Here is a 71744-nt window from a genome sequence, read left to right as displayed (position 1 = left end):
CAATACTGCAGGCCTTTGATGTTCAGCCTTGACTCTGTTGCAGGTGTCACAATGTGCCACATGTCCTACAATGTCTGTCTTCATGCCCTTCCACCAGAAGTGTTTCTTCAAGTCTTGGTACATCTTTGAACCTTTAGGGTGAATATAGTACTTGGAATCATGAGCTTCTGACAGAATTTCCTCTCATAGTACTGGGTCAGATGGAACATAGATTCTGTTCTTGAACCAGATGATTCCTTGTTCATCTTCCTGGTGGTTGGTCTTGTAGCCTAGTTTCATCAGACCACGGAGATATTCGATCTCTTCATAGCTTTTCTGAGCTTGACGGATGTGATCTGTGAGATCGTACTATATGCGGAGCTCATTCAATAAGCCATGCGGTAGTATCTCTAGTTGGAAATCATCAATCTCTTCCTTGAGCTCAGGTGGTACGGATTCAGTGATCAAGGTGTGACAGTAACTCTTGCGACTGAGAGCATCTGTGACTACATTAGCTTTTCCCAGATGATAGTGAATTTCTAGGTCATAATCTTTGATCAACTCTAGCCATCGGCGTTGCCTCATATTTAGATCTTCCTGAGTGAAAAAGTACTTTAAGCTCTTGTGATCCGTATAGATATCACACTTGTTGCCTATCAAGTAGTGTCTCCAGATCTTCAAGGCATGCACAACTGCTGCTAACTCAAGATCATGGGTTGGGTAACGGTTCTCGTGTTCTTTCAACTGTCGAGACGCATATGCTATCACTCTCCCATCTTGCATCAGTACACAACCAAGTCCTTGACGGGATGCATCACAATAGACTACGAAATCTTTACTGATATCAGGCAATGCTAGCACAGGAGTTATGGTAAGCTTCTGTTTCAGTTCCTAGAAGCTTTGTTCACACACGGGCGTCCATTCAAACTCCTTAGTCTTCTTCAGAAGGTTGGTCATTGGACGGGCTATCTTGGAGAAGTTTTTGATGAATCGGCGATAATATCCAGCCAATCCTAAGAAACTTCTGATTTCTGTCACATTATGGGGTTGATCCCACTCCTTCACAGCCTCAATCTTAGCTGGGTCAACTACAACACCTTCAGCTGATAGTACATGGCCTAGGAAGGCAACTTTCTATAGCCAAAACTCGCATTTGCTGAACTTTGCGTAGAGCTAATGTTGGGCTAGTTTCTCAAGTACCGTTCTCAGATGATGTTCGTGTTCTTCAGTGGTGGATGAATAGACAAGGATGTCATCAATGAATACTACCACAAACTTATCCAGTTCATCCATGAAAACCTTATTCATCATGTTCATGAAGTATGCGGGAGCATTCGTGAGTCCAAAGGACACCACGGTGAACTCAAACTGCCCATACCTAGTCACAAAAGCTGTCTTCGGGATGTCACTCTCTCGAATCTTCATCTGATGATAGCCGGATCTGAGATTAATCTTGGAGAAATACTTGGCACCTCGAAGCTGATCAAGCAGATCATCAATTCTTGGCAGAGGGTACTTATTCTTGATGGTGACTGCGTTCAAGTTCTGATAATCAATGCACATTCTCATTGAGCCATCCTTCTTCTTAACAAACAGAACAGGGGATCCCCAGGGTGAAGCACTAGGTCTAATATATCCCTTTGAGATGAGCTCATCAAGCTGTTTCTTGAGCTCGGCCAATTCATCAACTGACATGCGATAGGGTCTCTTGGCAATGGGTCATGTTCCCGGCAAAAGATCAATAATGAACTCTACATCACGGTCTAGTGGCATACCCGGTAATTCTTCAGGGAATACATCGGGATAGTCTCTGATCATAGGCACATCATGAACTGTCTTCTCCTCTTTTTGTGATTCTGAACTTGCTTTAAGGGCACATAGGATAGAAGTGGATTTTCCAGACTAGGGTTCACATCTAATAACTTGGCCTGATGGGCCAATCCATGTCTAAGATGACATCTAGGTTAGTGGAAGGTAACAGGGTTAGGTCGGCTTTAAAGGTAAGACCCTCAATGGTAAGACTCACTCCCTTACAGATGTGGGTGCATTTTAGGTCTCCCAAAGGTGAACTGGTGATGATAGGCTTTCCACGTGGGGTTACAGGCAGGTCATGCTCTCGTGCAAACTGGGATGATATGTAAGAACAAGTTGCTCCAGAGTCAAATAGGACTGATGCAGTATTGCCATTAACTAAAAACATACCGTACACAACGTCAGGGGCAGCCTATGCTTCCTCGGCGTCCAGATGGTTGAGACGTCCATGAGTAGCAGATCCCTTGAACTGAGACTTCTGAGCAGCTAAGTTCTGAGGGAACTCAGTGGCTTTGTGACCCAGTTGGCCACAAGCGAAGCAGGTGAAAGGCGCACTGCCTGTAGGGGTTGGCGCGGGTGCCTTCCAGTTTCCAGTGCTTGGTGCAAAGCGGTTCTGTGTTGGGCGTTCACTTGCTGAGCGGGAATGGTTGGAACGGTCCTGAGTGTTGCGGTCCTGAACATAACGATCCCGGATGTAACGATCCTAAGCAGGGCGAGAGTATTTAGTGGTGTAGCCTTCACTTTCCCTACTCGATCCAGGGTTGTCATCCCTGTTGTGGCGAGAGCGTTCCCTGGATGGTGTATCTCTGCGGAACCTCTTGCGATCACGGCCACGAAAGGACTCCTTAGGCTTACGCTTCCTCTCCCTGTACTCCTCTCTAGCTTTAGCATGGTCCTTCTCAATCTGGATGCAGCGATCCACCAGAGCACGCAACGTGTTACTCTCGATACCGCCAAACTTCAGCTTGATGTGCGGGTTAAGTCCCTTACGGTAATAATACAGCTTCTCCTTCTCAGAGTTCACAACATAGGAAGGTGCATAGCGTAGAAGGTTGGTGAAATGAGTAGTGTACTCAGTCACCCTGTCCTTTCCCATCTTGATGTTGCGGAACTCCTCGGCTTTGGCCTCCATGATACCCTTGAGAATGTGATACTCAGTGAATGCTTCAGCGAACTCATCCCACGAGATGCTGGTAGGGTCCTCATGGGAATCACTGAAGCTGTCCCACCATGCGCGTGCTGCACCTGTGAGCTGGTGTGTGGTAGCTCCAACACACTCATCATCGGTGAAAGTAGTGAGGTCAAGCTTCTTCTCCATTTCCTTGAGCCAGTCATCGGCTACAAGCGGGTCAGGGTCGGTGCCATCATAGGTAGGTGGCCTTAGCTTCAGAAATCCTTCTAGCTTCCTTTGGAAGTCATTCTACTGACCTCCCTGGCGACAGTTTGCTCTGTCAACAAGAGCTATAAGAAGCTAGGTCTATTGTGCCATCACCTCTGCCAGGTTCGATGGTGGTGGTGGCGGAAGGTTCTCCTCAGGTGGTGGGGTATTCTCCAGGTTGAAGGGTATCCCTCCACATCCACGGCCATGGCCACGGCCATGGTTGTTGCCACCATGCCCCCCATTTGGTTCAACTGGTTCAGGGGTGGGCGCACGTCCATGGTTCATTAGGCGATTAGATCGGCGATTCAGCATCTGCAACACGGATCATAGAAATTTTTAGTGTTTGTGCCATAAGTGCTTATAATTCAATATGATTACATGATTTTTTTATGATTTAAAAAAACATTTATACTATCCAACACTCATTACAAAGAAGCAATAAGATCCATAAGATGCAATAAGATCCAAAATATTCATTACATGGGTTTTATTACATAGCTTCCTCTCCGGTAGCTACACTTGAAGACTTACGAGAATCGTACTACACATAGTGTCTCATATTACATCTCATAAGGGGTACATCATGGGGTACAACTCATGGAAGCCACTGACATGACTCATGACCACGCAGGGTCATCTACTCTAACTCGTACACCGCAGCTAGGATACGACTGTTCTCGATCTCGATCTCCTCGTTAGACTTGTGAAGTCGGGACACGTACTTCAAGGCCTCGATGAGCTCCTCAGTAGGCTTGGCTCCAGGTAGGGTAGGGCAGGTGTCTAGGTTGAGGTGAGTTGGGGCTAACTCAAACTCCTCTATCCTGGGCTTCGTCTTGCTGCGAATCTCCTTGGGTAGCTGATCCCACATACCCTTCATCTCCCTGAGGCGCTTCTTGTCAGACTTCTGCCAAGCCTGCCAAGTCCTCTCACACTTGTCTTGTAGGTACTCGTTCTGCTTGAGTGCCTCGATCAGGTGACCCTGGTTGTGAACGACCTTCTTCCTAAACTCCTCTAGCTCCTGGGTCATGGTCTTGTTCCGGGATTGGATTTTCAGCATATCAATCCCCTTGGACCTCTCGCTGTCTCCTCTGCGGTTGAACTCGGCCTTCTTGTCGTCCAACTCTCTCTGCAACTCCAAGACCTTGTTGTCGAGGTAGCAGTTCTTGTTGCCTAGGTCAGCTGCTTTGTCCTGTAAGTCAGCGACCTTGGCTCTGTGGACTTCTTCACGACGGTTGAGTTCGTCCTGTAGCTTGGCAACTGTCTCAAGCAGACTAGCTCACTCCTATGCTCCCTGCGAGTCTCGCTCCTAGTACTCCCATAGAAGGGCCCGGTCCTGACGTCTCTTCTGCTCAAGCTGGGTCACGTACCTATCCTGCTCTAGTAGGTGGATAGCTGAGATATGAAGGCATCTGTCCTCCTCTACAAAGATAACTCTGCCGGCTGTGAAACTCTGCTCACTAGGGGTAAGGCTGAGGTCGAGGGCCTAGGGAAGTAGATGGAACTCTGTCATCTTCAGGTGCTCATAGTGGTCCCTCATCACTCTGCGAAGTGCCTTGTGTGAGACAGCTCGCAGTCCCTCCTCAACTGTGTCCTCTATAGTCAACTTGGTGAAAGCTGAGACAGACGGTAAGGTAGTGCTAGCTGGGAACTCGACTGAGGTGACAACCAGTCCTTTGATTCCTCCTTCCTGAGCTATCTTCCCGATGCAGGTGACCTTGACAAGCTTGTCAGGGACTCCTAACGTGATGAGAACTCGGCAGAGGGTCTGTGCAAAACCCCTGAGCTCACGTAGGTCGAAGGTAAGCTTGGCGTGGTCCAGAGGCAGCGGTCCTAGAGGCGGCCATTCGACGTTCGTTGCCATCTACATGTTTTAAGGAACTGGTGTTAGCGGGTCAATAATAGATAAGACTTGCATAGAAGTAAATGCAGGGTCGGTATATAACCGAAAGAAGGGATGTTCACGTCCTATTCTATCGTCCATTTCTAAGGGTTTCGTCCTATGGTCAAGTATGGCTCTGATACCAACTAAAGCGACCTGATTTCCATGAAGGGAAATCCACAGAGTCAAAGTGTAATAAGACCGTTGTAGATCATATTACCCAAATTCCAGTCGAATATCACATCCATACAACGATAATATCATAGTACAAATAGTGCGGAATTACATAAATTATTACATCGCCGCATTGGCGGAATCAAAAGTAGCATTCAATCAGAACAACTTGAAGGTAAGATCACCAAACTCGAGCGTAGGAACGAACCCCTCAACCGTCAAACTCCTCAGAGCTATACTCCTTAGCAGAACCTATGTGCCAAAATTTATCAGTACGATTTGTACTGGCCACTCCCACCCTATGAGCATTGCTTTGTGGAAATTGGATGCAAGTTGGATATAATCAAAAGGAACCTATAAGGCTGAGGTTTCCTATGTATTAGCATATCAAGTACATAATAATAGTTGGTCAAGTTTTAACACCATTCCCACACCCATTCCACCCCATTCCCTTTCTAGAGCCAAGTTTCGATCCTGGAATCGATATACCACCATCTCCACACCATCACCATACCATCGCTCAGTCGATAGGCCAACTCCCTCTCGGCACTGTCTCAAGGCCCGTAGCCCCTGGCTACGTCCGAACACTCACTCCCAGGGGGAGAAGAGAAGGACTCATCTCACTATCTAGTTTAAGCGAAACCCAGGAAAGGTCCATAGCCGACAAGTCGGCATATGTATCGATCGATCAACCATACACTCTACAGAGGTTTTACATAACCACAAGATCTGCCTTCTTCGCTGACCATCGTCAACTGGGCTGATTCTAGCCACTTGCTAGCCTAGGATAATGCCACTCTATCATTCAGCCCTGGTACACCCCAAGTCTAGTCTAGGGTGGCTGAAACTGTGAGTCATGAGCCAGGTCCACAAGGTCTCCATGAAGTCTCAGAAGGGTGTGGGGGAAATCCTCTGCGCCCCGTACCTCCTTACACTATCCGCTATCAACCTAGCAGTAGTGGCAATATCCTACCAAGTAGTCCGGCCGTCCCGCACCATATAAGGCGAGTGGTACGTAAGGCTTCCCGGTGAATCTGAGTACTAGTAAGTCCTTAGGGACGACCAAGCTAGAATATCTTCATTAGGGTTTCCATTTGTCGTGCCACCACAGCACCTCCATCCCGGGCTCCTCCCATCATAGGTTCACACCCAGGACCACCTCATATACCATTTACCCACCATAGGTATCCATTTCCAGGGGTGCCCAGGTAGCACCCCATGGCAAGACTTGCCCCAGGCTCGTCGTATACTCCAACTTGGTCAACACAACCCTCACCCTCCACACACCCAAGTCACACACGCAGCACTCTCCCCGTAGTCCAGAATACACCACGCATTAATGTAGTATAAGCATAGTAGAAGTACAAGCAAATGAAATATAGCAGTAAGCATGTGTCTAACCTAGGAGCAGGGTATGTAGGGGTAAGGTTGCATCAAGGTAAAGGCCATCAAGTAAGCATACTACCATGCAAGTCCTATCATAGTTTGATTATAACAGCAAAGTAAAGCAATAGCAGTTCTACATTAGCCATGCGTAATAGGTGCTATGAGATTGGGTGGAATGTGGCACCTTTGGTGTAGTCATCTCTGTACTCCTCATAGTACTCACGATCCTCGTCCGTCCGGTTCTCCTCTGAGTCTACAAACGATCGCATTATAGTCGCGTTAGCGACGTCTATAGAATAGCACAAAGAAGCAATGAAAATTCAAAAAATCCAAATGCACTCAAACATGGGTTCATTGCATAGAGCTTGATTTTAGATGAATTTTGGTCCTAGTTTTGTATTTTTCTAAGGTCATATGAATTAGTTATGAATTTCTGAAGTTTAAATTATTTATGAAAATGGGAAAAGGCTGAATTAATCCTGGGCTGACACGTGTCACGCCGTGACTGGTCCACATGGCACGCTGATGTCAGCATGACATTAGCATGATGTCATCATCTTGGTTTCGAGCTGACAGGTGGGGTCCAGCTGACGTCAGCATGACGTCATCAGTTCCGATAGGTGGGTCCAGGGGCTCTTGGGTCACTAACATGTGGGTTCGGTCAAAGTCAACGTCAAGTCAATGGATGAGTCAACGGTCAACAGTCAGAGTCACTGACGTGTGGGGCCAGGGCTGCTGACGTCAGCAGCTGATGTCATCATGACGTCAGCATGACGTCACCTCGGCTGTGTTGGCTTCTGACGTGTGGGTCCCGCATGACGTCAGCGTGACGTCATCATCTGACATGTGGGTCCAGAGTGTCTGGGCCACTGACATGTGGGGCCAGGTCAATAGTCAATGTTGATCGGTCAACGGTCAACACGGACCGGGTCCGAACTGGGCCAGTTGGGCTTGGATATGGGCTGAATTTGGGTTGGGCTCAGCCCGGACACGTGGCATGCTATGGCGCAGCCACGTCACGACCTTGGGCCTTCACTGGGCTGTGGTCTACGACTTGTGGTCCACGGTGGAATCAGGAGCGTTGGTCCATGGACCTAAGGCAGGGTGCATGGTGGACCAAGTCTACCTCTCTTTCCTCGGGCATGGTCTACGAGTACCAGGTTCATGCGCGGGTGGCCGGTGAGGAAGAATCCTCTGTGTTCCTCCCTAGCGTGCTCCCACCGGTGATGTGCTCTCCGGCGAGCTCCCGCAATGGCGCAGGCGTCCAATTGTGGTGGGGAAAAGCCTTCCTGTGCCATGGTGACTGCAACGGTGGGGTCGGGGCGACGGATAGGGCTTCCTAGGTCACTAGCCACGGCAAACGGTGGCTCGAGCACAACCGGCGTGCGGGGGTGGTGCGGGTGCAGCGGCATAGGCCAGGTCTGTGGTGCGCGTGAGCGTCACGATGCTCTAGCGGGCATGTTGGGCAGGTCGAAGGGTCTTCTGGAGCCCTCAGTGGCTTTGGCCACGGTGGCGGCTTGATTCAGCCATGGCGGAGGTCTGGTGCTCGTGGCCAAGGCACTACGGCCGGCTATCGATGACTTGGTCTAAGCGGCTGTTCTCCAGACATCACGGCGGTGCTACAACTACGTCCTAGTCCGGCGAGGCAGCCGGGTGCGTGAGTGGTGGTGCATGGCATGACGGCGGCATCGTGAGCGCAGCGTGCACGCGCTCTGCTACGGCGTCCAAGAGCTCGGAGGTGGTCGCGGGTGTGCGCGTGAGTGTGCTGTGCTTGTGTACCCAGAGGCTGGAGACGGCCCTGGCCTACGCGCTCCCGGTGTGGAGCGCCATGGCCGACATAGTGAGGTTCGGCGGTGAGCAGGGGAAAGCCGGGGCTCACCTTTGGTGTCGTGGAAGATTGGATGGTGACGCAGTGGCGAGTTGTGGCCGTGTAGCTCCGGAAGCAGCACAGTGTAGTGCAGTGCAGCGCAGCATCGACGTGCTTGATCGGGGCGACGTCCTCTGCTCTGGCGACACCGGCGGCATCGGGCGCTCCTTCTTCTCCCTCTATCCTCTTCTCTCTTGGCTTGGTGAAAGGTCCTTGTTGGTTTTGGTAATTGAGTGACAACCTAGGTGGACTAATTGTGTTTATGTGAGATACACAGGTGATTAGTCCACATGTACATGTGTGTGAGCAACACATGCCATGAAGGTGAAAATGGCTTGGAGATGTTGCAAAGCTCACACATGTGATGATGAAGGAGCTTATTGCACATGAGACATGACATTGAGTCATGTGATCAAGGTGGAGAAGATCAAGACATGACTTGGCTTGATGGACCGGTTGCAAGTGTGAAGGGCAAGTCGAAGGCTTTGGAGTGATGGACCGCGTGGCGGTGAAGCTTGAGCAAGACTTGGCGCCGATGGACGATGGCAACGGTGAAGAGCAAGTAAAGTCAAGATCGATGAACCAATATGATCACGTGATGATATGAAGTGGATCATATCATTGTTGATCATGTTGGTGCATGTGTTGCATCGACATTGAAGGAGATGGAATGGAATGCGCAAGGCAAAGGTATAACCTAGGGCATTTCATTTCACCGGTCATAGGTGTGTAGAGAAGTTTATGACCGGGTTTAGGATAGATGGCCGTACTATCAAGAGGAGCAAACTTGTTTGCATATCGGTCATCTAGTGCCACTCGAGTGATCTAACTTTGCATTGTCGCTAGGATCGAGTGGCGTGGCAAGTTGAGTGGCTAACATCCTTTGGGAAATGATTGTGAAAATGCTAACACACATACACATGATGGTGTACACTTGGTGGTGTTGGCACATTTACAAAGGAGGTGGTGTTTGCAGGGGTGAGATGGGTTTTGGGTCCCTCTCTCCCTCCCGCCGAGCTTGCGAGGCGGGATTCGGCGTTTTCGAGAAAATGGAATGCCTATTTTCTATTATGCCGGATGCAAACTCTTGGTGGTTAGCACATTGGTGCAAGGGTAAAGAAGTTAGAAGTGAGAACGAGTTGGTCGCAAAGATGCTGGCGTCGGTCAACTGACCGGACGCTGGATCTGATTGCACCGGACGCTGACTGCCTGCGTCCGGTCGCGCTGACGTACGGTGACGCAGATGCTGGAGAGTGACCGGACGCTGGTGCTGCGTCCGATCGCGTTCGACCGGACGCGTCCGGTCATGCTCGGGAGCTTACTGGAAACGACCGGACGCTGAGGGTCCAGCGTCCGGTCAGTTGAAGTGCTACGTCCGGTCGGCAGATGACCGTTGGGATCGGAAGATGACCGTTGAACGCAGGGGACACGTGGCGTGTATCGCGTGACCGGACGCTGAGGTCCAGCGTTCGGTCGATCGGACCGGAGCGTCCGGTCGGCCCGAGTTTTGCCCAGTGAAGGGGTAATGGCTCTATTTGCCCATGGGGTTATAAATAGAGGCCATGGCCAGCCTTGGGCCGGTAGCTGAGCACACTAGAGCCTTGGTGGCTTGTGTAGTAGTGCTTGGGAGCCCTCCATCTCACACATACATGATAGTGTTCATCCGATAGTGTGAGAGAGCGATTCTAGTGCGATTGCATCGTGAGGTTGCATCGAGTGGCACTAGGTGATCGTGTTGCAAGCCGGTGGTGCTTGTTACTCTTGGAGGTTGCCACCTCCTAGACGGCTTGGTGGTGGTCTCCGTCGAAGCCCGTAAGAAGTTTGTGCGGTGTTCCGGAGAAGAGCTTTGTGAGGGGCATTGTGCTCGCCCCGCGGGAGCCGCGAAGAGCAACTCTAGTAAAGCGAGACGCGAAGGGCGACAAGTGGTCCGGCCGGGTCAAGTGCTAGAGCTTGTGGTAAGCACTCCACGTGGGAGAGTGTGACTTGCGAGTCACCACTAGCAAGAGGACCGGCGGCAACCTTGAAGCTTGTCTCAACGGGGACTAGCGTGTTGGCAAACACGTGAACCTCGGGAGAAAAATCATCGTGTCAACCTTGTTCTTCCCGTTGGTTTACATCCCCATTACACAAGCTTGCAATTACTTTTATACATATTAAGCTTGTGTAGTTGCTCTTGTAATTAGATAGCTTGTGTAGCTTGCTAATTACTTTCTTGCTTGTGTAGCATAGAAGTAGCTCCCTTGCGTGGCTAATTTGGTTTGTGTAACCTTGTTAGTCACATTACTTAGTTTGTGTAGCTAAGTCTTTGCGCTCTCTAATTAGGCATTGGTTGCCTTGTTATTGAGCATTGCTAGTGAGCTTAGTTAGCTTTGTGCTTTTGCTTACTAGCATGTGTAGGAGCTCCCTTGTTGCTTAAAGTACTAGTGGCATAGGTTTGTGTGACCTTGCTCCTAGAATTGGTTAGGAGAGCTCTAACTAGCCCGGCACCTTTGTTGCATAATTGTTATTTTTGCAAGGTGCTAGTGAACATATATAGTGGGGGTATAGTCTTGGCTAGACCGATAGTTTTAATTCCGCATTTGTATCGGTTAGCCAACGCGATTAATTTTAGAAAAGACTATTCACCCCCCCTCTAGTCCGCCATCTCGACCCTTCACTTGGGTGTGCAGTGGACGGCCACCAAGCGGTGGTGGGGCGATGAGAGAGCTCTAGGGTACCTAGGGCCGGGGCTTTATAGCCGAAGCTCGGCCATGGAGCTAGGTGAACGGCGGATGGGGATCAAGGGCGATCGAAGGCGCGTGCTTGCATCCAACGGCCCGCACATGGTTGCGTGGGCGTGGCACCAAGGGGACAAGGCCAGGAGATTTGCGTGACCCCCTGGCCCGCACCTACCACGCCGGTCGGGGCTTGGTCGGAGGCGTGAGCGGCGTGGGGGAGGAAGACGACACTGTGGATGGGGTTGGTTGACGTGTGGGGCCCGTGTGGCAGCGTCAGCAAGCAAGGTAGACGGGCACGCGGGTGTGAGCGGCGTGCTGGGCCAGCTCGTGGGCCGCGTGCGCGCGCACTGGGTGGAAGGCGGGCGCGGTTGGGCTGGCTGGGCCACGAAGCCGAATAGGCCTGGCTGCTGTGAGGCTTCCTTCTTCCTTTTCTTTTTCTATTATGTTTTTCTTCTTCTTTGTTTTGAATTCAAATTTGGTTTGAAATTTGAATTCCAAATTGGTGTACCTTTTAGATATGATGCCCATATCATATATATATATATATATATATATTAGGAATTTATTTAGCTATTTTGTATAATAAAAATAGGTGTAGTTTGTTATATAAAAATAGAATTAGTTTTCTCTTTAAACCTTTATTCTTTGGTTTGAGTAATAATTACTGTATGGTGTATTTCTTTAAAGGAGTTGTTAAGCATACATAAAGCAAATGGAAATCCAAATCACAATTTGAGTTAACAATGTATGCCACACTTTATTTGTTAGAAATTAAATAATCATAACTAACAAATGATATGCCATGCTTATGTGTTGACTTGGGTTGGGGTTATACCTAATGCATCTCTTAGGTTGGGTTTCTATACATGACACTCATCAACACATGGGAGTTTTAGGAAATATTTTGTAGTTGGTATTTTTAGTGTATGGATTTTTGGGTTGTTACACCTAGCCTTGTCTATATTCCCTAGGCCCACAATGATCTCTTCTTGGCCTTCACAATCTCTTCATAAATAAAATCCATTGATGGCTTCACATCCCCATCAACCATGAGAAGTACTTTGACCAATGGCTCAAATACTCTCAAACAGAGAGCAAACACCACCCCAAAAATTAGGTTTCACCAAAGTGGTTGTGTCCTGCACACCTTTTGGGCTCTTCTTGACATGGCTGATTCTCTCATATTCCTCACTTTGAGACATTGACCTTAGCTCATTTTTCTCATACAAGCTTTACAAGGTGAGAAAAGAGGAAGCAAATCTGGAAACACTAGGCTTAATGATGTCTCTTTTTTCATGAATTTCCTCACCAAAGCCATTTATGGTGTGCATAGATAAAGATTGTCAATGCCTTTGCTTGATCAATTATGATCTTGAACCTTTTCAATTTCCCAATGTCTTCAAGCATCAAATTGAGTGTATGTGTTGCACATGAGCTCCAAAATATATATTGGGCCTCTTCAGTCTTCACATGCAACAGGCCCTTTGTGGCATTATCCGTGACTACTTGCACCACCTTTTCAACACCTAATTTCTCAATACAATTATCCACATACTCAAAGATAAATTCTCCGATATATGGGACTTTGCTAAGGCATCCTTTGATTCTAAAAAAACTTGTACCAATGCTGCAATTGACACACATATTCATTATGCTTCTCCTCTTTTGATTTATCCACGCATTAGTCATAATGGAGCACCCATTTTTTGGCCCAATCTTGTTCTTGTCGCTTCAGTGATTTCTTTGTGTCTTCTATTCCTCATGCAATAGTTTCTCTCATAGCTCATGCTAATTTGGTTTGTGTCCACTAGGGCCAAAGTGGCCAACAACTTCTAGTAATTGGTCAAACTCTTAATTGTTGATGGCATGGAAATGTATTCCTAAAATTTACAACAATTAAAGGCTAGAAAATTAAAACAAATAGTTGAGCAATGTTAGGACTCCAGAAATTTACAACATTTAATTAATTAATGGAGTAATGGACTAGCTTATTACCATGCACATACACCCCATCTTGCAATATCTCTTCAAGCTATGCGTTCTCTTTCATAGTGCTTCACTATTTTTTTTGCCTCACCAGCTTTGTGTTGCTCAATGAGCTAGGATCCATAGGCAATGTAAACTTATCAATAGGCCCCAACTTGTGTTTTGTCGATTCTCCAACATCATCAAGCCCTTCACCATTGATGGTGGTATCTTCAACATTTGGCCCGTCATCAAGGATCACAACATCTCTCACATCTTGCTTCTCTTCATCCCTTGCCTTCTTAGCTCTCTTTGATTCATCAATGGCTCTCTTACACTTTTCTTTTCCTCAGGCGTTGAGTGGTGGCAAGCTTTAAACTCACCATAAATCCTAGCAATATGCTCCTTCGGCCTATATATCCACGCTCTCATGACAAGTTGGCACAACTTGCCCTTGAATTACATTCAGGTTGTTAAGATCCACCAAAACTCCATACTCCCACCCAGTGTCACTTGAGATCCTCTTGAGGCTACTACTTGGGTTTCTGGAAGGAACAGATGTAACTGAAGACATCCTGGAAAACTAGCATAGCATGAACTACCAGCTACAAGCGGGGCACAAGGTACAAGAACATTCATGTAAGGTACATAACAGAGCCATTGCCATAACAAGGCCATTGCAAGTTTGTAACCACATATGACATAATAAAACCATTTATCTACTTATCTCAGACTTCAGTTAGTACTCAGTACCAAAATTACAACTAACCTAAGTTAGCTTAGTTAGTCAGTACCAAAATTATACAACCAAAGAATGCCAAATTGTGGATAGGTATATTCTATCGACGTGGCAAGTACACATTGGATCAGAGTATTTTAGGCCTGGCCCATTGTCCTTACTGGATAGGGTCTGGACAACAAATCACGAGATAAAATTTTGTGTTATCGTGTGCTTGTAACGTGATAATGTACTCAACTATAATATAATATCAGTGTGTTCGGCTGGTGCATTCAATAGTGAATTTTGGATGGTTTTGGATGATTGAATAGTATTCTGTGAGAGAGAATAAGCTGAAACAAGTTGGGAGCGTACCAGCCGAACGCGGTGTATAATTCTTCTTTCGTCTAAAAAAAACTGAACATGATCCTTTATTTTAATAGAAAGGTCCACTTAGTCTTGGACCCGACCTAAAAACAGGCCCCGCGACTGTAGACACTACTCACCATGAATTTTCGGCCCAAAATAAACCGTGGTTTTTTTTTAATCCTGCCTGCAAAATGCAAGTTCTAGTACACACTCGGCTAGCCTGAAGAACAGAAGAACCCGGACTCGACTCGAGCGCTCCGAAGCGAGCCACCGCCGATCTGCTCCTCCTGGCCCTCCTCCGTGCGCTGCGCAGGCATGAGGCTCCTCCTCGTCGGTGCCCTCCTCCTCTGCGCCGCCCCGGCGGTGGAGTCCAAACCGCCCCTCGACACCCTGGGAATACCCCCGCAAGGTTCAACCCGATCTGTCCACGCCCGCTCAGCTATCTTCTTCCCATCTTTCTCTGTTGCGTTCCGTTGATCTGGTTCTTGATTCGACGTTTCTGGGGGATGCAGATGAGGCGTACTACAGAAGCGGCGTGATCAAATGCAGGGACGGATCGGGCAGGTTCTCCAGGGACCAGCTCAACGACGACTTCTGCGACTGCCCCGACGGCACCGACGAGCCTGGTACTGCCTCATTCTCCTTGCCTGAAAGGATTTCTCTATTCTGGGCTTGATATCCATGGGGTTACTGTGGAGGCTCTAGTTGCTAGTTTTAAATTGCGAGAGATTTAGGATCTATCATGTAAATTTCTTTTTGTGTGTGTGTGTGTCGTGACACCACTATGTGTTTGTTTGAGTTGGTGTTGGAACTGTGACAGAACAGTTATGTAGCTGAATAATTATGTCTCTTGCATGCAGGGACATCTGCGTGCCCCGAGGCGAAATTCTACTGCAAGAATTCAGGCCACACTCCAGTCATGATCTTCTCGTCACGAGTGAATGACGGCATTTGTGGTAAGAGTGTCATAATTGTTGGCATTGGTCGTTTCATTGCTTACTTGTTTTGTTAAATAAAGATGCGTGTACAAGTTACAGACTGTGAAAGTCGTTGGAGCTCTTGTTTCGTGTGTTGCGGCGCTTTTGGTGACATCCCACTAGGCTTCTCTAATTCTCTGTATTTGTTCCTTCCCGCCTTCTAGATTGCTGTGATGGGAGTGATGAATATGACAGCAATGTCACCTGTAAGAACACTTGCTGGGAGGCTGGCAAGGTGGCGAGGGAGAAATTGAAGAAGAAAGTCGCTACATACAAAAATGGTGTCGTTATTTGGAAACAGGAAGTTGAAAGGGCGAAAGAGGCTTTTGCTAAAGACGAAGCGGAGTTAGCAAAATTGAAGGGTGAAGAGAAAATACTCCAAGGACTTGTTGACAAACTCAAAGGTTAGGTCTTTGTATTCATTGGTCTTGAGCCATCTGTCAAAGAGTGGTATATGGAACAAATGCTTGGTTTTTGTAGCTTTTGTTGTTGAAATAAGTCTTTCCATCTATGTAGAGCAAAAGAGATTAATAGAGAAGGCAGAGGCAGAAGAGCGTTTAAGAAAAGAGAAGGAAGAAAAGAGAATAAAAGAAAAAGCTGAAAAGCAAGCTACTGTTGAAAAGGGAGCACCTGATGCCTCTCAGGATGTAGATTCTAAGGAAACTCAGGACCATGTGCAAGAAGATGAAAACAAGGTTGGCATTTCATTCTGTTTTATAGTTGCCTTCCTATCCACCTTTAATTTTGCTGATTACTCTTACCTCAGTTTGAAAATTATATCTTCCTTCTCTGTGACATTAAATAATGGCCTTAAGTTGGGTGATAGGCTGTTAGGATGCTGAGCATGTCTAACACAAATTTAGTGTTACGCTTATTATACATCAAACAACTATATGCATTTAAGTGTCAACCCATTTACATTAGTAATCAAGAACCCGTACTTGGTTTAGCTTCATGATTCCCTTATCATTCGTTATTCCATTAAAACAATAACACCTTAAATTGTTACCTTATTTTGAAGCTCCCCATGTGCTCTGGACACTGTTATTTCCATTATTCTTGTTTAGTATCTTGTGGAATGCTCCATTACTGTGAAACATAGAGATTACCACCATTGTGTATTGCAGTAATCTGGAATATAGATGTTTACTTGGCAGCTTGTATAGTTCAACTGCAATATATAGATATTTTATATTACTTCATTTTATTTGTTGAACATAGGTAGCTGAACAGCATGATGGACATGCAACGGACCATGATAATCATGTAACAGAAAGTGGGGCATCTGCTGAGCAGGTATATTTGAGCTTTGGTATTACAAAATCAACAGTCTGATTGCTAGCATGTCTTGTGAAGATTGACCAATAATATATTTTGGGCTGATATATTACAGCATGGTTCCGTAAGTAAAGATGGTATTAGTGCTGAAACTGGAACTGTAGATGAATTGCCACAGAAGGAGTCTGCAGCACCTACCTTAGAGAAGGTTATATATTAACCACATTTCAGATTGCTCGTCATTTCCCTTTTTTATTCAATGTGTCATGTTCTATTATAGAATTCATAGAGATTAGTTTGGTGGTCTTTTCCCATCTAAGAATTAAACCCCTATAAAGAACACTTTACTTCCTATCTTATAACAATATTGTCACATTACTTTATTTTGAACTGTTTACCGTCTTAGTGCTATGCTCTCATCTTTCAGACATTATTTCGATTCTGAGAGCAACCATAAAAACTAGCTGATTTTTGTGGTCTGAATTCTAATTCCTGTAATCATGCATCCTTCTAATTATGTGTGGTCATTATAATTAATCTACTTAGACGCAAGTTGCTTTAACCAGTCAAAGCTTGAAAATGAGCTATGGCTATTCTTTGTAGCAACTTATTTCTAGCAATATATATTGATTTCATGTCTAAGGGTGGTGTAATCCTTTTACTCTCAGTTAGCAAATCCTATTGAGTATCTTCAAATGCTTAGTTATGTTGTCTAGATCCTGGTATCTCAGAGAATACATCTGTTCCAGCACTTAGTGTTTGCACATCATCATTCTTCAGTTACACTTGATCAAGATTAGTTAACACTTAATAGAGACAGTATTATTGCTATTACTTATACTGGCACGACACAAACAGCAACATGGTATGATTTGCTTCAGCGATAATTCTTATTATTGTTTTTGGAGTGCACCACAGTATATGAAGCATTGTCTTGGTGAATTTCAGGATCTTAGCTCTGACAATCCTGAGGGTTTATCAAGGGAAGAGTTAGGTCGAATGGTAGCTTCTCGTTGGACTGGAGAAAGTGTAAATGAGGTTAGTAAAGATGATAAGAAGGGGCATGAAGATGAGCAAGAAATACCAGAACCTGCAGAAGAAGCACTTGAAGATGAATTAGAAATCCCAGAACCTGCTGAAGAAAATTATGGTGGTTATCATTCAGAAGTTGAGGATGACAGGCATAAATATGAAGATGAAGAGTTTGATCATGAGTCAGAAGATGAATATGTTGATGACCATGATGACCATGTTGAGTCCTATAGATCTGATGACGACCAGAAAGGTGAACACCATTCAGGTAGCGTAATATGACACTACTACTATTCTTGTTCTGTTTATGTTGTTTTGATTTGTTAATATTTATTTGCTATTTCAGATTTAACTGAGCCAGGACATGCATCGTGGTTGGACAAAATTCAGCAGACTGTACAAAATGTTTTCCAAAAATTCAACTTTTTTAAGACCCCTGTAGATTTGTCAGGTAATTTGTATATGCTGGTTTCCAATCAGCTGGTCCTTCATGAGTCATGAGGGGATGCTATAACATTTGCATATCTACCTTTTTAGAGGCTTCTCGTGTTCGTAAGGAGTATGATGATGCTAGCTCAAAGCTTTCAAAAATTCAATCTAAGATATCCAGTCTAGCTGAGAAGCTCAAACATGATTTTGGTAAGTGTTATTTGAAACTCCGTTCACAGTGTGATTGGGTGCTATATTGAATTTCTATAATTTGTACTTTACACCTAAAGTTGTTTCTGATTGTCAGATGTAATTTTCCCTTTGCAAAAGTTCCCCATTGTCATGTTCTTCCATAGACTGACAATTGTTGAAATTCTGGTGGATAAGCTGCCACCAAAACGCCTAAAGAACAACCATCAAAAGATTTGACGTAATGCCTCCAAGATAAAATAAAGAACATCCGTTTCTAATTTCTGTTGACTATATTTGTTGGTCTATGAGCTGAGAATCCTCGAGTCACAGAATTAACCTTTGCATTCCAAATACCTTCTGTACTTCTTTACCTTTGAACTGTGAGTTCAGCAGAACAAATATTTTTTATCTTTGCATTTATATTACCGGGGAATTAAGTTGATGAGTCATACTATGAAGCTATGGGAGAGAGTTATCGAACATCGCTTGAGAGCAATAACGCGGGTCTCTATGAATCAATTTGGTTTCATGCCCGGAAGGTCAACCATGGAAGCCATTTTCTTAATAAGACAAGTTATGGAGCAGTATAGGGAGAAGAAGAAGGACCTACACATGGTTTTTATTGACTTGGAGAAGGCTTATGATAAAATACCAAGGAATGTTATGTGGTGGGCTTTGGACAAACATAAAGTCCCAACGAAGTACGTCGGGCTCATTAAGGACATGTACAACAATGTTGTGACTAGAGTTCGAACAAGTGATGGAGACACAGATGACTTTCCGATTAGGATAGGACTGCATCAAGGGTCAGCTTTGAGCCCTTATTTGTTTGCCTTAGTGATGGATGAGGTCACAAGGGACATTCAAGGGGACATCCCTTGGTGTATGCTTTTCGCGGACGATGTAGTGCTAGTTGATGAAAGCCGAATAGGAGTGAATCAGAAACTGGAGTTATGGCGGGAGACTTTGGAGTCCAAAGGTTTTAGACTCAGTAGAACTAAAACTGAGTATATGAGATGTGACTTCGGCACTACTATTCGGGAGGAGGAAGATATTAGTTTGGAAGGTCAAGTAGTGCCTAGGAAGGATACCTTTCGATATTTAGGATCAATGCTACAGAGAGACGGGGATATTGATGAAGATGTTAGCCATAGAATCAAAGCAGGGTGGATGAAGTGGCGGCAAGCATCTGGTGTCCTATGTGACAAAAGGGTACCACAGAAGCTAAAAGGCAAGTTTTATAGGACGGTGATTAGACCTGCTATGTTGTATGGTGCAGAATGTTGGCCTACGAAAAGACGACATGTTCAACAGATAAGTGTCACGGAAATGCGTATGTTGCGTTGGATTTGCGGTCATATAAGAAGGGATCGAGTTCAGAACGATGATATACGTGATAGATTAGGGGTAGCACCAATTGAAGAAAAGCTTGTCCAACACCGGTTGAGATGGTTTGGACATGTCCAACGGAGACCTCCAGAGGCACCGGTGCGTAGTGGAATCCTAAGCCAGAATAGTAACGTGAAGAGAGGCAGAGGAAGACCGAAGTTGACTTGGGTAGAGGCAATAAAAGGAGACTTGAAAGAATGGAATATACCCAAAGACTTAGCCTTAGATAGGAGTGCTTGGAAGACGGCTATTCACGTGCCTGAACCTTGATTGCTTCTGCTGGGTTTCAACTCTAGCCTACCCCAACTTGTTTGGGACTTAAAGGCTTTGTTGTTGTTGTTATTGTATTTATATTTTGCCCTGTGCTATGAGTTAATAGCTGTTCTAGATGTGCTTCATCTTGTTTATTAGTCTCGTCTAAATTACACATTTCCTCTGTAGAGTATGTCTATGGAATCAGAATTAATTTAAACACATATTATTGTTAGGTAAGGACAAGGAGTTCTATTCCTTTTATGATCAGTGCTTTGAGACCAAGGAAGGAAAGTATGTATATTAGCATCCAATCTTTATTGTCCGCTCTTTCTGCTTTTATTGCTTTTTATCATTTGATTCTAATTTGTGAACTGCCATTCTTATGGACAGGTATACTTACAAGGTCTGTGCATATAAGAAAGCATCACAGGCTGAAGGTCACAGTTCCACCAACCTGGGGTATGCTTATTGTTCTTCTTTCTTTGCTGAATTCTCATAATATTCTTATTTATAAGTTAATTATACTTTTTTTGTATGTTGCTGCTGCTGTGTTTTTTTATAATGATGAATGGACGTACATGGGTGAACGTTCTCGCTATTCTTCACTGCACTGCTATAAATTTGCATCTTAGTATGGTATTCTTTTGAACTGTTAAGTACTTTCAAGTGGAGGGTAATAGTGCTCTTTAAGAAAATGCACTACATAGACCACAAGTAATGTTTCAGAGAGCATGCACTTTTGTTCATTCATTGTTAGTTCACTTACCTGAGGGACAAAAATGACCTCAAAGGTATGAACTGCCCTTCCTTTACTGAGAAAAATGGGTGAGTTCATAGACATTAGCCAGTGATGGTAACTTTGCAATATGTAGTTTTCCTACTATGTATGGTTGATGGTAACTTTGCAGATTACAGCTTCATATGTTGCTGTCAAATGCGATTGTCAATTCAAATGTCTAATTTATGAATGTTGTTTAGGGAATGTTTTTTGAGGAACAAGTTCAGGGGATCAACTAGCCAGGACTCATTCCATCTTTAGAGCATATGTTTCTAGTGTTTTACGTAACTTTGAATATCAGCTGGTTTAAGAAATACTATTCTTTAGAGAATGTTGGCCCTTACCCGTTTTGCTGTATATACAAGCATATTTCCTCCTGTTTACTGGTGCTTAACCTTAAATGTCTGTTTCTAGAATATTTAGAAACTAGATTTTAGTGCTAGAATAACTTGCTCGAATGGTTGGTATGTTTTTTTCTTCACACATCCTTACGCCATAAAACAAATTTTCTATCATCAGGCGGTGGGACAAATTTGAAGAATCATACCGAGTAATGCACTTCTCAAATGGAGACAAATGCTGGAATGGTCCTGACCGAAGCCTAAAGGTAGGTATCTCTATTTGCATGCCCTTTCTGTTTGCGGGTTCTAAATTCAAACTCTTTCTGCTGTTACACTATCGTGCAGGTTAGGCTTAGATGTGGGCTGAGCAATGAGCTTAATGATGTCGATGAGCCTAGCAGATGCGAGTACGTGGATGCTACAGATTCAGTTTCCATCTTTCCTAAAAAAATCCGTAGTATGCCATCTTCTTATGTACCTATTTGCCATTGCAGATATGTGGCTGTATTGTCGACTCCTGCAGTTTGCGTTGAGGAGAAGCTGAAGGTTCTTTCTCTTTCACAAATGTCATAATCTTCCCTTTTCTGAAGAGATTTCAGGCTTATACAATTGTTTAAATTTGATAGGAGCTGCAAAACAAACTGGATGCCATGTCTTCGAAGCAGCCCGGGCATGATGAACTTTAAATTATTCCAGCGTGAACATAAAGAAAATGTCACTAGGAAGCATAGCTCTGACAGTTACATCCATAACCATAAGAGTGGAAGTCAATGAGGTATACGGACAGAAAAGCGCCAAGCGGGAGAAATGGAAATGTAGAGTTCAGGTAGCCTACCAGGCAATGTTAGCTCGCATAGAACCCTTTTTTTTAGCTGAATTTGATAGGATGTTGCAATTTTCCAGCCTCATCCTGAGTTATTTGGTGGAGGCGACTGCAACGGTGCTTTTCTTTGTGATTTAACATTGCTCTATTTAATTAAGGAAAGACGCTAGACTCTTGCGTCTCCAGCTTCATTGCCAGCCATTACACATTTGATGGAATATATAGTAAGAAACAGTATACCCTGAACCAGCATAGTTTAAACATGATACAACTCCTTTGTTCAGCACGGTCATTTGGAGCTGAAGGAATTCCCATTTGGAACAAGGTGAATCGCCCGCACACCTCAAACAAAACTCATGTGCTTGTTTGGATATCTAGAATTGCGTTGAATCAGAATCATATTCTTTGGGCAATCTTTTTGGGTCCGTCAAGAATTAGAAATAACGACTCCAAATCATTCCAGTGAAATACCATCTACTCGTCTGAAAAATCTAAAGGCCGATTCTCCCGTCTACTCGCCAAAACCAAAATGGAAAGCACGTGGTTAGCGTCCGGACGTCCGTCCACACGCCTGTCTGGACGCCAGCACTGCTATTCCATTTCAGACTTTCAGTGCGTCGTGCACACGCGGGGATGTCCCCACCTCTTGTTCGGACACCTACTTCCAGTGTCAGCGTGCACGCGGGGCCGCACGCCCATTCCCTTTTCACGCGCTTGGGACCGCCCGCGCCGCGCTCCTGCCTCCATCCTTCTCCACTTTCCACGCGCACCAACAGCTGTAGTAGATGGGCTCGGGCCTGGTTTAGTTCCACCCCAAAATCTAAAAAGTTGCTACAGTACCTGTCACATCGAATGTTTGCGGCCCGTGCATGGAGCATTAAATGTAGACGAAAAGAAAAACTAATTGCACAGTTTGGTGGGAAATTGCGAGACGAACGTTTTAAGCCTAATTAGTCAATATTTGACACTATTTGCCAAATAAAAACGAAGGTGCTACAGTAGTCCCAAAATCCAAATTTCGCGAACTAAACAAGGCCTCAGTTGTAATACGTGCAACCTTAGATCTACTTTTGCAACACTCATATGAAGCACTTATAGCATATGTCCAAAACCACTGAAAACACTTGCAAGATACGTCTGAAATACTTAAAAAACATGTGTGCAGCCATTGCAAAAAGGCAAAAATATATGCACCATCTAGATGAACTTACAACATATATATGAAACAAATACTTGAAAACGCACTCTTGCAACATGCATATATATATATACAACATCCAGATCTACTTTTACAACATTAAGATAAAACGCTTAAAACATACGTCTGAAACACTTAAAAACATACGCTTGCAACATGCGTATATTGTCATTGCAACTTATGCAACCTCTCAGATATACTTTTGCAACATCCAAATGAAACGCTTAAAACGTAAGCCTGAAACGCCTGAAACACTTAGACACGGCGTCTCCAACATCCAGATCTATTTTTGCAACATTGAGATGAAACACTTAAATAATAAGGCTGAAACACTTAAAAACATACGCTTGCAACATGTGTATATTGTCATTGCAACTTATGCAACATCTCAGATATATTTTTGCAACATCCAAATGAAACACTCGAAACATAAGTATGAAACGTCTGAAACACTTAAACACGGCGTTGCCGGCGACTACGGTCCACCTGGTGGGGAATTGCGGTAGCTAGCAAGCTCGGGTCGGGGATGTCGCTCCACGCGCTCATGCGTCGTCGGCATGGCCCATTGCTACTCCTGCCATTCTCCAACGCCTGCTCGCGGCCCAGGCTCACACCTATCGACGTGGCCCCGCTGTTGCTCGGCCGCAATCGCTTGGCGCCATCCGCTCATGGGGGTTGAGGCGCGGCGTGGTGGGGGATGGGCCGTGGTGGGGGAAGGGGGCATGGCGGGGCGGAGTGGGGCGGGCGGATGCACGGTGAAACCGCGACACCATTACGAGTGCGAGTGAGTGAAAATTTCGGAGGTAAAAGAAACGTAGAAGTGAGCACCTTTAGGCTGTTGGGTCGGTCCGTGTGCAGGCCCAGTAAAGCAGCGTGCATATGGGAAGTAGCGTGCAAATGGGACGGACGACCGTGTGTAAACATTTGCGAAATAGAAAGTGCATAGCCGCTTTGCGATGGCGACGGCTTGCGCCCAAGGCGACGAGCCCGCACGCGCTGCATGCCCGATGCACCGGTGCTGATGCTCGCGAGCGTGCGGGAGCTGGATGCACATGCACTCACTGCTCACTGGGGGTCGGCGTCACCGCGGCCGCTGCATTGCACTTGTTCCGCGTGTGCGACGGGCTGGCCCTGCAATTCCATTCCATCTGTTATCTGCTATCCAAATGAACTTCAGAAAATGATCCGTAGAAACCAAATCCAGGTACATCCAAACAAGAAATTTTGGTTCGAATAACATTCTAACCGAGCTAAGTTAATTAGATTCCTTGCGATGGAACCTTCCCATCTCGATTTATGCCCTTAACTTAATACGAATGCTCCTATTTCTCTGGATTTAACTCTTTCAGAATTTAATGACGTTATTTTTTTAGTGGTAGGTGACATGCCGATCGACAGCGAGACGTCTATGGTAACTTTCATCAATTTTGAGATCTATCAGTTAGTTCTTCGAATGTGCTCGTAGAGATATGATATGTGTACATCGTTACATGCATTTATAGATGTGAGTATATGTTCGTGCATGAACGTCTGCATTTGTATTAGGTGTTGAAAAAAAAGTGAACCAAAATTAAATTGCCGGAAAGACACTCCAATCTAAAGCATCAAATACTCAGTAGACCCTTATTTTCAAAGTACCGTTTTAGTGACACGTGGGACCAGACTACACCAAGCGCGCTCGCATAACTCAATGGTATATTTCTTGGTGCTGCCATAACTCAATGGTATTTCTTGGTTTTTTGAATTCTTAGGTCCCATTTAGATCCATGATCACTAAATTTTAGATCACTTTTACCTTTGAGGTGCGCACTCATTATTTGTTTGTTATTTTGTTTCATTATTCTCGTTACTGACCGGGGTATCTTATTTGCCTTGGTCCCCAAAACTTAAGTTCAGAGCTTCTGCTTTCCTCTGCGGCTTGACCCAGGTGATCTAAAGTGTTATCCAAAGTGTAGCTAATCAAAAACAAAAAAGTTATTAGTTTATTAACCATGCAATTGAGCTAAAATGGTCTAAAGCTTAGCTCTTGATTTTAAAGTTTTAACCAACTAAACTTTAGGTCACGAGATCCAAATAGGCCATAAGTAACCTGGATGTACTGACCATCGTCCAATGACCTGCACCTAGGGATGGATCCAGATGTCTAAATATCCAAAAGATCCGATATTATTTGTTTTAGGATCAATATGGATTTTCGTATTCGTATCCAATTTTAATATGGATGTTAAATGGATGTATTAGAATTTGTTTTATGTGATTATTTCCTATCTGATTCCACATCCGTATTAGAAAATATAAAATATCTGACATTATCTGTATCCATGAAGAACAAAGTGCCATCCAAAATTTATATTTATGACTAAATATTTTAATATAATTTATTTAAACCATTTAAAAGTTATCTCTAACTAGGCCAATAATAAATGTCAAGTTTAATATGTGATAATTTTGAACTTATATTATTGATAATTTAAAACTATTAAAAACTTATATTTATGAAAATTTTAAGTTTGTATTTATTGATATATAAAAGTTAAGTTTGATTAACTTTAATAGACAAACTAGTTGGGGCTCCGTAATATTTATCATAAATATAAGTTTTTAATAGTTAGGGCTCCGTGATATCTATAGATAAATAATTTGGGGCTCCGCAATGTAGGATTTTCCAGTGAGCGTACTGAAGTACGAAGACACTGAGAGCCTGAGGCTCCATTTGGATCCTGTGAACTTTGATTTGAGGCTCCACAATGTAGGATTTTTTAGTGAGTGTACTGAAGTACGGAAACACTTAGTCTGAGGCTCTCTTTGGATCCTCTGGATTTGATTTGAGGCTCCGTAATGTAGGACTTTTTAGTGAGCATACTAAGGCTCCGTTTGGATCTTTTGGATTTTGTAAATCCAGATATATAAGATTGTATAATCCTATATTCTCATTCATATGAATTTTAAGACAAATTAAGAGAGAACATAAAAGACGCATGTATCCTCATTTTATTTTCTAATCAGACCATTAATGATGATTGGCTGATAAATGAAAATTATTTAATGCAAAACTAGTTTTTATCCTCTAGAATGCATTATATTTGCGGATAAATTTTAAATGCTAGAATATACTATATTACATGAGGGAGGGAGTAGATTTTATACATATTTTAACTCACAGATTTTTAGAATCTTGAAATCCAATAAGCTGTTGAGATTCTTTTTATTTGGATTCTCAGAATCCGTTAGATCCGAACGCCACCTGAGACAGTCCGGCTACTGGAAACACGGGTCTGGTCAAGTCAAATACAGCGCCCGCCAGCGGAGATTCAGAGGCACCTTTTCCTTTTGGACGTCTTTCTGACGAACCCCGATGGAGGGAGAGGGACGAGAATGCTGTGGGTGCACCCGACAGGCGACAGCACCGTCGTTAACGTGAGAAGCGAGAACAGAGACAAAAGGACGCCGTGGAAGGCTGGAAGACTAGTACGACTAGTACTGCTTGGCCGGATCATTGGATCATGTGGTTGAATCTTTCTGCACCTTATTTGAAAACAAAATTCTTTCTTCTAGAACAAAAAAGGAAACAAGGTTTCTCTTTCAATTTCAAAAACTGTCAGGTCGCCTTCACTTTGATGAAATCAGATACGATCAAGCATTAAAATATACCGGCCGTAGCTGAGAAACATGAATCAAACATCTAACTTGAGTGTGTGATGAGGAATTTATATAGATAGAGAAATCAACCAATGATAACCTCTTCGGCTCTTGCATCGACCGCAGATGATCATATATATATATAATATTCATATGGACCTTGCCAAAGTCTACCGCATGGACTCTTTTCATTCTAGATTGTAAGTTATTTTAACTTTACTAGAGTTATAGTTTTTATTATTATTATTATATATATATATATATATATTGTATATCTAGATATATATAGCAAAAGTCATATACTTAATTAAAGATAAAACGACTTACTATTTAGAATAGAGTGAACATTTATTATTGATATAGCCACCGACGAGGACAAGATCACAAGAGGATATTCGTTTCTTTGTCCAGGCTTGCCTCAACAAAGCTAAGCAAGACGACGATACGTTTATAACCAGCTTGCACATGTTAGCAAGACGACAATACATTTATAACCACCTTGCTCAGGGAGCTACGTCTAGCGAACTGGACAAGTATACCAAACATATCCGGAATCTAGATTCTCATTACCTCTAGTTAGTTGATTCGTGGGATTTGAGATATACTCATTTCGTTCCAAAATAACTCTCCGACTCGCATTTTGAGAAGACAAACAATCTAAACATATACAAAAAGATACTAATATTTGTAATACCAAATAAATATCATTAGATTAGTTATATCATATCATATGTTTTTATAATAACATATTTAGAGATATATTTTTGATACTATTTTATGTATATATCTAGTTAAAAGTTGAGATTAGCTGACTCATCAAAATACGAGATGGTGATTTATTTTGAGGCAGAGAGTATCATCTTGTTTAAAGATAAAAAATAGAAAATAGAAAAAGATAGCTGTTTGGTTAAGAGGCTAGCTTGTTTTGGGACTTGAGCATTTGAGCTAACAAAACAAAAAAGATATCTTGTTACTCCTGTCACATCGGATGTTTAGACGCATGCATGGAGTATTAAATATAGATTAATTACGAAACTAAATGCACTGATTGAGACTAATTTGCGAGATGAATTTTTAAGCCTAATTATTTCATGATTTGACAACGTGATGCTACAGTAAACATGTGCTAATGATAGATTAATTAGGCTTAATAAATTTGTCTCACGGATTACCGAGGACTTGTGTAATTTGTTTTATCATTACTATTTAAACACTCGATGTGGCATAATCATAAACTTTGGCCCTGTATTTATACACCCCCTTAATTTAGTTAGCTTAGTTAGCGCCAACCAGCAAGAGTCTTAGGCAATCTTTGCCTCAGAATCAAACCTCGTCCCCTCAGTGGCTTTCGCTTTCCATCCCTCCCTCCATTCTGTACAAATCTCCTCCACAGACGAAGAATCCTTCCAGTAGTATTCTCGACCGACGCCCCCATTCTTGGAGAGCAAGAAGAGCAACGCGCAGTCCAAAAGCGAGACAAAGGGGGGAAGAAGGGGCGAGGCAGCAGCCAAACGAATCCCATCCCAGCGCCTGCCTCTCCTCTCCTTGCTAGCGCAGATCTAGCGATGGCGGCGGGCGGCGAGTCGGCGGTGTGGGGGGAGGAGCCCGTGGCGCGGCGCCGGCCCAAGACCAAGATCGTCTGCACGCTCGGCCCGGCGTCGCGGTCCGTCGAGATGATCTCGCGCCTGCTGCGCGCCGGCATGTGCGTCGCGCGCTTCAACTTCTCCCACGGCTCCCACGAGTACCACCAGGAGACGCTCGACAACCTCCGCGCCGCCATGGAGCTCACCGGGATCCTCTGCGCCGTTATGCTCGACACCAAGGTCCGGTCCTTCCCCACCCTCGCACTCTCTTCCTTCTCAATCCTCGTGGCCTCGTGCTACGCTTCGCGATCTGTGATGTGATGATACGGTGTTGCTTCCTTACCTTGCTGTGCCGCCTGCTCCACTTAGGGTTTTTTTTTTTTGGTGGGGGGTTTCCATTTTGGTTCCTGTGACCGTTTCAGATCACAATTTCATTTCCCCTGGTCAACTTTTAGGGATCTGATGACGTTAGATGTGATCTCTACTTCCTTATCTCGGCGCCGACGTTCTTTTGGACGTTTCTGCCTACTGTTGCTTGTTCTTGATTCCTGGGGCGGAGATTCCTACCATTCGTGTTGCCCGAACCCGAAAAGCAACTGGCTGCTTGTGCCTGCTAGTACTTGCTTTAGCACGACAGGTTAATTTGGTTGCCAGCTGCCAACTGTGGACAACCAATTGGCAATTACTTCAAATCTCTGAAGATTCTAGGCATTAGGGCGTCCTCAATGATCGGCGAAATCGCTAGCTGAGTCGGACAATATCTGACCTTGAGTGCTCAAAAGGATGAGAGAGAACACTCTCTAGCGACGAACAAATCGATTGCCGATTTCGCTTGCCTCGAGGCGGTGTGAGAGCGGAGAATCCGGCTAGTGCTCTGCATGCTGAGAGAGAAAATAAAATAGTATTTTTCTTTCTCTCTGTCTTCCAGGTCAGCCAGCGATTTCATTCACACCACTGTGGACGCCCTTAATGTCCAGCAACCAGCATGTCGCTTGGCTCACATGCGAATTTCGCAATAGGATGGAAACTCGTACTTTGGATTGTTGTTGTCCATTTCCATTCACCATTGGCTGTGGGCCTGTGGTCCTCATCCACGGCCACTTGTCCTTTCTATGTTTCATTCAGTCTTAACTGAATTTTGTTCTGTTCTGCTCTGTTTTTGACTTGGGTTGCTAAAGTCTGGTAGTGTTACGGTAACTGCCTGAAAGTAAAGGACGTAGAGAGCTCCCGCCATGTGCGGGGTCTGGGAAAAGGGTGTCAGTGGCAAGTCTTACCCTTGCCTGTGCAATACGAGGAGACCGCGACTTGAACCCGGGACTTTCCGGTCACAGACGGTAAGACTCTACCGCTTGCACTAGGCCCGCCCTTCATAGTAACTGCCTGAAAGTGATAATGAAAAATGAACAATCACAATATTGTTTCGAGATGTTTTGATCTTTTATTAATTCAGATGATGGAAGAAAATGGAAATGTGATTAATCGATAAATGAAATGATGTTAGGAAAGGGGGAAATTCAGAATTATTCCATACTTGGTCTTCTTTTTCTGCTTTTCTTTGTTTTTTCCTGATATTCTTCTGTAATTTGTGATTTTTTTAGTTATTTAAAGAGATAATTTAGTTATGGATGCACCGATGATTCAACTGTGCTCTATGAAATTTTCTACGCTAATTTAATTTTCTGACCATTCACAATGATATGAAATAAGCATCATATGAAACAAAATCATACTGATTCACAGAAAATGATTTAAGTCAATCTGTAGGTCTCAGTTTGCCATTATTTGATTTGGAATCTGGTACCATGGCCAAGGCCCTTGGCTATATCATTCAGTAATGGGCAATTTTCCAAAAGACAATACGAAATGAAGTTTTACTGTTTCTATATAAAAACAAACTTGTTCACTCAGTAATTCTTGTATAATTGCTCTCCATCTTTTATCTCTCAGATGGAAACATGCTTGTAAAATCAATTTAGGCTTTCTGATATAGAATCTTTTATAATGATAGCGAGTTAGTCACATGTTTGGTTGGTTAGTTTGCATTAGCTAGTCAAGCTATCGGAAGCACAAAAGGATGGTTTAGCTGGTGAGAAACTCAAACTGAACTTCCCCCAAATCTTGTGATCGAGACATCTGGGGGTGATTAAAATAGACAGCCTGTTTCTATCTTCAGTTGTGGTTTGTTAAGTTCTCTTGAGCTTGATGAAGGCATGTTGGTATCTTCGTTAATTTTCTTTTACACCCTATACTGTCCTATGCTTTCAACCTTGTAGCATCCATGAGTCAACCAAAACATCTCAATCCACCATCCATACTTGCTCCCCTATTCTACCCAATGACCACAACCATCAAGCCACACTGGATCTATGTGAGCAATCAATCATGGTCAGCAGGGCAGACAAACATATTAGTAATCACAATCAGTACGTAACCTGGCCTAGTCTTGTCAGGTATTATGTAGCTCCCTTTGTGTTTAGGTTACCTTGAGGGAAATTTTTCTGTTGTTTGTCATCTTGAGGGAAGATGACCTCAGCTAGTTGCCTGATTCCTACATGAAACCCGGAACAGATCGAACCTGCAAAACCTTGAGGTCTTATTTCGTATTTGTTATTCAGGCAGGGAAAATGGTAATAAATACAGCATATTGGTTGAAATTTGTACTGTAAATATCCTTTTGACCAATGTAAATAGCTGTCAACTAGTGAGACCCTTTGCTTGGTATACTTACTGACACTTGTCATATTCTTTGCATTATTATTATCTTAGAACATCTGAGTATTGACATACTGTTTGTCTATTCAGCCCTGAACTCAACCACACATCTGCAGCACCCAATTTATATCAATTTCAATCAGGCATAATATTAACCAAGTAATTTAGATGGGAAGAAATTTGTGTACTGACAGCATCTGAACTGAGTGCACATTACCTCCTATGACCAGCCAAGCAATCCCAACTTGCATTCCCTCATTCTGCTCCAACCAAATGGGATTTTATCCCATGCACTTATTCTAACAACCATTTAACCCTATTAGCTAGCCTGTAGCTTTGAACCCAAAATGTGCATCACGTCTTTACACTTTACAAACCTGACGTAGTACAACTCATAAAAGATTAAGCAGCACTTTTTGACTTTGCCTTAAATGTTATGTAATTACCCTCTACTGCTACTCAATGGATTTGTTTTACTCATCTTACTGGCTGTTACCGTGCGTTCGAACTTGATGGATTTGTGAAGTAAAGACTATGATCAAACTTGAGCCATGAACAGTACTGCGAATGTGTGTAGTGAGGGGCTGATTGGTTGGGACCTGCCAGGCAGCGATCGTGACCCCAGGCCGATGAAATTGTGCCTCAGGGAACCCTAAACCCTGTGCCAGGCAGGTTTCCTAGGAATCCCAAGCAACAGCCACTAGAAGTATATATTCATGCCGAAATGTTTGCTTGTGTTCGGCTGTTTGCTATGATATGCCTCCCTATCAAATCTAAATTAGATCTGGATATGTCCTGATACATAAAAAGCGTCAGGATGTGCCATCCTTGTATTTGGAAGCTGAAAATTGCAGTATGCATGGCTGGGTAGTTTGAAATATAGTTTGTGGTCTTCCTTTCTTTCTTAGTTGGAATAGACATCTTGAAACTTCCTGCAAATAATCTGCACATTCTATTATGATATATTCAATAGTAATTTGCCATGTATGCACATCTTAGTGTAAGCAGTTTGATAATATGAAATGGAAACATGACTACCATTTTTATATTTCATTAGCTGTTTGACTTATGGATTATCCCCTGTGTGTAGAAAAAGTACTGGAAACCTTTGCATAATTGTGCTATGCAAATGTATACTGGCCTCATATTCATTGCATGTACTGATATATATATTGCAGGGTCCAGAGATTCGAACTGGATTTTTGAAAGATGGGAAGCCTATTCAGTTGAAAAAAGGTCAAGAAATCACAATTTCCACAGACTACAGCATTAAGGGTGATGAGAAAATGATATCGATGAGCTACAAGAAGCTTGTGGATCTGAAGCCAGGCAGTGTGATATTGTGTGCTGATGGTACCATCACTCTTACTGTGCTTCACTCCGATAAAGAACAAGGCTTGGTTCGCTGCCGTTGTGAGAACACTTGGATGCTTGGTGAGAGGAAGAATGTTAATCTTCCAGGAGTTATTGTTGATCTCCCCACTCTCACAGACAAGGACAAGGAGGACATCCTTAAGTGGGGTGTTCCAAACAAGATTGACATGATTGCCTTATCATTTGTTCGGAAGGGTTCAGATCTTGTGGAGGTTAGGAAGGTGCTTGGCGAGCATGCCAAGGCCATAATGCTGATGTCAAAGGTATGGTTATGGCATTCTCTTTTGGGCTTCAAGCTAGTAGATTTCCGAATTCAGGGTTATAATAATTGATTTGAATATGCAGGTTGAGAATCAAGAGGGAGTAGCTAACTTTGATGATATCCTGGCAAACTCTGATGCTTTTATGGTGGCAAGAGGTGATTTAGGGATGGAAATTCCTATAGAGAAGATTTTCTTTGCACAGAAGGTGATGATTTTCAAGTGCAATATTCAAGGCAAGCCTGTTGTGACTGCAACCCAGATGTTGGAATCTATGATCAAGTCTCCTCGCCCTACTCGGGCAGAAGCAACCGATGTTGCAAACGCAGTTCTTGATGGCACGGACTGTGTCATGCTCAGTGGTGAGACTGCTGCTGGGGCTTATCCAGAGCTGGCGGTGCAGACTATGGCCAAGATCTGCCTACAAGCAGAGTCTTGCGTAGACCATGCTGCTGTTTTCAAATCAATCATGGCTTCAGCTCCAATTCCAATGAGCCCATTGGAGAGCCTTGCATCATCAGCTGTCCGCACAGCAAACTCTGCCAAGGCAGCACTTATCTTAGTCCTGACCAGGGGAGGAACAACTGCTAGGCTTGTGGCCAAGTATAGGCCATCCATGCCGATTCTGTCCGTTGTGGTTCCTGAGCTGAAGACAGACTCGTTCGACTGGACCTGCAGCGACGAGGGGCCGGCAAGGCACAGCCTCATTGTGAGGGGTGTTATCCCAATGCTGAGTGCCGGCACTGCCAAGGCCTTTGACAGCGAAGCCACTGAAGAAGCTCTTGGTTTTGCCATTGAAAATGCGAAAGCGATGGGGCTATGCTACACCGGTGAGTCTGTTGTGGCCCTGCACCGTATCGGGACTGCATCTGTCATCAAGCTCCTGACTGTGAACTAGGGTCTAACCGAAGGGGGAGGCACACCATTTTGCTTGGCAGAATTTTTATGAGGCTGCTTACGCATATCAGCGGATCTGCAGCTTTTTTGTTGCCAAAGATACAGACGTTGGGTTCTGGTACACCTTGGTGTTACAAGGTTGTGGAATTTGTCATTTAGATGTAGCGATTTAAACAGTTATCAACTGCTATAGCTAATTAATTTGCAGCTGTGTTGCAACTGCCATCGCACTGAAAACTTTATGGTTGTTTCACATGCTTGATGGTTGATTTTATTTGGTTTGGCAAAAAAATTCTTGTTGGAGTTAGAACAATGATCAAGTATTACGATTAGTTCATTACAGGGTTCAGCGAAATCAATTTATTACCTACCTAGTGTATTTGGACCTTTTGGAGTAGAAGAATGTTATTGAACGAACTGGTTCTTTGACAAAATCAAACAGACAACCTGTGTAGCTGAAGCCTAACAGAAGCAAGTAGTTTTCAAGGGCAGTGTTTTGCAATGGTTTTATTTTTGTTTTGGCAAAAATAAGTTTTGATTATAAATGTGTTCATTAAGTTGGTAGACCCGTGATTAGCATCCTGCGGAAAACCAAAATTGACTAGCAAGACGATGATCAGCACCCAGTTCACGCAAGAGGCAAGTTCATACACTTGCCAATTTCTGTTCTTTTTACAACCATGATAACTGTATCAGAGAGAACATTACATGAGCCAAACTAGCACACTGAAAAAAGGCTCCAAATTTCCATGGCAGCAACCCGGCATGCTCCTGCTCCTTCCTATGTACATTGGCACCGATGGGCTCAAGCTGTCAAGCAGCAGCAACCCGCAACCATCCATCCTTATATATTGGCATTGCATTATTGCTCAATTCTCCCAATGATGCGAATTGCTGCTGCCGCTACCGGAGGACTGCGCCGATGGCGAGAACAGGCTGTTGAGCCACTGTAAGGATGGTGGCAACCGTCTGCCGCTCTCTTCGGCTTCAGCTGGCTCGGCATTGCCTGGAGGAGGAGAGGTTGCCCTACCAGTACCATCACCACCGCCGTTGTCATTGCCTTCACGATCCGCATCGACACTGACAAAGCCACCGTCGCCGCTGTTGCATGAGCTCTTGTCGTCGGTGGCCGGCAGCTGGAACCGGCAGACAGGGCAGGAGCTGTGCATCTCGAGCCACGGCACGATGCAATTGGCGTGGAACCTGTGCCTGCAGGGCATCTCGCGGGCGCGCTCGCCGGCCGCGTAGTCCTCCAGGCAGACCGGGCAGCTGGCCGTGTCATCATCGTTGCCACTGGCGATCTCCACGGTCGGCATTGCCTCCACGGCCTCCTTCTTGGCCGGCGGCGTTCCCTGCCGCCCCGCGTCGTTCTCGGCGAGCTGCTGCACCAGTGCGTCGAGGCTGGGGCCGAGGAAGTAGTCGCCCAGCGCCAAGCCATGCTCGCTGCCGCCGCCGCCAGCTGCGCCGATGAAGAGGCTCCGGCCGAAAGGGGTCAGCTGGTCGCCTTCGAGGGCGACGCCGGCAGCAGCCTCCAGTCGCTGCAGCTGGCGGTCCCGGAGCTCGTGCAGGAGCCACAGGAACGCGGTGACGCGCCGCCGGCGCAGCGAGAACTCGGGGTCGTTCCAGTCGTAGACGTCGCCGGCGGCCTCCTGCTGCCGCCGGTTGCGGCGGCGGCGGACGGAGCTGTCGACCGTGCTGAGGATAGCGTGCGCCCAGATGGAGCTCGGGCGGTCGGCGCCGCCGGGGTACACTTGAGCCACCGTGCCGTCACCGTCACCGTCACCATCACCGTCGTCGGTCGCGACCGCGGCCGCGGCCGCGCCGTGAGCGGTCTCCATCTCCTCGAGGAAGCCGCTGTGGCAGTGCGGGCACTTCATCTCCGCCTCTCCCTCCGCGGGGCTCACCACCGCGGCGCACATGTGTCACCAGTACCTCCCGGCGCCCGCCTGCTCCGCCATTGCTGCTGCGCTTCTCGCGCTGTCCCCCGCCAATGCAGCTACACTAATTGTTTGTGGGGAGATTCAGCCGCGACAAACAAATCAACAACGAAAGATCAGATTTTTGACGCTGCAATCCATCGTGGATGTGGATGATCTAATTACTCCCACTGAATGCAGGAATCATTTGGCACGGTAGATCGAATCATTTGCGTGCTCTTGTGATGGACAGATCAGACGCGGCTTCTTTGAAAGCTCGTAAATCAAAAGACAAGGACGCGGTGTTATTACTCAACTAGCAGTATTATCTACGCAGGAGCAAGGTCAACCACCACGCAAGGCAACCAACACACGATTCAATCAATCAGAAAAACAACATGGACAGGGCAACAGGGATGGATGGAACAATTTCGCAAGGTGAACAAGAAGAAACAAACAGAACAAAATACACATCAATCAAGTACCATGAAGAGAGAGAAAATGCATCAATCATCGTTCCGCACAGACAGATGAATCCACAGGTAGCAGGCACACAAACTCCCAATCTGGCGCTAGGATACCAGTAGATAGAAGAAGAGATGGATCCATAAGCTGAATCTCAGCTTTGGATCGGTAGATGGGACGAGCAAAGGAAGGGGGAAAGCGTGAAACGAAGCAAGCAAAGCAACCAATCAATCACCTTGGGCGCAGCAGGGCGGGGGCAGGGCATGTGGGGGGAGGAAGGGGGAGCAGCGAGGCCAGAGGGGGCCGGCGGTCTCCGCCTGCTTTATATACTATTATCAATCTCCGCGGCCGCGGCGGCATCCTCCTCCGTGCATCGATTATGACCTCGCCCCGGCACACATGTTTGGGGCAGTGATTAGGAGGGGCCTGCCTGCTCAATTATTGCGCTGGACTTCTAATTTTAAGCTTTCCCCATCTGATTTCCCCCCTCGCCCTCGAGCGCTCTCGCTCGGCTAAAAGTTCAGCGGTGGTGGCATTTCGCTTTCCGGACACCCCAGAAAAAGAAGAAAATGCCTCGCTGATCATCACAGCATGTGGTGTGGTGATGGGTGCCACCTCAGCTAAAGATTTTTAAAATATATTCTTTTCTTTTCTCCGGAAAAGGGATGATACAATATGATATAGACAATCTCAGAGTTCTGATGTCAGTTCTTACTTCAGGTTGCCATATGCTGCACTGACTGTTGCCATTTGATGTCAGCTCGTATTTCAGGTTGGTTAGCCGCCTTGCTGGCGTGGGCCGGCAAAAATGGAGGACCTTTCGAACACAGCTGATCCTTGTGCATGCATCCAAAACTGTCCTGTTCAAAATTACAGTACGATTATTATCGAGTTAAATGTATCAAGGGGTTCATAAACTTGTCATGGTGTGAAAATGTATTTACAGGTCACCTAACTTGTTAAATGATGCATCGCAAGTTCATACTGTTGTGTCAGCGTTTTCTTTGCTTACGTGTCATTGCCAACATGGCATGTTTTTTTTTCATTTAACCCCTTACAACCAGAAACCAAGCACGTGTTGCCACCGTGGCCACGCCGCAGCAACCGGCGGCTAGCGCCGCCCATCGTCCGTCCTCGCACAACAACCTCAGCCGTGAAGCTGGGCCCGACGAGTCGAGCTCTCGGCTCGTCGGCACCGCGCACCCACTCAGGCCGCACCTGTCGAGCACGTCGTTCCCCTACCTCGTCGCGACGTAGGTCCGCTGCAGCCGGTCGTACCGCTCACGCCGGTGGTTGCCCTCGTGCAGCCTCACGTCCAGGCTGTTGTCCCCGAGCACCGCGCGCTCCACCCCCGCCCGCTCAGCGACGGCCGTGTCCAGGCTGTCGTACACCGCGTCGTAGTATCCCAGCGCCTCGTCGAAGCGCTTCCGGAAGGAGACGCCGCCATGGCTGGCCTCCTGCTCCGTGAGCACCATGACCTCGGGCGATAGCGCGCGTCGCCGACAGGAAGTTCACCAGCGCCGGCGGCATTTGGAGCTGTGGAGTCGACGGCGGCGGCGAGACGAAGCCCAACGGCGTGGCGGTGCTGCTGTCGTCGTCGTCGCCGCCGCCGCACGCGCCGCCGCTCATCGGGTACGAGGTGGACGCCATATGCTGCAGCCGCAAGACGCTCGCCGTCTGGTTGAAGCGGTGGCCGGCACTGAAGGTGCTCGCGGGGTCGGTGGCGGTGGCGAGGAGGCAGTGCAGCTGTAGCGTGCGGACGATCGCGCGTGCCTCGTCGGACCTCAGCCCGAGGACGCCGTGCTCCGTGTAGGTCGTTGGGATCTAGTGCCTCGATCTGGCCGACGACGCGGTGCACTTTGAGTGGCACATCGAGCTCCTCGGCCACGTCGGTCGCACGCCAACGGTGCGTTTGCAGGCCACGGGCCGCCCCTATTCTTGTCAGCACGCCGCGCGCTCACCCTCGCCGTCCAGGCTTGCTGCGGCCCTGCCCCTGCCCTCGCAAAGTGGGAGGACGACGAGGCCCTGCGCCCCTGCCTCTGCCCCTCCCCTCGCAATCAAGAGTGGAGCCGTAGACATGACAGCGGACGGGAACATGGACCTCAACACTCCGGTGCCTGGATGCGGCACAGTATACGTGGCCGCCGTGGTGACCGTGCTCATCATCATCGTTGCCTTGAATTGAAGATGATGCTCCGTGTAATCAGACTCCGCAGCAGGCGAACAAGGTGGTGATCTCGCAGCTCAGCCTCCGTCCGGAGAACCCAGCGGCTGCGGCCGCATGTACTTCCTCGATGTCGCCGCGTATGGGACAACACGACACCGACGCCCACGTCGAAGCCGGATGATGATTGCATCAACTTCAAGCCCCAGCTGGGCGGCGAGGCCGTGCTACAGCAAATGGTCTACTTCAACGCTTGATCTACTATACACGAGGCACGACGGTGGTTGTGGTGGTTCCTGCATGCACATGGAGGCGCGGCGGGAGCGCGAACATGCACGGTGCGGGAGGTGGCCGGCGGCCGTGACGGGCTGACGGCAGCGGACTGCGTTGTAGTATGTTGTTATTTTTTGTGTGTGGTGGCAGAGTTTGTCGTCCTCATGGCCATACGCGTGCCTACTATTGTCACTGAAGTTTGAGGCAAAGAGTAAGGGAAGGGGTACATTAATAAGAGAAGTGAGAATAGAAGGATTTAAGTACAAAAATACATGTCATGTTGGCATGACATGTTAGCAAGAGTTGCACATATGGCTGCGATGGACATGCGATTTACAATTTAACAAGTTCAGAGACCCAGAAATACTTTTTTAAGTTTATGACCGAAGTAGCACCCCTTCACAAGTTCAGGTGTCGCAGATGCATCTAACTCATTATTATATGAATTGATGGATATTAGTGTCACTAGCACTACTGATTCACGAATGTCCACGGATATCCGCATGCCTCGGAGTCCGTCTAAACGCGTTCATATATATATACTCGAACAAACTCCATTAACCAGATGGCACAATCAAAACGCACACCAAAAAAATTTGCTACTTTATAAAAACTCGGTCCACGGTGGTTAGACAGCTCCGGATATGTCGACCTAAGAAGAAGATATTTTCAGGGCCTTATTTTTTAAAGCGGGCTTTATAATATGGCCGCCACGGTAAATCGATTTACCGTTAATAGGGTATTTTTCGTGGCGTGCATCTTAAGACGCCCGCCACGGTAAATAAATTTACTGTGGCGGGCAAAAGAGCCTGTCACGGTAAATAAAAAATGTCCGCCTCGGTAAATCGCGGGATTAACCGTGGCGGGCTAAAATGGACGCCCGCCTCGGAGGCCATGGGGGGGGGGGGGGGGGTGTCGCGGTTAATCATTTGTGTAGTAGTGTCAATCAGCCTACACTAATCTAGAAAAGGTAAATACCACACAATGCATAATTTTTTAAACGAGGAAGTCAAGGGATGTGAAACTCCTAAAGATGAGAATTTTTCCATAGGTATTGATAGCCAAAATACAACTCTAATCCACATTGGAGTTCCAATCCTCCATCAAGGTACGCTTCCAGTCAAAGTGTTGAGCTCACCACAAAGACTTGTGCAACCAAGAAAAGTGTCATCAGTCACTAAGTCTCACTATTGTCACCCATCTCTTCTGGTCACCTTGGCGCCGTCAACTACGGAACTTCTCCACCAAGTTAAGGAAAAGGGGTCTCCTTGGATCCCGTACACCAAGTCGCCACTGCTCCACACCAAGCTTGGAGGGTTGATGTCACTACACGGTCACCAAGATCTCAAGTGCTCTAGCTCACAAGACTACAAGGTTGTACAAGCCCAATCCCTCAAGCTCTCAAGTTACAAGGCATATCTCTCGTAAAGATGAATACTATTTGCCCTGTTCGCTTGGTTGATAAGCCATGGCTAAAAGCACTGTTGGCTGATTTATTGTGAGAGAAAAATAGTGTTCGTTGGCTGAAAAAATACGGCTTATAAGCCAAGCGAATAGGGCGATTAAGTCCTAATTCACTACCTGAATTGTGATCAATATACACTTGAGGGGGTGGATGGAGTGTAAAAACACCTGCTATAGCTTCTATCACCCTTAAGGCACTACAACATCAGGAATTTGAGCAGGAACGCAGATATATAGCCCATGCATCATGGCTAGCCTTTGATTCAAATTCCACTTTTCCATGCACCATCAGACGCCCCGATGCTTTGCTTTTCCCTTCCGCTGGACCGCCCAATGCAGCTAGCATTAGATTTGAATGTTGGTTGGCAATTGCACACCAAATCATTCAGTGCTTCAATTTGACCTGGCCGGACCATACTGTGTGTAGAAACACACCGTGACATGCATATTGTATACCATTAGACAATCTGCTGGGTTGCTCCTCATAGACCTTTGGATATGTCACTAAGCGATCCACTACTGGTCGGCTCCTCACTAGGGTCATAGGATTTAGCGTTCGACAATAAATCAATGTTTTGATTAACACATAGATTTATATTGGTTTAGGTACGAGGCACCCTATGTCTAGTGGACAATTGCCTTATCTTTGTGCCATGTGTGTTATGTTGCTAAGAGCCAAGAACTCGAGGATTAGGGATTGCTACTATAGGGGGACCCTACCCCTCCTTATATAGTCCAATGGTAGAGCTTACATTGACCAATATACTGATCGTATCTTTGTCGATTCCTAGTTTGTTACAAGAAAATAGGAGTTAGATTCAAATGGATCTCTACAGATTGCTTGACTTCTCAGTATATCTAGTCCATGCCTTGTCCACCAAGTAGTCGAACTATGGCATCCGGTTTGGGCCTCCCATTCATCACGCTTGGCCTACCCTGCCCTAGTTGGGTTGTTATCCTTGCGGCGAAGACACCGGGGGCCTACAATAGTGACAACCGACAGATCATCTGGCAGGAAATAATATTCCAGTTGATCGTCCGGTGCCTAGTCAACTATCTGGATACCTCTTGATCGTCCGGTGCTACAATGCTTATGACCGCCGAACCATCCAGTTGGATTATTTGCATAGGCAGTCACCGTTGTGGTTGGCCAAACCATCACCCAATTGTCTGATGCATTGGATATATACGTGTTGCCGGACCATCTAGTGTGTGCCTACACAATTACTTCATTTTACTCTATTTCTTCATCGGTCTTTCATGCTACTCGTTTCCATGCATCCCTAAGACCTATTAGAGCATATATAATACATCTTAACACACATGTTACCCCTGGTGATTGAGTTGTCATCTAAATCACCAACACTATACATAATCATTAAGATGTGCACAATATCCTTACAATAGACAAATATTATATTGGCACAGCTAAACTCATTATGAAACATTCTTTTTATGATACAACTCTTTCTACATAAAACAATATATATTTTTATAGATATTATTGGTCAAAGTATCACCTTGCAAACCATGTCAATGTCCCAATAAACTTATATTTTCAATCGAAGAAGTACAATGTTATTGGCAATAAAACACATTGATGGGTATGGTGTCCTAGGCCTAGTACCATGTCTAGCAAGAGCACATGCGTCACCTCTGCAAATGATAAGGGTTAATTAGATCCATTCCATTTTAAAATTTTCAGTTTTGAAATATACATTCATTCCAATATAAGTTTCGCTGTTTTGAAATATGCCACTACAACAGAGATGTTGGCTGCAGTGGATTCGTGGTGCTAGTCCAATACAAGAGGTGGACCCTGCCTGATGTGTGTTGAGTTGACGAGTACAACGTTAAGCCACATACGGGTTCGAAGGCAAGGTGGAGGATACCTGGCCATATTCATGAGGGGTGGGTCACTCGTTAAGGAAAGATTTGCTACCAAATTGGGGATCTTAATGCATTTTTTGTTTAATGATGGGTTTCATTGAAATTGAAGAATATCTTATAAGGATGAGATCATAACACTATCAATTTACAAAGTTGTTTGGAACCTTAACAGAGCACTGAAGTTTTTTTTTTTTATAAAAAGAAACTGAGCATTGATTTGTATGGCAAATATGAGTACCTGAGAAGAAAGAAGGCGTAGAGCTCGATTGCAAACCCTGTGCTGGATTGACCTGCTGGAAATTAGAAATTGAGATGTGAAGGGCTTAAGTCTCCAGTGTGCATGGTGGGATAGACCCACCATGACCTTGTTGTTTAACAAGTAAGATCTTTCTCTGAATGGAAGATTGGCCACCCTTGCTACTTAAGGTGTTGTAATTTGTGTAAATTATACAGTAATCGCTAGTTTGTTCATAGGGCAAAGAAGACGGCATTCAGGTTCCAGGTTGAGAGCTTGGTCACTCTTATCTAATGAAAAGTCATAATTTAAACCTACTCCCTCCGTTCCGAAATATAAAAAGATCCCAAGTTTAAAATTTATATAAAAAATACAAAGTATTTTGGGTCCTCAACCCTCCTCTCTTAGGAAATATTGAGTTTCCTTTTAAATTTGGCATCACCCAAAACAACTTGTCCGTAATTAAAAAAAATAACAACCAAAGTACACCCAGACAAGATTGATCTTATGGCAAACTGAAGTATAAACAAAAACAAAAAGGTGGTGGGAGCTGGCGAGGGGAGGTCGAGGGGTGCGCGAACCCATGGCACCCGGTAGTGGCGAGAGGTCTGTCCCTGTGTTGTTTTTACACATGCACAGGGTGGCCGCTCGCTCCCAACGGATAAGCAGAGTGCGTAATACAAGGAGCTTTGGTGTGCGCTGGGCACAACACCGTTCGCTCGGAGTCTGGAGGGGCCAGTCTGCGTTGCTCGGCGACACCAGGCTCGCCAGGCCGGTGAGCTCGAGACAACACAGCATGCGCAAGCGTGGCGGTGGAAACTACTCACACGCACCAACCACGCTGCACTACCCCACCAGGACCCAACACCGTCCCCTGCCTAGAGCCACGCCCAGTCATCCGGGTCTAAGGGCCTACTTGATTTCAGGGACTAGAGACTAAAAGAGGGACAAAATAATCTGTTTGGTTCTAGGGACTAAAAGGGACTAAAGGGCTGAACAAAGACTAAAATACCCTTCTTCTTCCTCTGGACAGAGGCCATGGAGACGCCACAAAATTGAGCTCGTCCTTCGCGCCATGGGAGCGAGCTCCGCCGCGCACGCCGCCGCGCACGCCCCACGCTGCCATGCTCCGGCTGTGCCCACCCCGCCGGCGGCCACGCACGCCCTATGCGCCCTTCCCCCATCGGTTGTCTGTCCACGCCCCTCCCCATTGGCCCCGCGAGATCCAGCGAGTCCTTGGCTGCGCGTGCCATGGCCATAGCGAGCTCCGACAAGCCCCCTGCCGCGCGAGCCTCGCCCACCCGCACTCTGGCGAGCACCCGCCGGTGGGGGAGCGCGTCGCCGCCGGTGGGAGAGCGCCTGTGGGAGATAGTGGCGCCGGTCTGGATCTCAACGAGGAGAAAGAGAAACGAAAGAGAAAAAGAAGGGGTGGGGACCCGCAACAAATAAGAGGCATGAGGTGTCAACGTGGGCCATAGGTCCCAATAAGTCTTACGCTCTGCCCACTAGTCCTAGTCTCTATTTTAGTCGTTTAGTTAAAAGGGACTGTAAAAAGGACTAAAATTTAGTTTCAGTCCCTACTGTTGCGAAACAAACGGGCCCTAAATTTCGCCGGATGCGGTGGTGCGTGGTCTCTGGGCCATGGGCTCGAGCGCACCCGACCCCGGCTCGGCCACGCCGGAGAGAAACCCTCTCTCTAGCGTCTCCCGCGACCGAGCTTCGGCCACGCCGGAGAGAAACCGTCCCTCTAGCGTCTCCAGCGACCGAGCTTCTCCCTCGCCAGCAATGCCCTCCGATGCTCGAGTGACAGGCCTACACCCAGGCCCAGCGATGTGGTGGCCAATGGGGAGCGCTTTACCCGCCGCGGATTCGGATTCGAATGGCGAGGTGGGATTAAATTAATCATTCGTTCATCAAATGTCCGCTGCTTTGCTTCATTTGCAGGCCCCGAGCGACAGATCGATCGGTCGATGAGACGACGAATGCACGCCGGGCCCGGCCCAGCCGCTTGACAGGCTTCAGCCGCTCGCCCCGAGAATATCCGGTCCTCGACGCCTCGTTGAGCTGCCGCTGCGCCGCCGGCGTCGGTCGGAGAGAGCGATCGGACAGGGGCGTCGTCGTCGTCGTCGTCGGTAGGGAGAGGCCCAGAGGGGGATTATTTACATATTTATCATTATTAGGATGTGAGTGGTATAAAAAGTACCATATCAGTGACATAGTGTAAGATACCATCTATAATAATGGTAAATATGTAAATGCCCCGCGAATATACCGATACAAATCCAAAATTATCATGTGAAGAGAAATTGCAAACGTGGAAACGAACGATGTAGATCCATGGCTTTTGGCTTTTGGGAAGTACAGTACCAACGATTGTGGAAGAAGACCAAGAATTGGGATCTCCTCGGGCCACCGTGGGGATAACTGTTGCCCGGCTGCGGCACCTTTGCGGCGACATTCCGGTCGTAGGCTCGCGGCGTCGCGTGTCTGCCTTCCGGTCACCGGTGCGCGGCTATCCTAGGGTTTGGGGATAAGAGGGTTGGATGGAGCCTGGGAAGGTCAGGAGCAAAGTCGAGAACAAAGAGGCGTGAGATCGAGTCGGGAGTTGGGAGTCAGGAACCTGGACTTCGACTCGGCTATGTGCACGTCTGCCAGGTCCGACTGTGGATTGAGCCAGCACGCGTCACACGTGTGCCGTGTGACCGTACGCATTCTGACGCTCGAAAGCATGTGCTCCATACACGTGAGATGATTAGGGAACATGGATGGAAAAAAGTTAGTTGATAAAAATGAGGTAGAGCGTATATAGAACTTCACCAATATATCGGTCTATCTATCTATGTATATCGTATATATATATTGATATTTGACGTAACAATTATATTCTAATATGCAATTTGGCAAACAAATGGTATAGAAGAAGTTTAAACATAATTACCTTTCGCATCAAAAGCACATGAGCAGAATTTTTATTCCATAGTCTAGATAATTTATCATACATCAAATGATCAAAACAAAAAAAAAGCCTAAACAACCTGCAACTAAAAATTTTAGTAATGAGTAACTGATAAATGAGGGAACATGTAAAAAAGGTTAAACATAGTAGAAAAACATACCGATCCTAAACCTCTAAGAACATCGAGGCTCTGTTAGACCTATCATCGGCTCCGACTTCATCTCTTCTCCCCACAGCTTTTATCTCCTCCCCCATCCATCACCATCCACCAGTGACCAATTCAAGTATTCAACAATCACACAAAAAAAAGCAAAAATCACCGGCCCACACTCCACAGAGCAGCGGGCAACAGTGAAGGCTGCAAGCATAGCGCGCTGCCCGTAGGCGCCCGGCCGCTTTGCCACAGCTGCGCAGGGCCATCGTGGCCCACGGCACCGCCCGCCGGCTGCCTCTGCCTCTGCCCTCCGCCCTGACCCTTTTGGCTTGAGCGTCGCTGCTGCTACCGAGTGTTAAGCCGCCTTGGAATTGGAGGCCACCGCCCGCCCGCCGTCGAGCTCCTGACTGCCAGAGCGACCGCGAGTCAGCGATTGCCCCATGCGCGTGCTTTTGCTTGCCCTAAGGGCCAGCCCAAACAGTGGAGTGTGTGGGACAAACAGGTATGATGGGCCCATAATTGGGCGTCGTAGGCCAGACAGCCAAACAACGCAGAGCCGCCGAGCGTCTTCTACCTCTGTTCCTCCCGTCGCCCATTCGGTGGGACCTCGGAGCTTGGTCGTCGGCCGGTGGGCTGTAGGTAGGGGTCCTAGGGGTTGTACTCGTCGGAGAGGAGGTAGGGCAGCCGCCCTATAGTCTACACCTCTGTAGTCGACGCAGGATATAAAATGGAGAAAAACTCTCCCCGTCGGGTTTTACGGGAAGAGAGGCGAGGAACCATCCACTGTCCTCGTCTAATGCGTCTCCGCCCCGCGAAGCTATTCTTACAGCAATCTTGCACGAATCTATAAAGTTTTCTGGTCTATTACTTTCATATAAATATATTGTACTAGACTAGCAAATGTGCCATGCGTTGCAACAGAATCTAATAGGTATAGGAATCATACTCCATATTATTGTCACTACTACAGATTGACCTATCACCAACACCTTTATCACCGCTGGTATCATTAAAACGTTGGTGATAGCTATCACCAACGGTTCATAATACAAACTGTTGGTGATGAGAGTATCATCGCCGGTTCGTAAGAGCGTGCGGGTTGATAACTATCACCGCCGCTTCGCCTTACCAACCGACGGTGATAGTCCATCATCACAACTGCTTTACACCACCAACCGGCGGTGATAATGTGCTCCTCGTCACTGCCGCCTCGCCATATGAACCAGTGGTGAAGACATTTTCACCGTCAATTTATTGTATGATACAGCGGTGATAACCATGCTGTAGTATAAATAAATCCATAACTTTTTCAAATAAAGTCAGATGGAAACAAAATTTATATAAAAGTTGTAGACCTCGACGAGATCGACAACTTTGTGGTTGATGACTTTTTCATTTGAAACCATTTACGCCTAGAATTCTGTTTGAAGCACTCAAATTTTGAAATTCAAATTTTTCGAATTGTACAAACGACCTTAGATGGAAAAATGACAAATACCAAAGTTGAAGATCTCGATGAGATATACAACTTTGTAGTTGACAACTATTTCATTAGAAATCATTTATACTCTCAAATTTGTATCTGAAGTTTTAAAAATTTTAAAACCAAAATTTTCAAACAACCTTGGATGGAAAATTGACCAAAACTAAAGTTGTAGATCTCAATGAGAACAACAACTTTGTAGTTGATGAGTTTTTCATTTGAAATCATTTGAGGTCCCAAAAGTCCGGCTGGAGTTTGGACGTTTTGAAATTCAAATTTGTTAAATGACCTCGGATGGCGAAACAACCAAAATCAAATTTGTAGATCTCGATTAGAACAACAAATTTATAGTTTATAACTTTTTATCTAAAGCCATTTAATGTTCTAAATATTTTTTTTAAATCCTAAAAAGTGAATACTAGGGGAATGAATATGCTATATGGACACCAGTGACTTAGGGGTAGAGTGGTTAGAGGAGCAAAGAACAAAGGTATTAGGTTCAAGTCCTAGCACCGTGTACCGTGAAAAATAGCGTGGAGTTGGAGCTGGAGCAGCTTCCCGGTACCATGAAGCTGGAGCTAGTGGGGGGCTTTCCAGGATTGAAACAAAATATTTTGCTATTTTTGATCATTTTTGGGAATTTTGAAAATTCAAATCACCGCCGGCGGGTAATATGAACCGACTATGATAAGCTATTATCACCGCCGGTTGCAAACCGCCTATGATGGGAATGTCATTACCACCGATAGCTTACTGCCGAGACCAAAAAGTGCTAGTGATGGGCTTTATGAACCGCTTTGAGTTCCTCCGCCCTCATCCCCAACCTCCGTGCTTCGTCCGCCGTCCGCCGATAACCCTAGCAGTCGTCTTCCCCGACTTTGTCCATCATCCTCGGCTCCGTCCCTCTTCCCCAGCTCCATCCGTCTCCCTGGCTCCATCCACCGTACCCTAGGAACCCTAGCACGACTGTCTTCCCTGACTCCATCCGACGCCGTCCGAGGTTCATCCCCTTTAGTTCCTGTGATGCCAAATTATGCTGCCTGTGATGTCAAATTATGCTGCCCGTGATGCCAAATTATTGATTATACTGAGCAAATGCCACTGCTTGTGATGCAAAATTATGCTGCCCGTGATGCTTATTGGTGGCTTATTATCTAGGCACATGCCTATTTTGAATTGAGCACATGCTGCCTATTCTTGAATTGAGCACATGTTTACTTGGCCGGCCTATTTTGAATTGAGCACATGCTGCCTATTTTTGAATGAGCACATGTTGCCTATTTTTGTTGCTTACTGTTGGCTTATTATATGGTTGTGATGCCCTCACTAATGCCCTCCCCAAATTTTGATGCCCTCCTCAGGTTGTGATGCCCTCACTGAATTTGGCTGCCCTCCTCTACTCCTACAACTACTACTCCCACAATAACAACTCCTCCTCCTCTATACTCCTACAACAACTACTAATACTCTATACTACTTACAACAACTACTACTACATACTACTTACTACAACTCTACAACTCTTACTACTGGTGTGTTGGTTGCTGCTCCTATTTTTGACTACTGCTCTACTACTCTGTACTACTCTATACTACTACTACTACCTAACTACTGCTGCCTATATACCTCCTATATACTCCTCCTCCTCCTCCTCCTCCTCCTCCTCCTATATACTACTACTACAACTGCTCTATACTACTCTATGCTCCTATACTCCTATTGCTACACTTCTACTACTACTACTACTATACCAATACTACTACTCCTAACTACTACTACTACTACTCTACTACTATACCAATACTAATACTCCTAACTACTCTACTCTACTCTAATCCTATAACTACTATTACTCTTACTACTACTCCTATACTATATTGTCCTCCTCCTACTGCTCTCTATATATGCTCTAATGATTATGTACTATATATCATACAGTGCGCCTAACAACCTTATGACTCAGTATTATGTGGATTCACTACTCCTATACTATACTGTCCTCCTCCTCCTGCTCTCTATATATGCTCTAATGATTATGTACTATATATTATGCAGTGCGCCAAACAACTTTATGTCTCAGTATTATGTGGATTCTACGTTTGCGAGTACCTAAGGACGTGTAGTAAATTCAGCAGCAGCTAGCGGCAGCTCAAGAAAGCACAAGGATGGTGGTGAAGGGAGAAGGTCAACCAAAACTTTAGACAAACAGTAGCAGACATAAGTAAGTTTGTCACAGAGAGCGTGCATGAAGGGAATACATTCTTCAACAAGGAAGGCGACTTAACGTGGGATCTGAAGTTCTAGAGGATCAGAAATTGGAGCAAGCAGTTACAAATGTCGGATTACATTTTACCAGACCTCTTTCCCAAGAAAGGTTGATATGTATGACTATCCTTAGTTGCTCATGTATGAATGGTGTGTGTTTGTGAAAAAATGATGAAGACATCTCTAATGTAATAACTTAAATGTTGGTTCATCGAACGAGAATGGATGTAATATATATTTGTCATCGATTTTTTGCTTTATCTCTGTTTTCATTAGCGAAATTCGAATTCAAATTTGAATTCAAATTTGAAAAAAAAACATTTTTTTAAATCTAGAAACCATTAACCGAGGCGGGCAATTAGTAACAGCCGCCTCCATTAAAAGTTTAACGGAGGCGGGCGCCTTTAGGCAACCACCTCGGTTAAACATTAACCGAGGCGGGCTCTATGGCGCAACCACCTCAGTTAATAGTTGGCTTATAATGCCCACCTTGATTAATCTATTAATCGAGACGGTTGGCCAAACGCCTTGGTTAAGGCCATGATTAACCGTGACCTTTGCACCGAGGCAGTTGGCTTGCCCGCCTTGGTTAAGCCAAAATGTCCACCATAGTTAAGATTCATGTAGTAGTGATCAAATCTAGTGACACTGTCACCTCATTGTGCAGCAAACCCTAGCTGAGGGACCCTATGACTTATAGTTTGAGACCTATTGGGCTCATAAACCTGGGGTCCCTCACGGACCGGCTTTCCAAACAAGGGCTTGGCCTAAGCAGACAACGCGCAACTCATGGGCTGGCTCAAGTATCTAAACAGCAGGCTAGAAGGGTGATCCAATCACCGACCAGAAGGTCTGCCCGAGGAGGAGCGATGCCTATTTTCTAACTCCGGCCCACCTCTCCGATCGGAGGGCTCACTTCGGTCTCTAGCCCGCCTCTAGACGGCCTCTCCGACCAGAAGGCCTAGCCAAAACACTACTTCCGACTCCGACCCCACGTCTCCGATCGGGGTACGCAAAAACCCTGCTCACTGCTCGTCTCCGACTGGCGCGATCAGAACTGACTGGGACCAACCGACCAGGGATGCCTGCTCAGAAAGGACCGGGGAACGAACGGAGAAAGCAAGGCAGAGCGCACAAGTCAAACCACGATACTAGGGACCGTACCCTGTACACCTGTAGAAACAGTATTCTGCAACCTCCCTGACACAAACAGTGTTGTAGGCGCTGACATTTTCCTCTACAGTATTGTGGGCGCTATTAACTCCCATACAGTAAGGCCCCCCACATGTCTCAGGGCATCGACAGTGTTGTGGGCGCCGACTTTTACCATACCAGACGAACATGGTAAAAACCCCTCGCCTACCTCAGGCATCAACAGTATGGCAGGCGCTAACGTCTGTCATGCTCGAAGAAGACAACACCACCTCCCACGTGCATCTGACATTCGACAGTATTGTGGGCGCCTACCATCATCCTGTACTCGCTGGCGTGGGCAGCAAGGCTTAGAAGCATACATACTCTCTCCCCTCACTTATAAGGCCACCCCCTTCATCTATAAAAGGGGATGGGCTCTCTCCCAACATTCAAGTTAATCCAGGTCGATTCAAGTGCTTCCAGATTCATTAGATCGATCAAGTTCACTAGCTCACAACCACAGAACCGCCAGGTTCAAACCTCAAGCACACGCTTGAACACTTAGCTCATAGCAGAGCTCCTGTCGCTCTCGGCCCTTCCGACCGAAGCCGACCGGACCTCTTGTACCCCCATCTTTCTCCTTCTCGTTTGTAACCCCACTGTAAACTTCGAGCACCTGGGCTTAGGAATAAAGTCACCGACCGACTCAAACTGGACGTAGGGCATGTTGCTTGAACCAATATAAACCCTGTGTCATTGAGTGCTAGGCCACCCCCGATCAGAACATACGACAAAACTACAAATATTTACTTGTTGGTCACTTTCTGCACCGACAAGACCACAACACCGGACCAATCCGGTGAAGCTACCAAACCCTAGCTAGCTTTTGCATGTAGCTTATAGTCCGTTGGCATCCTGGCCAGTCCATCAGACCAATCCGGTGGTACCAGTAGGAACTCTCCATTCAGTTCCATTTCAATCCACTTCGTGAATTGTCTTGCTTCCAATTGATCTTTGGGCTTGCTCTGAGCTACCTAGTGCTATGTTTGAAAAGTGTGCACCACACCTACTCACTAGACTCATCTAGTCAAGCTACTAGTTTATACCCCTGTCAGGATCGCCTCCCTCCTAACTTGATTACCTAACTAAATAGTTTTCCATTGACTATCATTAGTTAGATAATAAACTTAATTGGTCAACCCGGTACAATACCCATATAGTGCACTAAACCAACCTTCTTCATCTACGATCACGCGGACAAAAAGGATTTGTACAACTTACAACAAGTTCACATCACATTAAAAGAAGTACTTACGTTTACAACAAGTTGTTCCACACTCAGTCCATTACACCATCATCACTGAGTATGAGCTAAAGTCTTTTAGCACAAGAAACATAAGCTTTTAATAGAACACATAGACATGCCACTCTCCATGCATTCTATGTCACACAACTTGTCCATAACAAAGAAAAATAAAAACAAAGTACACATGGCCCATCTTAATTAGTAAAAGACAAGGTGGTCTTATGACAAGTTTCTTATTTTGTTTGAAAATCATCTATATACTTATATTTCAATAGAAATGGAGTGCACCACTAATAAAACTTTTTTTTAAAAAAGTGGTGGGGCTGGCGAGGGGAGGTGGAGGTGCGCGAACCCAACACTACTACAAAAATCTTAATGGAGGTGGGCGAAATGGGTTAATGGAGGCGGGCATTGCAACCACCTCCAATCAATGGTCAAGGTTAATCATGACATAATGGAGGCGGGTGCCTAGCCTGCCTTGGTTAATCGTTTAACGGAGGCGGCTAGTCTAGAACACCCGCCTCCATTAATAAAAAAATAAAAAAATCCAAGTTCTAGAGCCAGCTCTAGCTTCGGGAACTAGCTCTAGCTTATGGAGTCGCACAGATCCATCCTTCGTCCGCCCAGATCTGCCTGTCGTTTGCCCAGATCCGCCGCCGTTGTCCGCCCAGATCTACCGTCGTCGTTCGGATCTACAAAGGGGGGGGGGAGAGAAGAGTGAGGGACATAAAGAGGGGAAGATGGGAAGAGGCATACCTGAATCGCCGCTGCCGTCCGAATCCAGAGAGAGGGACTGGATTTGGCACCGAGGGAGGAGCTGCGGCTGTGCGCCGCCGCCTGGGAGGACCCGCGCCGCACCACCGTCGGGGAGGGCAAGGACCCACGTCGCGGCTGGGGAGAAGACCAGTGCCACTGCTGTCGACGCCGAGGAGGGAGGAGGTAGACTAGCGTGTCGCCGTTCGCATCATGGAGGGAGGAGAGACCCGCATGCCACCATCCGCGCCGAGGAGGAAGAAGGAAGACCCGTGCCAAGAAGGGAAGAGGGAGACCTGTGTCGAGGAGGGAGGAGGGAGACCCGCGTCAAGGAAGGAGGAGGGAGGAGCGCTCCCTGGTCGCCGGCGCTTCTGCTTGTGTGGTGAGAGAGAGGGGGATGCGTGGGGAGAGAGCAAAGAGGGATAAGTGCGGCTGAGGTGAGGAAAACTGAGTGATGAGTGCGGTGATTCCAAACCCGAACTCCCTATTATATTTGTTGGGCCTGTTTCTAGTGGCGTGCCTCATAGCAGACCCGCCTCTAAAAATGGATTCATTTTTGGAAGGCCCGGCTCTTAGAAGGCCAGCCTCAGTAAATTAATTTTAGGAGGCTCGTAATGGCTGATTAACCACGATGGTCACTTTAATGTGACCGCCTCCGTTAAAGATTAACCAAGGGGACCGCTCGGGAGCCTGACCTAGCTAGTGATAATGAAGGCAGTCAAAAGTGGTGCCCACCTCCAATAAAAAAAAGGGTACCGCCACCTAAAAGGAATCCTGTAGTAGTGCAAGGCACCGGTTGAAATGAGAGCCGTCCCTGTGTTATTATTTTTAGACACGCACACAGTTGTGGCTGCTCGCTCCCGATGGAAAAGCAAGGTGTTTACGCAACGGGCTTTTGTGTGCAGGGCAAGCTCAACCCAGCACACCGCACTTCAACCCGGAGCCCGGAGTTGGTCATGGGTCACTGGGCAAGCTCAAGCCAACACACCGCACTTCAACCCGGAGCCCGGAGGGGGTCATGGGTCACTGGGCTGGTGAGTTCGAGACAACACAGCCTGCAGCACAAGCATGGCGCTGGAACAACACACGCACTCACCACCACACTTGCCTACCCCCCACTGGAGCCAAGCTCATCCCCTACCCAGAGCCGTGCCCAGCCCCACCCGGTCTGAAATTTACCGGATGCGGTGGTGTGCGTGGTCTGACCATGGGGGCTCGAGCGCACCCGACCCTGGCTCGGCCACGCCAGAGAGAGAAACCGTCTCTCTAGCGTCTCTCGCGATCGAGCTTCTCCCTCGCCAGCAATGCCCTCCGATGCTGGAGTGACAGGCCTGCACCTAGGCCCAGCGATGTGGTGGCCAATGGGAGCGCTTTACCGCCGCAGATTCAGATTCGAATGGTGAGGTGGGATTAATTTAATCGTTCATTCATAAAATGTCTGCTGCTTTGCTCAAGTTGCAGGCTCCGAGTGACTGATCGATCGGTCGACGAGACGACAAACGCATGCCAGGCCGAGCCAGGTCGGTCGCTTGATGGGCCTTCACTCCTTGTTGATCTGCCACCGCACCGGCCCCGGCGATCAAACAGGGGCGTTGTCACATCGTTGGCGGTAAGGGAGGGGATGTGCAATGCAGTTGTTCATTATGTTTCTGGATTTTGATGAAAACTGAAAAGATACAAATCCAAAATCATGTGCTTGCTGATAAATAAAAAGAAATTACAAAATCATGCGAAGAGAAATTACAAACGTGGAAACGAATGATGTAGATTCATGGCTTTTGCCTCTTGGGAAGTACAGTACCTACCGATGGAAAAGAAAGCCAAGAATTGGGATGCGATCGACGACGGCTCGTCAAGCTACCGTGGGGATAACTGCTGCCTGGCTGCTGAGCCTTTGCGCTGGCCGCACGGTCGCTGGCTCGCTGCGTCGCGCATGCCTTCCTGTGGCCGGCGCGCGGCTGTCCTAGGGTTTAGGGGGTAATAAGGGAGCTTTTCTCCTGTGTGCCATTATGAAAGATATTCTATTTTTATATGTCACTAAAAAGTTTACACGGATCCTAGTGCCATGATGCTAAACTCTTTTATTCAGCACGTCATTCCGTGCAGTTTTGCTCCTAACAGTGGGTAACAGCGCAGTCAAATCACTTAGATGCCCTTAGGCTTGAGAGGCTTTGTGAACTAGTTGGTTTGCTTATGTGCCATTCCAAGACCAGCCCTAGGCTGAGCCCTTGGGCTTCTCCTCCTATATATAGGCCCTCAGCCCTATCTGTTGCCACTCATCCAACTTAAGCTCTATCTCCTTCACCTCTCTCTTGCCACAACCATGTCTCAAGCTTCTAGCAGCTATGGTGGTAGGGTCAAGCGGGTGATTTGCCCCAACTGTCATATGCTTGCCAACCGTTTCATCTCGATGACCAGGAAGAACAACTTCACAAGTGCCCCTATTTTGCAGTTTGTGTTTCCTTCTCTGCTTATTTTTTCCTTTGCTATTTCTTTTGTTGTTGTTTGGTGACAATGAGTTGATGCTTTGGGTTTCAGATTGGAGGCTGTCAGTATTATCAGTGGGAGGATGAAATGGAGGACACTGAAGTGCAGACACCTACAACCCCTGCTCCACTACAGGCAGTTCCCCTACAAGCAGTGGCACCACCTGGTGGTTTCCCTGTTGTAGCTCCTCTGGCCATCATCCAGGAAGGTTCCTAGGCTGCTGGAGTTGCACAAGTGGAGAATAGGATTGACAATAGGGTTCTACAACAGCTTAGGTAGATTGAAAAGATGATCTATGTTTGTATATTTCTTGCTTTGTATGCTATTTTAAAGAAGTAGGTGCCTATGTGTGTGTGAGTAGTCATGGATGAATGGATGTATGGACGGATGGATGAATGAATGAATCAATGTTGAATGATGAATATGAAGATTGTTCATTTGTCCAGAATGCAACAACATATGAGAACAATATAACAACAATTAGAGTACTGCAACAGTAAACTAACATTCATCACATAACTGGTGTTCATCACATAATAGCAGCTACCTTACTGTTTTTCATCACAAAGGTTTCATGGCACCAACATGTCACCAACATTCATCACACAGTAGCTAAGTTACTAGTTTTCATCTACAGCTAAGTACTGTCATGCCATCACAGAACATTCATCATAGAGTAAAAGAACAGTCATGCCATCACATAGCAGGTGTTTTTCCAGAACCACATCACCAAAAGAACATTAAGCAGGCACCTTTCACTGTAGCTGGAGCTTCTTCTTGCTTTTGGTATTTGAAGCAGGGCTGGCTGTGCTGGATGGGCTAGCTACTGTAACTTGGAGCTTCTTTGGTGTAAGTTTCTTCTTGATCCCTATCTTCCTCTTTGGTGAAGCCTAGGGTAGCACAGTCTTCAATGGCTCTATCTCTATTGTAATGGAGTCTTCATAGAAAGAGGCCAGGTGCACAGTTTGGATTGGAACTAGGTCAATGGAACCAGTTCTAGACCTTGTGACAAAAAGGCAGAGAGTGCATTAGCATTAGCAATCATAATAGAAGTGCTGTGATCAATTGAAGAGCTGGTAAACATACCTGTTAGACACACTATTTGGACCTAAGCTTGAAGTAGTAGTGGTTGTTGCCCCCTTGCTCTTCTTGGCACCAGAAGAAGAAGAAGATTTCCTCTTCCTTTTCTTGTGTGTAGCATTGACCACGACCTCATTGTGTGGGAACACCATCTGGGATGGAGTAGCAACCACAATGCTAGTCTCTAAAGATAGCAACCATCTAGGAAAAGTTACATTAGTTATTGAAGTTGTACATGTATCTACAAAGTAATTTAGGTACATAGTTTACCTTTCAGCCTCCATTGTAGCTATATCTTCTGGATTCCCCTTCTTACAAGTGTACCGGTGACGCCCTAACTCATGGCAGATGGGGCACTCATGTTTCTTTGCCCTCTTCTTGCTGCTACCTCTCTCAAGTGATGATTTCATCCTATTCTTCCTTCTACCTCCTGTGGACCTAAGATAGGGAAGGTGCATGAAAAAGCCATGAGTAGCTTTGGGCCACATGCTCTTGTCAGGAATACAAGGGATGGAACCCTCATATGCAGCTCTGAATTTGTTAACAGAGAAGTAATCATCCATAGTCTTCTATTTTTTCACCAAGAATTGAAGTAATGTAGGCTATTACATGCTTGCATGGGATTCCTGACCTCTGCCAAACCCTACAGGAACAGATTTTGTTTGGTAGGCTGACCACAAACCTAAAGCCACTACGTCTCTTAACACACAGTTCTACCACACCATCAGGGGAGACTGTGATCACTTCAATGTCCAGGTTGTAGTTGTCTTCACTTAGCTTCTACAGGATGTGAGACAGAATCTTTCCTTCCAACTTCTTGGCTACCTTCTTCCTATGATTCCATTTTATCATAATCTTATGTCTTATAGTGTCCAGTAAGTCATCTAGGTGCTTTTCCTTCTCAGACTTGATTCAATTATTGAATGACTCAGCTAAATTATTAGTCACGTAATCAACCTTTGATAATGTCCTGTACTAGCTCCTGGTCCAAAGTTTCTTGTGAGTTTCTATAACACCTCTGGTGTTACGAGCTCGTTTAGCACCGAGATTTAGGCCTAAGAAAAATTTTTGAAGCGAGTTTCTTAGATTTTTTATTTAAAACATACTTGAAGCGATAAGCGAATCCTGTGTGACTCAGTTTTGTGGACTCAAATAAATGCCCAAGTTAAATTACTCAGTACGTAAAGATATTAGGAATGTCGGGCAACAATTCTAGCAAATAAGTAGTGACTAGTTTGTTCTATGGGATTAAGCGTGAAAAACAATTTTTATAAACCAAATAAAATATAGCTCATAATTCATACTTAGATAAAAGTTTGAAGTGTAAGTTTAGTAGATAAAAATGCAATTTTGGTTTTGGAGAACGAATATTGCTAACTAGGGTTTTTGCCAGCTCAAAGTCAAATTTAAAAATTAAAAACCAGCTTCTCGCGTCAATGGTAAAAATAAAAAATTATATTTTAAAGCATTGTTATGGCGATTTGTTTTTTGCAAAATAATTACATATCACCCTAATATTTTGTTCCATGGCTGGGTACGGACTATGAGCTATCGCGTGAGATGCTTAGTGATGGAAGTCGATAAGATTTAGATCTTTTGGAGGTGTCGATGATGTAACGCTGTTCACATCCATGTCGCGTCGTCTCATGCGTAGGCAGGCAACCAGCTGAGCCACGCGACGCCTATGTGTTCAGCTGCTGCATGATCTCTCATGTCCTTGCTACTGCTACTGCTGTCCTTGCCTCACTGCCTTCTAGCCGCTTGAATATGGTGGTGCGCCCCCTGCTCTGAATCAATCAACCATTCAATTCAGTCGCATTGCGTCATGTTGCCCTGCCGGCCACATTGTGCCAGGCCACACTGTCCCTGCGTTAATGAAAGTTGGCCGAACCTCATGCTGCTTTCCTCCTTCGTTTTCTATTTCTGCTGTCAAAGGGAGGCCCCAGCTCCTGCCACCCATCGCTAGCTCATTTCCCCTCTCTCTCGCGTGAGCGTGCCTGGGCCCATGTTGCCACGCTGCTCCTTCGCGCATAGCATCGGCGCCTCCTCGCTCTTCCTCTTGCGTCGCTTTTCTCTGCTCTACCTGCCTCGATCGTCGACACACGCCATGCTCGCTGCCCCGCAGCACTCATCGTGGCCGCGCCCGCTGTTGCAGCGTCTCACGCCCGCTGTCGCCCCGTCCCCATGGCCACGCTAGACCAGAGCCATGGCGCTGCCCCTCTGCGCCCCTTGCCCTATAGCACCCACCCAAGGCCGCGTCGCCATGCCTCTTGCGCCACTGCCATCGCCGTGGCTCTAGCGTCTCGCCCTCGTTGTCCTGTAGCCACACGGGCACTGCTAGGACCCCCTCGCGGGCGAGCGTGAATCCCGCTGTCCTATGCCAGTGTTGTAGCCCCACAACGCTAGGCCACGATCGCCACCGCCCGCCCATCGCCGGCCATCCTCGTGAGGGAGCGCTGCGACGCAAGCCACTCGGCCCGCACTAGGCCTACTGCTTCCCGGCGCCGTCACTCTCAAATGCCTCCTCCACCTCCATGACCCGCTCCCATCACCTGCCACTGAGGGCGCCTGAGCCGTGTGTCCCACGCCACTTCACCTCCGTGCCTTGCCGCAGCGCCCCCGCCGTTGTTTTGCTGCTCATAGCTGCCTCGCATCGAGCCTATACCTCCGTCAAGCTCTGTGCCATGGCCAGGCACCCCGTCGTCGCTGCGCCACCGTCGCACCCCACCGCGGCCGGCTTGTCGCCATCATGGCTCGCACGGGCAGGCTGCTGGCGGCCGATTCAGGTGTCGCCACGGCCATCCCGAGGTTGTGCGGGCTCCCGTGCACCTCATCGGTGGGCTCCACGCCGCCGCTGTGTTTTCCTGGCCCAGGATTGACCACCGACCGGTGCTTCCCTATCCGTGCTCTGCTTTGAGAATGAGGGGAAGGTGAGGAAGCGCAAATAGGATTCTTACTGGTTTCATTTCGCATAAGTGCTAGACTTATAACTTTATAAGAAAGGGCTTAGTTAGTTTCAGGGAAACCCAGGGGCCTCTTCATGATTGTACCGCCACCTTGTCTGGCCACGTGGGCTGACCTATTGCCGCTCACGCCCGCGCGCTTGTGGACCAAATCGTGCTGCCGGCCTGCCCCGTCTTGCGTTGGGCCGCGCCCGCCGAGCCTGGACCGCCGCACGCCAGCCCCATCTGGGTTGCCTTGGCCGCTGGTCTAGGCCGTGCTGGGCCGTTGGGCCGAGCTTGTTGCCGCCAGCCTTTTTGAATTGTAGAGCACTTTCTAATTTAGCTTGCAAGGTAAATTTGTAAATTTAAAATAAAATTATGTAGGTGTCTAAAAATGGTGAAACTAATTTTGTTAGTCTCCTAAAATCATGATCTATCTGCTAGTATATTTTGTTCACATAGTTTGATAATATTCTTGGAAGCTATTTAATTAATTTAAGATACTCAATATTGCAAAAATAAAAACTTGTAGGAATTTTCGTGATAAATCGGTGATAGTGTTAGCTCTAAAAGTTTTATAGTAAATTTCTAATATTATTAGCTGCTCACTGTAATTTTTGTAGCTCTAGAATAATTAGTTTGCTAGATACATAATGATGCCCTATTTTGAATATATAGTAAATCAAATAAATAAAATAAAGAAACAACTTGGGTTTGTATAACTAAAACATTTGTTGGGAAACAACACCTTTTTCGACAACATGGAAACGTAGCCTAAGTACGGTCATCGTTAGAACTAGCTCGTTAGCTTGAGTGGCATAAATCGTATTTTTATGAGTTACGATTACAGTCGATTAATTACGTCTTTGCATTGCATCGCATTGCATATCATATAGATACGATGATGGATCAACGGATCAAGTGAAGGATGAGTGGAAATCTAAAGATGGTGTAAAGGTATTCTCTGCAGGAGATGATGCAATGGGCTTTCTATTTAGTTGATGATGGATGATCTGAAGATGCAGATACTAACTTTTTAGTATATATCTTACCCAGGCAAGCCCCGGTGCATAACCCCTACTTTTCTACACTTTAAATTATATTTGTGCATTAAGTTTTAAGGAGTTGAATGAAACCCACTTGCATATATATATATATATATCTTTATCCTATGAATCTTACTAGTATGATAGGATTGTGCAGATTGCTATGCTACAGGACTTTGGTAGAAGTTGAGTGATTCCCTAAACTCGCGAGAGATAGGAAATATATTACTAGATTATTATCACTTGGAAAATATAAATGGTGGAAATGATAAATGGTGACCGGGCAGGGATATGGTTTGGGTATTGGTGGGTGTAAGAGGTTGTGTTCTGTGGCCAACGGGGCATAGCTTGGTTACACTGTTTTCCCTATCTGTGTCGGTTAAGGACCGGCTGTTGCATTGGACTCTAGGCAAGTCACAGACTTATTATCCCGAGCACATACTTAGGTATGGGTGTAGGGAAGATTTGTTACTCTCTTGTCATATATTCTGGCTCTTTTTGGACTGACTGTTAGGGTGGTTTTTGGGTAGGAGGTCCTTGCACCACACTGAGTTTGGGACTCAGGGGTGGGGGCTTGGAGTCCCAGTTTAGATAGGGACCTAGACCCCATGACAGGAGGGTAGTGGGTTGGTCCTACTTGTGCCTAGGGTATAAGCAGGGCGTGTGTTTCGAGGTACCCATCTAGGAACATTGATTAACGAATCACCACCTTGTTGGTACGACTTGTCTAAACTCGAGCATAGTAGTAAAAACTAGAGTATGAAGGATGGTAAAAAGAAAATCTGATTGCTTACCACCTGCTTGAAAGTAGCATAAGTGCTTACATAGAATGGTTGGTTAATGAACTAATGCGACTGCTAATAAGAATCGAATATAAGGACGCACATTTAGTAATGCTCCTACAGATGCAATAAACCCACCAGCCAGATAGCCTTGTATATCTTTGGAGTCTTTTCTTTTCTCCTGTCGGGTAAGTCTTGCTGAGTATAATTGAGTACTCAGGGTTTTATTTCCCCCCATTGCAGGTGACAGGTGAATGCTAGAGCTGACCCTTGTGTGTGGATTCCTCCTGGTGGGCTTAGAGAGGATTCCTTTACGCTGCGATCACAGTTTTTATTTATAACTCTCACTAAATGTTTTTATAAATGGAAGTTTTATAATCTGATGTCATAGCTTATATATCAATGCTTCATCATGCCATGAATAGATATTTATTTAGTTCTGCTGTAATTCTGTTCACATGTTTATATTCCGCTGTTCAATTAAATTATTCATAACTCTGATAATATGATTACATTTTGTTGTTATAACAATAAATATTATACTCTAATATTGTATTAAAAGTGATATAAGAAATGGTTAAGAATGATGTAAGCTTTATTCTCTCATTTGTGATCCTGATGGAAAAATGTGGATTTTTTGGTTCTCCCTTGGGGTATGCCCAATGGAACCACGTGATTTGGTGTCCTCCCTTGAGTACTTAGTGTCTAATGAAAGACGAGTACTCCTAGAAGGCATTAGATTAGGTGGTTCTGCCACCAGTGGTATCAGAGCCAAATGAGGAAATAAAGCTTCGAAAACCTTTTTGAAAATAAAATTTGACAACAAATTCTTTTCAAAAGACTAGGACGTTTGTATGCGAAGTTATATAAGTAGCCCTATTACTATAGTTATGTATCCAGGATAGATGATACTCTAACTTAGGTAGGCTTAATCAAGTTTTCTGCAGGTACCCCGACCTCAAGCATAGTCCAATAGTATTGACTAGCTACAGGGAGAGAATGATATGCCAAAAATCTAAGAATGGTTGCCCTATATGTTGGCAATGGTGGAAGGACATATAGGACGCGCATTCATGCATATCCTATTTGTACATTGTAGTGTCGTATTGCTTACAGATACACTATACATAGGTGTCACGTGTGTCGTATTGTGCATGACTGACTCGTTCCTGTTCTGAGTTATTTATGCACTGTGGCTTCATGCTTCACGTTCGCCCATGGTTCACGCCTATCATGACCCACGTCTCCTCGTACTCTTTTCTGCACTCTGGTCGAACCCTTGCCCTGCAGTCATACTAGTTAGTAATGGCCTCAGACATCGCTTGCCTCAAACATGCAGAATTTTGGTTGCTTCATTCATAGTGATCCCTTGTAGGAACCCTGGTAGACTGCGTCAGGACCACTGCCACTCTGCCTTTATAAGCAGGGCCTAGCTTAGCCATTGGTACCACCACTCAGCGCACTTTAGCTCATCTAGCTTTTCCTTCGAGCAAGCTTTTCGCTCAGTCCTTCCTCACAACCATCGCCAGGGATGGTAGGAGCTTGGGTTAGTAGTTACTGCCTGAACGTTGAGGGTTTTCCTAGAATCCTACATGCCACCCTACAAAAGCTCAGAGTCAAAGATCGTCTTGAGTATGAAGGCCGTGAGTATGAGAAGCATGGCAGCAAGCAGTGTGAGGTTACCATCTATATTGGGAAGAGTGAAGAGTTCCCTGACCTCACTGAAGCCTAGAATGTGACCACAACTGGGTTTCACTTCATCGGCACCTATCAGGTTGTGGCCCACAAAGCTTTGTGGTACCTTTGCCAAATCTATGAAGAGCCCATTGCTCGTACCCCCATGAGGTTCTTTCCACCTTTGGAAATGAATCGACGGGCATGGAGGGCTCACATGGAGGCTTTGCAAGGGCAGGATGCACAAGAGGATAGTCCTACCATGGTGCACTTGACCACATACCTGCTTGTTCTAGATGAGCAGTATGACCGGCAAGCCTCGGAGCTAAGGACATGCCTCTGTCGAGTCGAAGAAGCTGAGATCTTCTCCAGGATGCTCTAGGTGTAACTTGCTGAACTACATGCCAGTGCAGCAGCCATAGAAAGTTGGGAGACTGCCATGTCGAAAGCCCTAAAGGAGGCCAAAGATCAGCATGCCCACCAGCTGGGAGAGGTCAATCTGGTCACCAGGGCCAAGCGGAGGACACTGGTTGTGAAACGGCAGGATCCCTTGATCATGGAGGGAATCCCTGTCCACATGCCGAAAAGAAGGAGAACTGGTGTTGTAGTACCGCCAGCACCCCCACCATCGGAAGTGTTAGAAGTAGAACCCTTGATTCCTCTCACTCAGCCACTGCCAAGAGAGAAGGCAGATCCATAGCCAGGGCGGTAGAAGAATCCACTGAGCCCAAGAATGAAGATGTGTGGTCTAGAGTAGATTAGTTGCTTTGGGATGATGTACTCATAGTAGTAGTGCTTTTCGTCACTGTCCTCTGGTATTGTACTCTTGCCGTTGTTTTTGTCCGTAGTTGCCGAGGTAGCCCGACTATAGTGAATGATGTGTCAAGAATGGGAGACTAGATGCCTGTATGATGTACCCGTATAAGACCGTGGAATGTGCATTTTGTTTATTTCACTACGCTATTGCATCCATCTACCTTAAGTTTTGTTAGACGTGCTTAGGGTTTTCAAGGGTGATATTAAGAGGGTTACAAGAGAAGCTACCATTCAGATACCAACAGACCAGTCATGATTGGATGACATAGGACACTATATCGACTAATTGTGGATGTCCTAGCAGAACACTTGAATCTCTTTAAATCAAATCCATTGTTGGATTTGATTTCCTTGTCCCTTATTGTGAAGGGAACCCTTGTTGTTTGAATCTTCCCTTGCAATACTCCTCTGATTCTGTGGTCTATGACCCCACCGCCTTCAAGGCGTGTAAGTTGGTATTAGTTGCCTGGTTAATAGCTTATGGTGCCACGACGAAACCGAGGGCCCCTGTGGAACAGCTGCCACATGGTGACGCTACTTGACACGCACTGGTATCAATGTTGTTGACCAAGTACCTTTACCTAGTTACACCGCCATACCGCTTTTGCTACAAAATATTCTCATTGAAAATGTTCGAGGGTTCGAATGGAAAATTCACAATGGGTTGATGAAATAGTGTTCTCTCAAGGTAAACAATAGGAGGTGGTTTTGGAGGAAGCGTGTATGTTGTGCTCTTAGTTCATATAAAGGTTGGTACATATTGTGGACAAGGAACGGAAGAAAAGAACACCAGGGAAAGAGTTAGCCTCGGGTAGTCGGGAGTGATTGTAAAAGCCTAAGTGGATGTCATGTCCTAAGCCCTATGTTTAGTTGACTGCACTATGCACGCTGGGTCACCGTCTCCGCATGTCCTATGGACATCGTCTGTGTCGGGCCCTTTAGCACCCATTCTCACGTGGCCGTGGCATCATGCTGCACTCGTCGTCTTCATGCACTATGCGTTTCTCTTTTTCCCAGCATCCGGTCGGCTCTCGACCCCCCGCGCCTCATCCCCCATACCAGACCCCCCCTTCCCCCCTTCTTTCTTCTTTTGGGGACACGACCGCCCGCACACCTCCCTCGTCGAGCGCACCCTCTTATCTTCCATCTTTATTTCTTCTCTGCTCATTTGCATAGGGAGCGCAGCATGGCTGTGTTTATCCCCGCAACATGACCCGTCTGTGTATTCCATTCACGCTGCCTCCACTTCTGGTGTGTTGCGCCCTACCTCCGTTCGCCACTATAAGATACCCTTGGTCCTTGCTCTTCTTCTTCATCCCCATTCCCTCGAACCCGACATAGAGCTACGAGATCCAGTCGTTATTGTGGAGCTAGGTTTGTTAGTCTAAGGTGATGGTGTAACCTAAGAAGAAGAAGGATCTGGTTTCATCGAAGAAGTTCAAGTCTACCGTTGGTTAGTTTGGTCTTAGGGTTCACGATGTTTGACTTCTTAGTCTCATGTTTCTGGATCTCTTGGACCTACGCCATGTTTTGGATAATCATCTTCCTGCTGTTTCTCCATTGTCCTCATCTATCTTGACTTCTGTATTAAGCTTTGGTTGTATTAGGTTGCTCTTAACTAGGTATCTCTAAATCCTCGTGTGGTTTAGTATTCAAAGTCATGTAATCTTTCGTGTAATTTCTGATCTACGAAGTGTAATCATGTTTCCCCTCTTCTAGTTCTTGCTTTGAATCTTGGGATGAGATTCTTTTTAAGGAGGGTTGGTGGTAACACCTCTGGTGTTACGAGCTCATTTAGCACCGAGATTTATGCCAAAGAAAAATTTCTAAAGCGAGTTTCTTGGATTTTTTATTTAAAACATACTTGAAGCGATAAGCGAATCCTGTGTGACTTAGTTTTGTGGACTCAAATAAATGCCCAAGTTAAATTACCTAGTGTATAAAGATATTTAGGAATGTCGGGCAATAATTCTAGCAAATAAGTAGCGGATGATTTGTTCTATGGGATTAAGCATGAAAAACAATATTTATAAACCAAATAAAATATAGCTTGTAATTCATACTTAGATAAAAGTTTGAAGTGTAAGATTAGTAGATAAAAATACAATTTTGGTTTTGGAGAACGAATATTGCTAACTCGGGATTTTGCCAGCTCAAAGTCGAATTTAAAAATAAAAAACCAGCTTCTCACGTCAACGGTAAAAATCAGAAATTATATTTTAAAGTGTTGTTATAGCGATTTGTTTTACGCAAAATAATTACATAGCACCCTAATATTTTGTTCCATGGCTGGGTACGGAGTATGAGCTATCGCGTGAGATGTTTAGTGATGGAAGTCGATAGGATTTAGATCTTTTGGAGTTGCCAACGATGTAACGCTATTCACATCCGTGTCACGTCGTCTCACGCGCAGGTAGGCAGCCGGCTGAGCCACGCGATACCCATGTGTTTAGCTGCTGCATGATCTCTCGTGTCCTTGCTGCTGCTGCTGTCCTTGCCTCACTGCCTTCTGGCCGCTTGAATACGGTGGTGCGCCCCCCTTGCTCTGAATCCATCAACCATTCAATTCAGCCATGTCGCGTCGTGTTGCCCTGCCGACCATGTTGTGCCAGGCCACGCTATCCCTGCGTTAATGAAAGTTGGCCGAACCTCGTGCTGCTTTCCTCCTTCCTTTTCTATTTTTGCTACCGAAGGGAGGCCCCCGTTCCTGCCTCCCGTCGCTGGCTCATTTCCCGTCTCTCTCGTGTGAGCGCACCTAGGCCCATGTTGCCACGCCGCTTCTTCGCGTGTAGCACCGGTGCCACCTCGTTCTTCCTCTTGCACCGCTTTTCTCCGCTCTACCTACCTTGGTCGTCGGCGCTCGCCATGCCCACTGCCCCGTAGCACTCGCTGTGGCCACGCCCGCCGTCGCCCTGTCCCCACGACCGCACTGGACCAGAGCCATGGCGCTGCCCCTCTACGCCCCTTGCCCTGCAGCACCCACCTAGTAGGAATTTCTGTGATAAATCGGTGATAGTGTTAGCTCTAAAAATTTTACAGTAAATTCCTAATATTATTAGCTGCTCACTATAATTTTTGTAGCTCTAGAATAATTAGTTTGCTAGATACATAATGATGCCCTATTTTGAATATATAGTAAATCAAATAAATAAAATAAAGAAACAACTTGGGTTTGTATAACTAAAACATTTGTTGGGAAATAACACATTTTCGACAACATGGATACGTAGCCTAAGTACGGTCATCATTAGAACTAGCTCATTAGCTTGAGTGGCATAAATCATATTTCTACGAGTCACAATTGCAGTCGATTAATTATGTCTTTGTATTGCATCGCATTGCGTATCATATAGGTACATGATGGATCAACGGATCAAGTGAAGGATGAGTGGGAATCTGAAAATGGTGTAAAGGTATTCTCTCTAGGAGATGATGCAATGGGCTTTCTATTCAGTTGATGGTAGATGATCTGAAGATGCAGATACTAACTTTTTAGTATATATCTTACCCAGGCAAGCCCCAGTGCATAACCCCTACTTTTATGCACTTTAAAGTATATTTGTGCATTAAGTTTTAAGGAGTTGAATGAAACCCACTTGCATATATATATATATATATATATATATATATATATATATATATATATATATATATATATATATATATATATCTTTATACAATGTGTCTTACTAGTATGACAGGGTCGTGTAGATTGCTATGCTACAGGACTCCAGTAGAAGTTGAGTTATTGCCTGTCACTCGTGAGAGATAGGAAATATATTACTAGATTATTATCACTTGGAAAATATAAATAGTGGAAATGATAAATGGTGACAGAGCAGGGATATGGTTTGGGTATTGGTGGGTGTAAGAGGTTGTGTCCTGCGGCCAATAGGGCATAGCTTGGTTACACTATTTTCCCTGTCTGTGTCGGTTAAGGATCGACCGTTGCATTGGACTCTAGGCAAGTCACTGACTTATTATCCCGAGCACATACTTGGGTATGGGCGCAGGGAAGACTTGTTACTCTCTTGTCATGGGTTCTGGCTCTTTTTAAACCGACTATCAGGGTGGTTTTTGGGTAGGAGGTCCTTACACCGCACTGAGTCTAGGACTCAGGGGCGAGGGTTTGGAGTCCCAGTTTGGACAGGGACCTGAACCCCATGATAGGAGGGTACTGGGTTAGTCCTACTTGTGCTTGGGGTACAAGCGAGGCGTGTATTTTGGGGTACCCAGCTAGGAACATTGATTCACAAATCACCGTCGTGTTGGTACGACTTGTCTAAACTCTAGCACAGTAGTAAGAACTAGAAGATGAAGGACGATAAAAAGGAAATTTGATTGCTTACCACATGCTTGAAAGTAGCATAGATGCTTACATAGAATGGTTGGTTAATGAACTAATGCGACTACTAATAAGAATCGAATATAAGGATGCATATTTAGTAATGCTCCTGTAGATGCAATAAACCCACCAGCTAAATAGCCTTGCATATCCTTGGAATCTTTTCTTTTCTCATATCAGGTAAGTCTTGCTGAGTATAATTGAGTACTCAGGGTTTTATTTCCCCCCATTGTAGGTGATAGGTGGATGCTAGAGCTGACCCTTGTGTGTGGATTCCTCCTGGTGGGCTCAGAAATGATTCCTTTACGTTGCGATCATAGTTTTTATTTATAACTCTCACTAAATATTTTTATAAACATAAGTTTTATAATCTGATGTCATAGCTTATATATCAATGCTTCATCATGCCATGAATAGATATTTATTTAGTTTCGCTGTAATTCTGTTCACATGTTTATATTCCGCTGTTCAATTAAATTGTTCATAACTCTAATAATATGATTACATTCTGCTATTATAACAATAAATATTATACTCTGATGTTGTATTAAAAGTGATGTAAGAAATGGTTAAGAATGATATAAGCTTTATTCTCTCATTTGTGATCCTGATGGAAAAATGTGGATTTTTAGGTTCTCCCTTGAGGTGTGCCCGACGGAACCATATGATTTGGGGTCCTCCCTTGAGTACTTAGGGTCTAATGGAAGACGAGTACTCCTGGGAGGCATTAGATTAGGCAGCTCTACCATAGTTTCTTACAGATACTTCATTGCCTCAGGTTTGGCTACAGCCATTGCTTGATAGTGCTTCTCAAACATGTAAGGGCTCCATGAATATGAAGAAGCCCACAAGTGATCATCAAATACCTTCCCACTGTACCTCTTCTTGAAATTCTGTACTAAGTGATACATACACTATCTATGTTCAGCATTTGGAAAAACTTCACAAACCCCATTCACGACTGCCTGGCCACAATCTGTGCAGAATGTCAGGCCCTCTAGGGTGCCTATTGCTTCCTTCAACCTCTCCATGAACCACACCCAATTCTCATTGGTCTCTGAGTCAATTACACCAATAGCTACTAGATGCATCTAGTTGTGCCCATCTACTGCACAAGCAATGCACAACTGTCCCCTAAACCTTCCTATTAAAAATGTGCTATCTACTAAAAGATATGGTCTACAACCTCTAAGAAATCCATCAACACATGGTTTCAGTGCAAAGAATAGCCTATTGAACCTAATCTTATTGTTGATGGTGTGATTATCAATGAAAAGAAATGATCCAGTACTTGATTCTTCTAATTGGGCCTTATGCCTATACAGGTTATCAAAACTTTTGTCCCAAGGCCCATAAATCTTATCCATGGCAATATTTTTACCTTTATACACTCTCTTGTAGGGCACCACAATTTTGTGTGCATCCTTCCACCTCCTTTGCAGTTCTGTTGCACCTAGAGTTCCATCTTCCTTCAGCCAATCAATCACCTAACTGTACACCTAGAACTATGTTACCCCTACACAGATTCCCTGCCTCCTAGTGCTCTGACACTCATGAGGGTAGGGGTTCCTTTTCACCTACAAAATAGTCAAGTAATGCACTAATTACAAGCCACACAATGCAAGAAAAATAGGGAGCAGTCAATGAAAAAATGTACTAATACATTACGTTAATAGTGTGCCCATCCCTTTAAGTTGAGGCATGAAGTCTCCACTTGTAGCCCTCACTCTACTATGAGCAGTTCACCCTATACCTCCCTGTATCACTCTTCTCAAAGTCATAGTTGAACTCATGTTTAACAGCATGAGTAACTAAAGCAATCTTAAAATCATCCATGTCTGAATACACTGTCCCTACTAACATAGGAGGGTCCTTCTTGTCATAATCAACATTAGGCATATGTTTAGGCTCCCTATCTTTAACCATATCATCTATGTCTTCTACTTCATCATCAGAGGATTCATCATTAGAGTCTGCTCAGAGGATTCATCAGCACCAGAACTCTCACCTTCCCTTTCTTTACTCCCACCTTGGCTCCAAGGATTGGGAGGAGGTAGGGGATATTGGGGACCAAGGTCAATATACAACCCTTCCTCATCAACACCTACATGCTCATTTATTGGGTTTGGGTTAGCCAGGTATTCAGGTTCAGCAGATTGAGTGTGTGTGGCATGGCTAGGTTCTGCTAAGCTTGGACAAGCAATTGAAGGGGTGAATTGTGACAGAACCACCCAATTTATATAAGATCAAGTACGGTTGTCCTCGTTTAGCACATTGACGTGCAAATACTTTCACTTATATAAACCCGATAGTCCACCGAGTATCACGAAGGACCTCAGTAAATCAACATCACAACCAAGATCGCGTGATTAAGCAAAATCCATCACATACACAGAGTTACAGTAGAAATAATATTACAAGTTTGGGTTTCAAAACCAGTTAAGGGAAACAACATAGCTTTCAATGATTACATTAATATAAGTTCCAAATACATTGCTAGCATAAATGCATCCTCTGACAAAAGCATATAGATGAGAAATAAATATAGAGTCACTGAGCCCACCGGTGGTTAGCCACCATCTTCCTCAGGCTGAGAATTTCACCTACAACATTATGGGATAAACCCTGAGAACTCGAATGTACTCAGCTAGACTTACCATCATAAACCAAAAATAAAATGACACCAAGGATCATACAAGGCTTTATAAGTGGAGCTAGCTTGACAACATTTTGCATAAAAAGCCACTAATTCAACTATACCTTTTATAATTTGGTCATCAAGTTAATTATAGCTATTCATCTCTAGATTAGCAACTAACCTATGCCAAACATGTGGTATCATTTAGTAGCATAGCAATAGTAATCATATCCGGTGTAATAATTCTATGTTCAATATAACCATCATTTCATAATTCAGTTACTGCGATGTTGGGACTAGCCAAGTTTCTCACTGTCCGGGAGAGATGGTGATTCGAATCGATTTCAACCAGTTGGGAATTTATTTCTAACACAAACCTAGGTCTACCAGCCACGGTAGCCTTAGGTCACCTTTGGTACAACTCAGGTCCACGTTTCGTGGGTTCGCCCAGCGCTGCACAATCAGGGACAACTAGCTACTAGGATGTTCAGGCTTGGCCTGCCCTTGGGCTCACGTCTGGCTCCCCGCATATCCTTATTACCATCCAGAGTGCGCAATTTTATAGAATAGGGTCGGCCTAAGTTGAGCAACTTGGCTTCATGGTCGAAATGAATTATCTGGCCAGCTAAGTGAGAGGCATGCGTTCAATCTTGATAGAAGCGCCAATAACGGTACGGTCCTTAATCGACACAAACATGATAAAACATGCACACAAGACCTCCATGTCCTGCTGACTCTCAATCACCAGATCATGTCCGGTCTCTGTTTATTCATTATCACATGGTTATTTTCCACAATAGCAAATATAGCCAACCGTGCTTTGGTATCCACCTATATCTCACAGGTGATAGGAAATCACCCGACTTCTACCGGTCTAAGCATTGCTAAGCATATATTCGATCCTGGACCTACATAGGGTTCAAGGTATATTTTGGACAAGGAACTTATATGCATCAAGTGGTTCCAATCAACTCTTATAACCTAATGCATCAAATATGAAAGGACTCAAGTAGATATTTGTAAAACATATGAGGCTTGGAATGCTATAGGGCTTGCCTAGGATCCAACACTAGGTTAGTGTTTGTTAGATGACACTCGCTTGGCAAGCATCTCCTATCTCGGTACTTGCTTAGTCCTTCCATCTTCTGGATGGATTCACCAAACTTCATCCTCGGGTTCGGCTCCAACATCACGTCCTTTACGTGGTGCTTCTGGCATACCTAGATGAGATGAAAAATGCAGATGTATGAATGCATAGAAAACAACTCATGATGCATTGCAACAGGCATACAAAGGCAGGGACAAGGTAACATCATATTGACTTAAGCACTAGCGAGCAAGTCATTCAACTAATTATAACACATGCCTATCATGGTAAGGTAGCAAGAAAATAACACCAAGCATTCACCAATGAGGCACTCAAATTAAGCTACTTTAAGGAATCATCTAGCACAAGCTAATCCTCGTAATCATACAATCAAGATCAAGCATAAGCAATCAACTCCAAATATATGCACAAAATCTGGACAACAACAAAATAGCCACTCAATTTAACCATAACTGGAGTTATAGGCCTACAACAAGGGTGATCCTAGACTTTCTAGACAACTAATGAGATTATCTAAAACTTTGTTATTATCATCTAAGGGTGACTTCATAGCTAAAAGGGTTAAATAACACAATGAAGACATCTCTGTCCAGATTTGGATAGAACCTGTCATTCCACTTTGAATAGCAATAATTAGAGTTCTAGACCACCAAAAGTAGTGATCTTAGATATTTTAGAAAGCTTAGAAAAGCAATACAACTCTCCTATTATCACCAATACATGATTACATATTTAAATGAGCCAAACAATACAATAATTCAGATATGTCCAGAGGACATGCAAAAACCTGACAGCAACTTCTAAAATCTATAACTCCTAAACCATTAGGACTAAAATCATGCAATTTTTGGACAATAAATATAAGGAAATTATCTACAACTTTTGTATTCACCATATTTACATAAAACATCATTTGATCCATAAAGTTATCATCACAACAGAAAATGCGCATGCAGCCATTTCA

At 45.4% G+C, this 71744-nt stretch overlaps 3 protein-coding genes across 6 annotated transcripts; 2 read left to right on the top strand and 1 right to left on the bottom strand.

Annotated features, from left to right (window-relative positions):
- Positions 1–14453: 14453 nt before the first annotated feature.
- LOC136449848 (glucosidase 2 subunit beta-like) lies at positions 14454–21924 on the top strand. Of its 2 annotated transcripts, none has more exons than XM_066450057.1 (16): positions 14454–14656; positions 14760–14873; positions 15108–15203; positions 15389–15628; positions 15741–15919; positions 16446–16520; positions 16618–16710; positions 17451–17787; positions 17881–17985; positions 18072–18173; positions 20033–20090; positions 20190–20258; positions 21097–21184; positions 21264–21325; positions 21413–21464; positions 21545–21924. In XM_066450057.1, the coding sequence occupies exons 1-16, from the start codon at positions 14563–14565 to the stop codon at positions 21602–21604; spliced, it is 1824 nt and encodes a 607-aa protein (XP_066306154.1). In that variant the 5' UTR covers positions 14454–14562; the 3' UTR covers positions 21605–21924. The 2 variants fall into 2 exon arrangements, with proteins under 2 accessions (XP_066306154.1, XP_066306153.1); XM_066450056.1 differs by having other exon boundaries at positions 17451–17802.
- Positions 21925–27962: 6038 nt separating this feature from the next.
- Positions 27963–33629, top strand: LOC136449846 (pyruvate kinase, cytosolic isozyme-like). The gene is made up of 3 exons (XM_066450051.1): positions 27963–28401; positions 32052–32510; positions 32593–33629. Exons 1-3 carry the CDS (start codon positions 28144–28146, stop codon positions 33403–33405), a joined length of 1530 nt encoding a protein of 509 aa, XP_066306148.1. The 5' UTR covers positions 27963–28143; the 3' UTR covers positions 33406–33629.
- A 402-nt stretch (positions 33630–34031) lies between these two features.
- On the bottom strand, positions 34032–36604 carry LOC136449847 (E3 ubiquitin-protein ligase SIRP1-like). 3 transcript variants are annotated; one of them, XM_066450055.1, is made up of 2 exons: positions 36021–36604; positions 34032–35400 (listed from the first exon to the last, which is right to left on the bottom strand). In XM_066450055.1, exon 2 carries the CDS (start codon positions 35321–35323, stop codon positions 34274–34276), a length of 1050 nt encoding a protein of 349 aa, XP_066306152.1. In that variant the 5' UTR covers positions 35324–35400; positions 36021–36604; the 3' UTR covers positions 34032–34273. The 3 variants fall into 3 exon arrangements, with proteins under 3 accessions (XP_066306152.1, XP_066306150.1, XP_066306151.1); XM_066450053.1 differs by having other exon boundaries at positions 34032–35405; positions 36021–36602; XM_066450054.1 differs by lacking the exon at positions 36021–36604 and having other exon boundaries at positions 34032–36012.
- Positions 36605–71744: the final 35140 nt, after the last annotated feature.

This window comes from Miscanthus floridulus, chromosome 5, assembly GCF_019320115.1.
Source record: "Miscanthus floridulus cultivar M001 chromosome 5, ASM1932011v1, whole genome shotgun sequence".
NCBI classification, from domain to species: Eukaryota; Viridiplantae; Streptophyta; class Magnoliopsida; order Poales; family Poaceae; genus Miscanthus; species Miscanthus floridulus.
The sequence above is the reverse complement of the archived record's forward strand: the minus strand, read 5'-3'. Positions and strand labels throughout refer to the sequence as shown.

What these genes read in the sequence shown, in the direction of transcription:
- LOC136449848 (XM_066450056.1), top strand. Translation starts at nt 14,563, where the DNA reads ATGAGGCTCCTCCTCGTCGGTGCCCTCCTCCTCTGCGCCGCCCCGGCG. An exon ending in TGCAAGAAGATGAAAACAAG is followed by an intron (nt 15,920 to 16,445) that starts GTTGGCATTTCA and finishes TGTTGAACATAG; the next exon opens with GTAGCTGAACAGCATGATGG. An exon ending in TTTGAGACCAAGGAAGGAAA is followed by an intron (nt 20,091 to 20,189) that starts GTATGTATATTA and finishes TCTTATGGACAG; the next exon opens with GTATACTTACAAGGTCTGTG.
- LOC136449846 (XM_066450051.1), top strand. Translation starts at nt 28,144, where the DNA reads ATGGCGGCGGGCGGCGAGTCGGCGGTGTGGGGGGAGGAGCCCGTGGCG. An exon ending in CCGTTATGCTCGACACCAAG is followed by an intron (nt 28,402 to 32,051) that starts GTCCGGTCCTTC and finishes TATATATTGCAG; the next exon opens with GGTCCAGAGATTCGAACTGG. An exon ending in CCATAATGCTGATGTCAAAG is followed by an intron (nt 32,511 to 32,592) that starts GTATGGTTATGG and finishes TTGAATATGCAG; the next exon opens with GTTGAGAATCAAGAGGGAGT.
- LOC136449847 (XM_066450055.1), bottom strand. Translation starts at nt 35,323, where the DNA reads ATGTGCGCCGCGGTGGTGAGCCCCGCGGAGGGAGAGGCGGAGATGAAG.